The 72,089-nt window shown below is 34.5% G+C and overlaps 1 protein-coding gene and 2 non-coding genes across 3 annotated transcripts; all 3 read left to right on the plus strand.

Annotated features, from left to right (window-relative positions):
• Nucleotides 1-10,224: 10,224 nt before the first annotated feature.
• Nucleotides 10,225-13,440, plus strand: LOC113711104 (magnesium dechelatase SGRL, chloroplastic-like). Its single transcript, XM_027234262.2, has 5 exons — nt 10,225-10,574; nt 12,090-12,266; nt 12,524-12,682; nt 12,894-13,040; nt 13,159-13,440. The coding sequence occupies exons 1-5, from the start codon at nt 10,398-10,400 to the stop codon at nt 13,276-13,278; spliced, it is 780 nt and encodes a 259-aa protein (XP_027090063.1). The 5' UTR covers nt 10,225-10,397; the 3' UTR covers nt 13,279-13,440.
• A 10,049-nt stretch (nt 13,441-23,489) lies between these two features.
• LOC113711028 (uncharacterized) lies at nt 23,490-24,618 on the plus strand. The gene is made up of 3 exons (XR_011822081.1): nt 23,490-24,045; nt 24,146-24,275; nt 24,409-24,618. It is a non-coding gene; the product is annotated as an uncharacterized protein (transcript).
• A 799-nt stretch (nt 24,619-25,417) lies between these two features.
• Nucleotides 25,418-25,504, plus strand: TRNAS-GGA (transfer RNA serine (anticodon GGA)). Its single transcript has one exon. It is a non-coding gene; the product is annotated as a tRNA-Ser (tRNA).
• Nucleotides 25,505-72,089: the final 46,585 nt, after the last annotated feature.

Raw genomic sequence — 72,089 nt, forward strand, 5'->3', positions numbered from 1 at the left:
GCACAAGCACAATAATGAATTAGTGATTGTATTTGTGCCAAAAGTGAAAACTTGACTACTTTAGTTATATTTATTTTATCATGTTGGATTGCATTCAAATAATTTTTATTTGATTGTTTTTATAAGTTTCAATTGTAAAATTATATTGAATAATAATTTGATGATGTGTTGATATTTTAGTACTTGATTATTTCCTAAATTTAACCATAATAAAATTATACAACAAATTTTTATTAGCCCCATGGGGGCACCCGCGGGAGAAGCGGGGTGGGGCGGGGGAGCGGGGGACGGGGGATGGGGGATGGCGCGGGGGCGGGGGCGGGGGGAGTTTGTAGGCAGCGGGGCGGGGGATGGGGGAGGGGTCTCCCGCCCCAACCCCGCCCCGTTGCCATCCCTAAAAAATATAAAAATTTTTATACGGAAAACCACAATCTAAACAAGGCGCTTTAATTACGTTACAAGGACTAAATTCCATTTAAATTCAAACCCCATGCCAAATTTCCTAGAAGGACAGCAGCTTCAACCATTTTTCACCTTTTTTTTTTCATATATAAGAAATCTTCTTTGTCATCTTTGGATATGGCTTCGTACCACAACTATGAGGCATCTAGGCCCTTGAAAAAGTTCTCTCTAAGAAATATCTCAAATCCGTTCTCGTGATTTTTAAGACTAAACGGGTAAAAGTGAAACAACTCATCTGTTTTATCCATCTAAACTGATATTCGAAGACCTGTGATGCCAAAAAAGTATGAAATCTTGAAGGCCAAAAAAAATGGATTTTTCACCTTTGTTGAGGGTTACAGTTCTGTAGATAACCGGTAATTACAAGTAAAGGGTGAAAGAAATGGAGATATATAACTATTCACCCTAACAATTACTAGGTGGACCGGACAGTAGCCCTTGTACCCATGTTGAGGTTTATGGTTTTATTCGAGACACAATTTCGCACCATGTAAATCATTTCAAGAATCCAAAAATTAGAGTTTGGTGTAATTAAATTGAATTTAGATATAAACAAGTTAAATTCAAGTGTAAATCAAGTACAGTAAATATTTTCCAAGATGGTTTAAATTACTATTTTATCCAAATATTTTTCAACAGTTTAAATTACAATTTTACCTCCAAAGTGTGCAAAATGGGATTTGTGAGGCCACATCCTGGTAATTACTAGCATGGGGGGAAATTATATAGGGGAAAGAAAAATGGAAAGAGAACAAAGATGGTAAGCAAAGACAGAGAAAGTAAAAAAAATAACGAAGAAAAGAGTTTTTTCATGTGTTTGTGCGCCTGTGATGAAAAAAAGAAGGAAGGTTGGTATAGAGGAAGAAGAAGAAGAAACAAAGAAAAAGAAATGGTAGTAGGACTTCAACCCAGTGACGACGCACAGTCCAAAAAATTCAGCATCTGAATAAACCAAAGCATAATCTAGGGGTGTAGTTGGTACGAGAACTTCACATCCAGGCCCCTCAAAATATATATCTATTTTGCTCAAATTCAAATCCATACCCTTCATTTTGTCGGATTCAAGAAACATTCTAGAAAAATCTATTGATTCATTTTCATGCATACAATTGGGGGAGGGTTGAATTGATTTGAGTGATAAGGTGAAAGAGATTATAAATAAAAAGTTTTAATTTTAAAACCTTCCATTTACTATCAAATAAATAAAAAAAAAAAGATTCTATTGATCGATATCTCAGCATAATTGCCGAGTTTCAATGGAGGCAGGTAGGGGAAGGGGTGGGAATAAAAATGGGAGTCATGGTCGTAGATGCCATGGTAATGTGGAATAGGAACTATAGACGACTTCTCTAACAATGCCAAGAATTCTTCTGTCATCTTTGGAGATGGCTTTGTACCACATCTCGTTCATGTCCTCGGAAGAAATCTCTGTATCAGAACCCTCAAATTCATGCTCATCATTTTCAAGACAAAATGGGTCAAACTGACAGCACTTATCTGGCTTCTTGGTCCATCAAAAAATAATACTCCCTCCGTCCCATTTTGATAGTCTTGTTTTCCTTTTTCGTCTGTTTCAAATTATAGTCCACTTTCCAATTAAAGAATGTAGTTAAATGTAAGTTGTTATTACTATAAACCTATCCCATTTAATGAGAGTTGATTCTTTTTTTACTATCAATTCAAGTTCCCATAAAGTTGTACTCTATTTAATGTAAGGGTATTTTAGAAAAATAGCAATCTAAATTTACTTTTCTAACAAAGTTAATTACTTTTTCTTAAACTGTGTGAAAAAAGAAACAGCACTATCAAAGTGGGAAGCCAGAAAAGTATGAAATCCGATAAGGCCGAGAATTGGGGTTTTTAACCGTTGCTGAGGTTTGTGGTTTTAGAGGTAACTGGTTAATGCAAGCTAGAGATTGTAAAATGGGTAGGATAGGGGGATCTGCTTAATATAAGATGAGACTGAGTAATATGAGTTTAGACCCAATTTTATTCATATATATTTTGAAATTAATTTGGACGGAATTATTTTGGGATGAGTTAAAATTGATCCAATCCAATATCCAAATCTATTTGGTATTCAATCATATATGAAGCTACCAAGTACCTGCATACCATAACAAATCGGTGCTTGTAAGCTGCACTCTATCTTCTATCCCACTTCAAAATAATCTAAGAAAAGGATAAACTAAACAACAAATAAAGTAACAACATCATCACAAGCCTGATCATGAATTTGACATATCAAATGACTATTCCACCAGAAAGAACACACAAAATCTGTGCTACAAAGTTGGCATGGATAGGCTCAAATATAAATAAATAAATGAAATGACTTGCACTTTCTAACCAAGAAATGGTGAAGACTCCATTCCCTTCTCATACCTGGCAACAGAATTCATACATTTTTTTAAACATTTATCATCCTCATTAAAATAAAAAATAAAATTTCCAGAAGAACTCAAAAAGTAAGACTACATACTATTCCACAAAGGTTAGGTATTGCCAAAGTCTAGTTGCAATCTTATTAGTTCATATTGCAGAGTATATTTAAACCCGTATAACAAAGAGCTGTATAATTTGTTTATTTATTTACTTTTATATTGCTTTACAAAACGTGACCACAAAAAGACATATATATTCAGTTTGTGCTATTTATCGCAAAATTTTCAGATACAAAATCAAAACATGATGCCAAGAAAAAAACCATATGACTATGGTATGTCAAAGATGGCAAAGAAGATACTCTCCATTTTGAAAAGAATACGATGTGTCAAAGAATTAAAAATCTCTCTTTTTCACGATTGATGGTGCAGAAGATGGCTTGATTCTGCGAAGACTGCAGTTGTGCATTCTTCTTCCATCGAGGTCTCTGGAGGCGTATTTTGGTTTGCAGATCATTTTAAGGGGAGTTTTTTGAACAAGAATTTTCTGGTGAGGTGTTTGGGTCCAATGGATATGCAAGCATTTTTCAAATATTCCCAATAATTGATGGATATAGATGGAATTAGTCTCATATCAAGCCCAAACTCAAAATTAGTAAACTCGTCCCATCCAAAGTTTTGTTAGGCATGGGTAGCTTAATTGAAATTTGGGACAAATTGTCATCTCTAATACAAGCATAGGAGTGAAAGAAATGGAGATAAATACTTATCCTAGCAATAATTAGATAGATCAAACCTTGTGCCCTCTCAAAACCCATACTATGCGGTATTCATATCATAATTGTGATTAGGTCTTTTGTGTGTCCCCAACTCATAAGGTCTAAATATAGGCCAGTGGATTCGACCCCTGACACATTTGAAGTTTTCAATTTACTTTACAAGGACTAAATTATAAATAAATTCGAATGTGGACGGTGCCTAAATTAGTGGGGGGGCAGCAAATTCGAGAATTCCTCACTTCTTCACACTTTTGTGGAAATTAATTCTAGATTTACCATTGACAAACTCTTTGACTAGTTGTCTAGTGCCCTCTCCTCCTAGGCCTTCATCCTAAAAATGACTGGCCTTCTTACTAATTTGGTTCTGCGGTTGAGAACATGTGACAAGACCTATTAGAAACACATTTAGGTAGCACTCAAAAATATGCAGGATGGCAAAATTTGTACACATCTGGATGTATAAGCAGTATAAATTTCTCTGAAGTCCTTTCTAGAAAAAGAATTTGATCTTAATTGATATTACTAAGAACTCATAATTTTCTGAGGGTGGAAAACCTAATATTCTAGGAGTTCTGGGGGTGTAAGTGGTCCCTCCCAGTTCCTCCAAGTCCCGTCCTTGCTCAATATCCTGGATGATGCACCCTGTGCTGGGGGTATGCACCAGATACAAGAATGGTACAATTTATCAACTTACCCCGGGATGACATATGTTGCCTATCAAATGCCTTCAACTGTCGAAGTAAATGATTTATATTCTTCACCATAAAAATAAGTTCAAGGCAGCAACAGATTCTTTGGTAGAATGCCTACCCCAAAAAAAAAAAAAAAAAAAAAAAAAAAAAAAAATTCTATGGCAGAATCATTTTTAAGTCTGTCATCAGGCACCGATGAGATACTTGAATAGATTGCTTTTTGTTTTTTGCTAGGAACCAAGGTAGATCGCGAGAACCAGGCACTTAAGATGCGACTTCTATGCAGAATCTGCAATAACTACAGTTAGAGATTACTAATTTACCAATCCATTTGTGTTATACAGTTTACAGGAGTTCCAAAGAATAATTGTCTTGAAAAAATGGAATATGTTTCTGGAAGAAGTTAAAATGCAGAAATCGCAGTTTATATGAGAAGGGGATTGCACATGTTTTCGAACTCTTTACCAGAAACTATCTGCCTAAAGTTAAAATGCAAAGAAACTTGGCATCTGGTAAAAAAATATGAAGTCAATTTTTGGAATCCCCCATATTTAGTATTTATGGTTTTGTTTTTCTTTTGCGTGTGTGCGTGTATGTGTGTTAGAGAGAAAGAGAGAGAGAGAGAGTTAAAGCGATATGATTTGTAGTAACAAGGAGGCCAAGCTAAAAAGAAGAATAGGCACATTGCACCTGAGGGGAAAGAAAACTATTGTCTGGAGTACAAGAAAATAATGATTAGGGAGACTAGTGAAGAAGGACATAACTTATTTGCTGAGTCTTTTTTGGTTGAACATAGAACATTGGAATCTGAATGCCATAAAATTAACTGAAGATTTATGGCATTTTTTTAACTACTTCAGACCAGATTATTCCATTGAAAAGAAGGTATTGCACCGTCTGGAAGATTGACCATTACAATGCAATTTCATGTTACTCGAGGCATCAAACTTGTCTTCTACATACAAACTAAATAATTATGCCTCCTCTATTGGATCTCTATCTCTACAATCGTGCCCTATGCTGTCTCTGATGAGTAGCGGCTCAGCATCTTTACAGGAGATCCACTTATCAGACGGCCTTCAATCAATCTCCTCATCGCTTGATCACTCAGTTTTGCCCTTTCATCGTTGTGATGAGAGCAAAATGTATGTACCAGATCATGTACAAAATCTGCAGGTATCCTGCCTTTACAGTTAGAGATGTCAATTGTGAATAACCCTCTTTACTATCTGCTACACCTTGCCTCCATCAGATGAATTAGGAAGCTTTCTCTGGGCTTCAATATCTGTAGATGCAGTAGCTACAGAATTTGATCCTCTCGAGGGAGCTGAAGAAGGAGATGGAAGCCTTTTAGGCAGCATCTGTTTCCACATATCCTTTGGAAATCTTGATGCCTCTGATGAGATGAGAATCAAAGCAAGAAGAAGACTGAAGAGCATGAACTTATGCCTCCTACAAGAACCTGACATGATGAATACTTCAAGAAGAACTACAGAGCCTCTTTTAAGTATCCCAACATATAGCTTTTAAGATAGCTATTGAAGCAGACAGAGTTGAGCACTGTGTGAAGGCTGCCAACTTTCTTTGTTTGAGTAAAGGTGAGTCAATGGCAGACAGTTTGACATTTTATAATCCTAAACTGTTAGCAGTATATGCTTCTGTTGTTGGAATCAAATACAAGAGAAGACTAGCAATGTTTGAAAGTTAAGCAAGTTATGAAAAGATGCTATTCCTATTACATTGTATCCCACAGCAGTTGGGCTAATCTTAAAAAATCAGGGGACAAATCCTTGCTGTCAGGCTTGATAAAGTAAGAGAATCAGTAATGTTGGTCTGTTAAGGTCATATAATATTCAAATGAACTGTTCTTTGTCCATTTTATGCCAATGCATGCATGCTAATGCTAAAACAATATTCCAGTATAAGTATGTGCTTAGCAATAAAATATGTATCCACTTCGAACTATGATTGTTTGAGCAGTTAAGTTGTAACTATAATGTATATTTTAAAGTACAAAAAAAAAAGAGAATAATGCTGTTGCGTGCAGAAATAAGATGCATCTAATGAATATACGACTTTTTCTTGAAAACTAGGACCTCAACCAACTGTTTCAACCCACAACCCAAAAAAAAAAAAAAAAAAAGGTCAACTGTCTAATATGAGTTTTGAGAGCCCATACATGATAATGTTTTACAACAAAATGTATTTACCACTATGTCATTTTTTAAGCTTGTACTATAAAACTATGCCAGACCAGATATTATGTGTTACCCTTTAAAACCATGCCAACCAAATACTACTTGTTTTGATTCTTGAATTGCAATCATGGCAACACGAGGGGAGTAGCTTTTGATTAATTTTAAGTTGGTGAGAAGCCAGACAAGGTGCATTAGAAAAGGTAAAAGGGTTTTGGAAGAAGTCCAAAAGGCGGCATATTGCAACTGTTCTGCACTTTTTGTCCAACCGGGAGAATTGTAAAATGAACACCAAAGATAATAATGAGTATCAGAAGCATAGCATAGTTTTTACAATCATTCTTACAGAAAATACGGTCTTCTGGCACCGCTTTTTGGCTCAATAGGGCGGCGCTAAGAAGTTTAATCTTCCCTTTCAATCCCATAAGCAATCTGATCAAATTTACTATCAAAAAAAAAAAGTAGCAAAAAGAAGAAGAATGTTTACTTGCATTCATCAAATTATTACAGGAAACGAATTATTAATGCCATTTTTCTCCTTTTTGGCTCTATAAGTGATAGATGTTTTCAATGGTATAATTAAACCTTCCAATAAAGCGATATTCACAGTACATATTCTCTTTTTTTCTCTTTTTTTTTCTGGGCTCACTTTATTATCTTATTAGTAGGGCAAAATTGCTGAACACTTTTACCCAGGCAGCTTAGTCATACAAAATTTTGTTTTCCATTCAACGCTTGGAGGGGGGAAAAGAGGAAAGTTTCTTGGCATAAGGGACATGTATTTGCAATTTTCAAGAGCTTTTTAATCATAAAATATTAGACAACCAACAAAGGCATTTCAAAGAAAAATATGAATAGATTACTTCCCCACCTTTTTATATAACAACTCAAGTGGCATGTCATTCTTTCTCTCGACTATGTTACCCTTTCTCTAGCATTGTCAAAGAAGTGACCACTAAAAGATTAAACTATTTATCTCATTAATTCACTTTGAATATATGAAGCCCGTGTCTTCTTCAGGTTAATTGGTGAAAACAATTAGTACACTTTCTTGATTAGTTATTCCAGTTACTATATTTGTCCTTGGGAATGAAACAGGAACAGTTTGGATAAGGAAAATAAAGGGTTCATTGGATTCTGGTAGTTTATGCTAGTGCAAAATGATAATGTTAACTAATATTGAACAAAATGTTGGATTTTAGGCAATTGGGAGTAGGAGGGTTGGGGAATTCTCCAAACTCTCAAAGTGGTAGGGTCAATGTTAGGCAATTGGAAGTGTGTTTTTGTGGTTATTTAATAATTTATTGGTCATCTCATTTGTTTAATTTGATTGAATAAGATAAGAGTGATTAATCTCATGTTCCATTTTTTGTATGACTACTAATTTTTCACTTAAAATCATTAATTATTTCGTCCTGAAGTTACACTAAAAGGCCCTTTTTATATATATATATATATATATATAAAAACAAGGGATACAATAGCACAGAACTAAGTGTACGCATCCTTTGATGATTTTCCCTAATTGAATGAAGAAGATGCAAAACCAGTCGATATAGAAAATAAAGTATTAAGTCAAAAAATAGGTGATATATACAAATAAAGGTAAATTTAATTTAAAAAATTTGTTGTTCTACTGGAAAATACCAATGAAAGAAATCAGTCTTGTAATTTCAGAGGAGAAAAATAAGAAATTGGGCTGTAATTCATCTGATTACACAAATGCATGCTGCCAAAAAATTGAAAAAGAAAAGAAAAGAAAAGGCTACACAAAAGTTTTTTAAATTTCTGCACAAAAATCTTGTGCATTTGAGAAAATATGACCATTTTTAATCAGTTTCAAAACAAGAATTTGACCTAAAGTATACCTCACTTGTTCTATTCATTTGCTTATAAGTTCATCAAATCAAGGCTAAATGTGGAAAAGTGCTCATATCACAGGATGAAATGCAATACGACCAGCAGCCAACCTTGAAACGACAAGATTATCAAATCTGCATCCATATGACCACTGGCCTGTCCAGAAACTCAGCTTAGAGACATTAATCTTGGGCCGGAGGAAAAGCAAAAGAGAAATTTAGGCCCGTTGGGTTTTATTTTTATGAGATGTGGATTATTGGACCCGAGTTTAAGTTTTAACGTCACTATCCAGTTGGTCACCCATTCTAAGGTTCCTGTTCCTTTTTTTCTTCTTCTTTTTTTTTTTTGAAAAAAAAAAAAAAGCCTCGTTTATTTAGGTTCACAGACACACAACTAAAAGATTAAGGAACAAAAGATGAGTTTTTTCTCGTAGTGAACTTGCTATTGTCTTTAGAATTAAGATTATTTTGTCACTTATATACTAGTACAATTTATACACAAAGACAAGTACTTTTCGAGAAAAGAAACAAGAAACTACACCTACAGCAATCATTTCGAAACAATTATGAATTCTATGTATAATTCCACTTACAAGAGTGTCATTAATCTAATTAAGCATCCTAATTAAATAAATTATTCAGAGACACACCTTAATTGGAATTAATGTGTTTGGATAGAGGATTATTTGAAAATTTTTCGATGATGACAATGTAACACTTTTTGTCACTTGGTATGTATGAGGTGAAAATATGTTTAGGAACGTAAAAAAAAATGATTAAAAAATATGTTTATAATGCGAGCAACAAAACTTTTTCAATTAATAAGGTATTCAAACACACTACTAGTCTATTAATTGAAGAAGCACTAATGAATGAAGCTCAAAGTCATAAATGGAGAAAGACTTACAACTCTGTCTAATGTAATTAACTTGGAAATCAAAATCAAATACAATAGTTGCACTTAATGAAATGGAGTTATTTATACTCCATTTTTTGGATAATATATTATGTGATAAGAATAAAATACGCATAAGTTCTAAAATCTCATGTTTTCATAACATGAAAAATAGTAAAGTACATAATTGTAAAAGTAAAGTGTATATATTACAACCTAAATAAATTATGAGTAAATCTTATACTTCCTCCGTCCCATTGTTAATGTCATATTTCCACTTTTTGCTTGTCCCAAAATTTGAGTCACTTTGAAAAAGTCAAATCACTTTTACAATTATTTTCCAGTTATACCCTTCTATTGACAAGTCAAGATTGCACTAACCAATTCTGATGAACCCAGCCACAACACATCATCGGAAGTTATACCCTTCTGATTGTCTTTGCCTTTTAGTCAAAGTGACTTAATGGCAAGTGGTCCCACCAATTTGTTGTTTCACTCCACAAACAGCAAAGGGTACGCTTGGAAGAATCCGATAAGTCTGTCCCGTAATGCTACTGTACATAAAAAGTGCGTTTCCCAAAAAGCGTCCCAAATTTTGGGACGGAGGGAGTATATACTAATAATATATATACTATTATTATTGGATCTATGACATATTTGTAAAAATTAAATTTAAAATTTAAAATTTATATAATTATCATTCATCCAACAACGCACCACAGTGTATATATAGAAAACATTTATTCATAAATTATTGCTAAAACAATAATGTATGCATGCCAACGTAGTGTGTGAATGCGTGAGTAAAGAAGCTGAGGGGTGAGCCACTGAGACTAAGAGGACAAGGTTTCAAAGACAAGTGGTGTGATTGGTTTGTGATGGATTTGTGGGTCCGAAACATGACCCGAAAACTTTCCAAAATCCCGAGTCACGTCTTTCCACATCCACACACCTCTCGTTCTCTCTCGAACACCTTTCTCTGTCACACAGATTGACACGCAGCCAAGAAAACAACATTCAGAGAAAGAAACCGAAAGGAAAGAAAGAAAGAGAGAGGGATTGGCTGTGATGAATTGGTTAAGGTAAATAGAAGAGTATTGAAGCTGGAAAAAGGAAGATGAGTTGTTTGTCATGCAGTCCATGGCCTACAGTCACTTTGCTGGTTCTGCATTTTCTTCACATTCTCCTCAGAGAGACTGCTGCTGCTCTTCTTATATCCGTAATTGCAAAATCAAGAATCCTTCACCTGCCGTTCTGGTTTCCTCTTTCAGTGATAGAAGACCTCCCTACAACACTCTTGTCTTCCAGGTACTCGTATATTTTTATCTCCTTTCTTCTCTGGAACAATGGCGTTGTCAAATTTTACTGCATTTTTATTTTTCCAATTACACCAGTTGCTATTGTGTTACTATTGTTCTTGTTTCTGATGCAGGTATAGGCAAATAAGGCTATCTTAGTGACTTCACCACATCTATTGTTTATGTTGGATAATCTGCTTGGTTCTTAACTTCTTATAGTTCTGTTTTTCTAGGACAAATAAACCAATGTGGGAATTGTTGCTTTTCTCTGAGCTGGTCTTAATTGGATTTTTCCTTCTTTTATCTTCAAGATCTGGCATTCAACAGGAGAATTGCTATCCGGGTTTTCCTGAGTGGACACCATCTTGAACTATCACTTGATAATGTAGGATTAGTTCACAATTGGTGGATAGAGTTGATTCTGTTTATTTCCCCTACTCCGTGCAATGTCAGTGATTATGCCACAGGTTTACTATAGAATTGATGTTCTGTTGTTGGTTTCAGTTGTTTTTGACTTGAATTGTTTGACATAACTCCAAATAGAAATTTCTAGTTCAACATTAATCGAATTTGACCTTAAGTACATTCTAATAGCCAAAAGTACTGCTGGTTAGTGTAAATTATGAAGCCTAAAGTGTTTGGATTGAGGAATTTTCACCTCTTCCTCTCTTCCCTGAAAATCTTCTCAAAGTTAAGAACCCTCTCATGAATGAGATGCAGTAGCTGCAGGAACCAAGAAGAGTAGTAGCAGAGGAGATGTAGAAATTTGTGCTTTGCTTTGTTAGCTGTCATCTGAGAATGAAAACAAGGATTAGGGACATTTTTTCTACTCGTTTTGGAAATCTTGTAAAACATGATGTGTCGTAACCATGGTTCAAAGTCACGGTCGCGGTCGCGGTCGCGGCCCAGAACGTTCCACATCGGTCTCGGCATATCGGCCGCGGTCTCGGTGAGACGTAAATTTTAAAATATTTAATATTCTAAAAATTGTTAATAATATAAAAAAGTATGCTAAATAAAAATAATTAAAAAATAGCAAAAGAAACGGCCAAGTCAATCCGTCGCGGTGTGACTCGACTGATTTCTCGTCTTGACTCAGGATAACTCGGAGTGACTCGGTGTGATTCGGCCGAGTCAATCCGTCAAGGTGACGACTCGGCCGATTTCTCGGCGAGTCAAGTATTTCGGTATCATTTCGTCACGGTATCGTATCGGTAGGGGCCGAGACGGTGACGACTCGGCTAAGTCGTCTCGGTCTCGGCCGAGACTTCGAACCATGGTAACCCTTTAATTCTTGTTATCTTATTTTCTGCGTGATTTATATATACATTTTGATGTTGGGGTTAATTCTAAAGATTGAATCATTGGAGAGCATTACTCTAGAGAAATGCCACTGCCATTGATTACTCTGAAGAATGTCAAAGATTTGTTCTCAAGACTCTGAAGTTTCATGCATACACAAGTGAATTTTCGGTCACATTGTGGTGCAATTTGTGACTTGAGAGACGTTTACTTTCTTTCCTAGGCTGTCAGGCTCTTGGGTCCTCCAGCTAGATTTGAAGCTTCAAAACTGAAGGTTGTATTCTCAAGAAAAGAGGCAGATACTTACGAGAGAATTGTGCCAAGGACCTACACCCTCTCCCACTGTGACTTTACAGCAAATTTGACACTAACTATCTCAAATATTATCAACCTAGATCAGGTAAGAATTTTGCTGCTTCGTTTGAGGAGAATTTTTGCTGAGACATTTGACTCAAGAACAGACTGGTTTTCCCTCTTACCTTTGCTTAAACTATGATAGCTTTCCATTGGTTATTAAGCTGGTGAAGACTAGCACAAATATATACAGACATCAGAACAGACATTTTTCTGGCAATGATTTAGACTCTTTAACAGATGTTAAATAGAAAATCTGACATGTTCATCATAACATGCTAATATCTGCTTTCAACATGGCAGCTGAGGGGGTGGTATAGCAAGGATGATGTGGTTGCTGAGTGGACAGAAGTGAAGGGGAATCTGTTCCTAGATGTTCATTGTTATGTCAGTGGACCAAATTTTTTGCAAGAGCTGGCTGCAGAGTTTAGATACCACATATTCTCCAAGGAATTGCCTTTGGTAAGTCCAATTTGATGCTGATCACTACTATCTTTTAACGTGGCAGCCAGAGAACATTTGTCGATTCGATCAAAGTTCTATTCGAATTTAACAAGTTTGAGTTAACGTCCACAAATGAATTTATCAAAATGATGAAATCAGTACTAACCTTATTCAAGACAAAATGTTGCCATTCAATGTACATTGCAATTGGTTAATATAAAAACATCAGGTTCTTGAGGCTGTGCTGTATGGGGACTCAGCTCTTTTCAAAGAGAATCAAGAACTAATGGATGCCATAGTTCGTGTATACTTTCATTCTAGCTCAAAAAAGTACAATCGCCTGGAATTTTGGGGGCCACTCAGGGAGGCTATACAGGTAGTCAAATTTCTTGATGTAATGCATAAGGCCATAATAAGATGAGATGAATTTCTCATCCATCCTGAGGGGAAAGCAATTAAAGTATTATCATTATTATTTTTGACCTGTTTTTCAGGGTAAACGAGAAGATCAAAAACATGGGTTCTTACCAAGAGGCAATAAAGAATCTCGACGTCCAAAGCTTTGGGGGAGTCCGAAATCAATCTTCCAAGCACTTTTTGCCTTCCTTCTATAATTTGGTCTATGAAAAGTACTAAAATAGCCACTGGAGATTGAAGCCACTCTCCACGAGGTACTTGAGGGTAGCAACCAGAATATCATGTTATAGGGAGCTGGTAATCGGTCGATAAGAATTGGACACTAATTGATAAGAATTGCTTTCAAGTTCATTTGATTATTTCGTATCTATAATGTTCTTTCAAATGAATTCTTGTATAATCAAGACATTCACCTTTCAAATGTGCCAAAAAAAAAAAAAAATCATCTCAGAGTTCCCAATGTCACATCCAAGATTGATACATATGCTGCTAAATTCATAATAATAAGCCAAGATCCGTTATACAATTAGTCACAAAAGCTTTTTGGAGGATTGGAATTGATCAATTAAAGAGACAACTAAAAGGTTGGAACTCTTTCTAACTCCTATTCTTTTCTTTCTTTTTTCAGTTCCTTGTCAAAAAATTTGTTTAATTTCTCTGTCAAGAGTTAAAGGTAACAGAGGGTTGGGAGGGTTAAGATTATTAGTAGTAGCAGTATAATTTACATGAACAGATGTACAGATGTTGTGACTACAAGTGTTTATTTGATTTTTTGGGTATTGTTGAAGTTTTACAATATAATTCCTATTAATTTCTTTAAATTAATGTTAAATACACTGTCGGTGTAAAGATTTTTTATACTAACAGGTACAGATATGTGACACATAAATAAAAAGTTAATTTAAAATTTTGAATGATGATGATATGTCATTCATTTAAGCCTGAGTGTGTGAAAAAAATTTTACACTGACGTTGTATAAAAATTAATCCCTAATTTTTTAGATTGATGGTATCTATTCACCTGTCTTTGTTTAGATCTATTGTATCTTTATTCTTCATTCTCAAATTCTAGCTGTCTTCATGACTTGAACGAAAGCCAGGAATGTCATTGAACTTCAAAGCTAGCTAGTAGGTAACTGACCGGAAATCGGGCCTCTCCAATTTCAACTCTATCCAGTTATGTAATGAGTTGAATATTTTGTATAACGTGTACAATTTTGGTACAAACTTAACTTTTGTATTAAGTTGTTGCAAAATTCAATGATTACACCAAAAAGTATATTAGTTTACACAGTTGGATGAAATTGGATAAAAATTCAATTGGAGAGCACCGGAGCTAATGGCTAAAGTGGGCACTAAGTATATATACGAGATTTTAATGCCTTGTCCCTGTTTATGTTTAGTGCATTAAGGATATTGAAAGGTATAGACATTTTCAATTTGCCCCAAAAATCATAAAAGATTTTATTTAATTTATTCTTCTTGCATAAAAACATGTTGGACCTTCCAACATCAAATATAGATGTAACTAATATCGTACTAGAATTTGACATTGTTGCTAACATAATCTTTTGCCGTCGAGAGTAAATTTGAGATTAGCTCAAGTAGCTACATGTGGTCAAACTTTTACATCACACATATTTGTTACCAAAATGGCAAAATAAAAACATTTTTGGAAACAAGCCAAGGATGAAACATTGCTATTCTATAATGTCACTATTCTAGACTTCTAGCGGTGCTTCCTTTTTCATTGCGTGTTAATGGTGCACAATTTGTTACTCAAAATTAGAAAATGGTCATGTTTATAAGGTGATATTTTACAGTACATTTTAGGTATCTCAAGTTAAATTTACTTTTGAATAATGAAATGGGTTTTTTTTTTTATCCTTAGATTGTAAGAACTTCAAAAATTTTAAAAATAAACCACTATCATTTATCGTAAATATATATTGAGAAATTGGTACCTAAAATGACCATAGAATTTTCCGTTAACAGTTGTCAGTTTCTTGAATATACCACATCCCCACCATCAAATCATATACGAATTTAAGCAGTGTACTCCAAACTCAAGCAACACGTGTGATTTCTGCATACTATTCGCCGGATTATGTCACTTTGGAAAAAAAAAAAATTAACTCCGGCTATCTAAGCTGCATAAAATCTAAAATTTGATTTAGCTATCAAATTTAGATCGCCTTCAATGGTGGGGAAAGGGCAATTCTGGCCTTTCTTTCCTAGTGCCAGGCTTGTGTCAGCTTCATTTCCCCAGGCAAGATGCGAGGAGGAGGAGATTATTGAATTTATCCCACATATGTTGTTGAAGGGGTAAGAATGTAGGATGCTTGGTTATAAGTGTGAAGGAAAGTCTCACCGCTTGAACAATCTTTGAGGTGGGAAGAGCCACCCAATACTCATTGACATTCAAGTAAACAATCGAGAGAAAGCGTTGCTAAAACCCTATAAATTTATTATTAAAAACTCAAATCTTGAGTTTTAACTTCCACTAACCTCAAAGTTTAGACCAAATATGAACCTAGACGAGAGTTGAGAGTGTTTTCTTCTTTCTCCTGGCAAGTTGTTTTAAATTTATCGTCTTAGTTTTGTCTTAAACTCTTGGTTCAGTCTTGATATTTTTCAAGTTGTTGCTTCCTCTATTTTTGCCTCACGTGTTCAAAGTTGCTGACGCTTTAATCTTCTTCGATAGTTTATGACGTTTTGTGTGCATCGTATTTTATTTTAACTACTCTTGGCCTTTTTTTTTCTTTATTTCAGTTTTATTCCCCCTAAAAATTATGTTTTACTTAATGGACTTTAAGAAAAGTGGAGAAAGTTAATAGGTGCTTTGGCCTGGTCAAAAATTATTTACCTAAGTTGACACTAAACTATTTATTGCATTTTAAAGTCCCATCTCAACTTTTTTGATCATTTAATATTGACCCCACTATTTTTTTTTTGGGAAATGGGGCAAAGATCCAAAATATATACTACTATAACTATATGAAATTTTCAGAAATTTAGTGGAGTCAAATGACCACACCTGGAGCAACATGGCTCCGCCAGTGTCTTCGACCATCTCCCAAAAAAGAGTTCCAGATAACTTTGACGAGTTGTTGTTAGTGATTTGCCCTTCCCTGATTGTTCTACTACAATCTGTGGAAAATCACTCAAACATAAGTCATGTGCATATCTCTATACAAAATTAGAAGCTGGTTGTGACCTCCTATAGATTGAAGAAAACAAGACTAAACTATGCCAAATGAATAGGAGTTTTATGCTCCATTAGTTGGACAATGGAAAACAGCAACATTAACGCAATAGTGATCCTGAAAATTTTAAACTAACTAGATTTCTTTTACAGCTCCTTTCTTTCTAAACTATTTTCTCCATTCTAAACTTCTACATAAATTAGAACATCTTAGAATTTGCAATTCAAAAATCCGGCTTTTAGTTAGATATTTTATTCTTATTTTAACAATTAATAAATTAGTAATTTGTTAAATTTATATGACATTATTATTTTTCTTCTTTTATATTTTATGCTCCTTTTTATGTCTATATATTTGTAAAATAACTTATACACACTCATATCATATATATATATATATAAACTAAGTAATGAAGAACGTGACAAATTTTGAGGTAAACAACTCTTCCAATATGCAAAACATTACATTTATTACATGTTTTCATATATATTAAATACAAAAAAATGAAGAAGTTCAATATGGAATATTTTCTATTAAGAAACACACTAATCAATTTTTCCATAACTTTCCGACTAAACGAACACAAGAATTTGTATTTTCTTGCATCATTTTCTTGTTAACCAAACACATGTGAAAAAGTTAGTTTCCTTTTCCTTTATCTTACTTCACTTCACTTTTTCTTTCCCATCAAACAAACAAAGCCTTAGAGAACCGTAGAGAAAGACAAAATAGGAGGCTTTTTTCTTCCGTGAAAATTTTGGAGTAGAATAGTAGAACACTTGAATATTAATGTGGAGTGCCAAAAAAGATGTTTCAAATACTCTTGAAGTATAAAGCTTTCATTTTGAGCTTAAACAGTATCAAGTCATATATTTTATTCGACTTTAAAAGAATGTATAAACATAAATTTGTAAAAATTTCGGTTCTTTTCAGTTTATTCCGAATAAAATCGGTAATAGAACCAAAACTTTGGAACAGTTTGACAAATGCCCAGAATACATGGCTGCTTAGGACCTAATACAGCGTGCGTTGTTCGTGCTTCATCCGTCAAACCATTTAGGTTTTGTCCGTCATTTATTCTAGTGTTTTTATGGGATAATTTTGTTTATTTTTATACTATATCGTTGTAATTATGCTCACAAAATTTTTCTTATACTTTGTATCAAAACGTAAATAATATATAGAACAAGGCTTGGAAACCTTAAAAGATTCCTATATAAGCTCAAATGATTGACAGAAGTACCCAGATACCCTTTTAAGTGAAGTTCATTGAATCATATATATTTCTGTTGAGCTTAAGAAGCAGAGGCGCAGGTGCTAAGGTCAATTTCTCTAGGATTCTAGATTGAGCCTATTGAAAGGGCTACAGGTTTCAAACTTAAATTCAATGAAAGTCCCTGATAAGTTGATCCATGTGCTACTTGTCTTTTTAATATCTTATTATTTTTTTTCAAGTACTACTTCTTGAGTTGCCAAGCTTGAGCTTGCAGCCAGTGATAGATGTTGAAAAGGTCAGCTGGAGAAGCTGGGCAAGGGCTAGATTAGTGGAGTTTAAGCCTAGTGTTGGTAAGCCTTGGCTTGGATACTGGGATGTGAAACCAGTATCAGGAGTGCTGCTGCAGCAAAGAATAAATTAGCTCATAGAATAAAGGTACAAGCTTGTCTCAATCTAGAGGAATAAATTGCTAGAACTAGTATAAATAAAACTGCATGTCCTCTTTTGATGCATTTGCATAACCATACATGGGATCTTAAGACAAATGTAAAAACCAAACAAAACATTATACAAAACTCATCTGACCGGTAGAAACTTGGCTTAACAGGCTCACATACTCGCATGGATCGACGTAGTTCTTCACAAAGTACTGTTATTTATTTGCGTTACATTCAATCAATCGTAAGGCTTGGTTTTTTTTTTTTCACTCTGAATGAAGAAAAAGAAGAAAATTGCCAACCACAATCTAAATTTCTTCTGCTTCAAGTCTCACTTTCAAGACTAGTCCTCGTGCTTTTTTCGTGCTCTGAAGTTCAAACTTTGTTCTGCATGCTCACATGAACCTTCGCAGTCTCTAATGTTAAGAAATCACCTGCTGCAGCAGCATAAATTTTTTAATTTATTAGTTTGATTTTGACTTTTTACTATTGATAGTTAATTTTAACAAATCTTTTTTTATATATATATTGACCCCACTGAATTTTAACAAATTTTCTTTTCTACATATATTGGCCTTAAATAATTGAAAATTCATAATTTTTTCCATCACAAGAATTTTGAATTTATTTCAAGTTATTTATGGAAGTTATTTCAAGAATAAATTCTTCTAAAGTTTCTCAAAATAAGAGATGAGCTTTCTTGAGTGGAATGGAAAAACCAATTCTTTCAAACTTCAAAGTTTCCAAAAACAAGAATTTTTGAAGTGGATGCAAAATTTTTGTTTACAATACGAAATTAAGTTATTATGATTTTCATTCATAATAGGCTATAGATAAATTTCTTAAAAGAAACTCATAGAATACCAAGTTAATGGTAGTTCGCAGATTATTTTAATAAATTAAGAGTTTCAGTTACTTACATTGAAAAAGTTGTTTCAACAAAATTGATAATGTATTGATTTTACAAAATTTTCAGAAGATGAGTACTTGTAAGGTACAATTATGAACATTTTGAAGATCTATCATTTTTAGTGCCTGTTCAACTTACCATTAGGATGGAGTTGTAAACTAAATCATGCTGGATGATTTTTAGCAATATGTTAATAAAACTTGTTATATATGTGTGTATTTTCGATATATATATATAAATGTATATATATATATATATATATATATATATATATATATATATATATATATATATATATGCTCTTGGCTCTGCCTCTGCCCTCTCCCAAATCACTCAACCAATCTCTCCCCCATCCAATTACATACGATCCAAACTGGTTTTTTTTTTTTTTAAATCATTATTTGTAATCTAAACAGTTTATTCTCCTATGAAAATTTATCAAAAGTCGATAATAACAACATAATAGCATCCAAGGGATTCATTGCTGCTAACAACTCAATTTTTTTTTAATCTACAAATTTTGGACTTTGCTTTAGGTACAGAGACTACTAAGCTTGATTACCTACCTTGAGCGGCGTGTATACAACTTCCTTACATTTGGAACGGATCAAGGGCCTGAATAGTTTGGGCAAGAGTGTCATTTTCCTAAACGTGCAGAGGTGACACAGAGGCGTTACAACTTTTCATGGAATGTCCATGGCCACCAAATAATGAATAGAATATGTAATCCATGTAGGCACCAAAATTTGCATTTATTTTTATTTTATTTATTATTTATTATTTTATTTTATTTTTGTTTTATTTATTATTTATTTATCTATTCATTCATTCCATCTCATGATATTTTTATTTCTTAAGAAAAATCATTTAAATTCATTTTTTTAGAAAATTAGGGAAAGAAAAGAAAAGAAAATAAAAGGCAAAAAAGAAAAACTAGAAAATCAAAATCAAATTTTGTTAAAAAAAAATTCTCATTGCACGTGCGCGTCTTCTTCCTTAAGCTGGTACAAGAACTAGCAATGAAGCATCAGTACAGGAAATTGATGCAGCATTTTGCACCCCATTTCCACTCATTTTTCTCATTTTTCTTTTTCTCAAACCTTTTGCCACCTAGCCTTAATCTGAAGCGCCAAGAAAGTTCCAGAGTTAATAGCCATCTGATGGCTAAGATTGCAGCAAAAATGGGTATTCATATGAACCCTTGCGATAAGAGTTTAGCAACCCTTGTCTCGTATAAATGGAACAAAAAACGCGGCACTAGGGAAAACAAGAAGGAAAAACAAGAGGGGAGGTGGCGGAAAATAAAAAAAGAGAGAAAAAGAGAGAAGAGAAAGAAAACAGAGGGAGAAAAAAGAAAAAATTCCGGCTGCGTTTTCCTTGGATAAGGCTGATCATCCCGCCTTCTTGAGCAAGGATTTTCTCCGTCGATTTGGCTTCATTCACAAAGCCATTGATTTCTGCACACTCTCTGACGTTGGGAGAGCAATTTTTATTCAAAATTATTGTAGAAAAAACACCTGGAAAACCCTCGAATCTGACCTTCAAGTTGCTGGTGCATGTCTGAAGGTTAAACAAGTTGACTACAGCTGCTCTTTGTGCGTGTTTCCTTGTTCTAGTTTGATCCGAAAGGCTTCATCAGGTACTCCCCTAAACTAATGTTCTAGTTCCTTCCATTTCATTTGCTGTTCTCTTTCGTTTCCTTTTGCTGCCATTGGCTTGTATCTTTCATGTTTTGTCTTGATTTTCGATTTTTTATTTCCTTCAATGTTGAGTTATGAGAATAGGATATGAGTCAGTCATATGGTTTTGTGTGTTTAAGGATTATCTGGCATTTTTGTTGAGTTGATGACGAACTTTCAGAGTAGCAGAAGAAAGCCTTCGAACAAGATGCATGGAAAGTTCTAAAAATTGCGTTTTGGCCGTTAAATTTTTAAATAATTTTACTATAGCCCAAAATCTGGAAAAATAGAACCAATTTTGGGTGAATTAATTCTGGATTTTGACACATAATTAGGCCTTAATAATTTTTGGAAAGATTTATTGTCTTGTTGGGTTTAGTAAATAGTTTAAGAATTTGGGCAATGATATTTGGGTGGGCTTTAGAGAGTGGATTTGGTTTATTTTTGGGTTTTGGCTTGGGTTTGGAGGATGAAAGCCTACGCAATTTCTGTTGGGTTGGGGTGGTGAAAAATGGCAGGCCAACCTACCCTTTTCCTTAGGGCTTTCGTTGGGCCAAATAGCTTTCGGCCTAAAGGAGAAATACATGGCCCAATGGCCTGATGTTTTAAGAAATCTGGTAATGAAATTTGCATATCAGTCCCTTTTTGAGTAATTGTATTGTGGCTCTAAAACTTTGGAATTATTTCAATTAGGTCCCTAATTTAATTTTAATTTGATCCCTAAACTTTATAATAATTATAATTTTACCTTAAAAACTTTGTTAATTTTTGTAATAGGTCCCTAGTAGCTTTGATTTCTTAAAAATAAGTTGTTTATCTTCTTTCATTGTTAATTATATTTCATGAAAAATGCTTTAATTGGTAGATTTCATGGTTATTTCCACTTCTTTATAGTTATTTGTTAATTAAATTAGTGCCTTGAACATTTTCTTGATTTTGGAGTATAAATAGGACAAATTCAACCTCATTTAACCACTACTTCAAGCGAGTTACCTTCTTTTATTTTTTAAACCCTCTTATGTGCTCCTATGTGTTTTTTAATGTATAATTGCATGTTTTGAGTGCTTTTCTTTTAATTATTCATTTTAAGTTTCATTTATTCTATTTTGATGGATTATTTGAGAGGCATTTAAATGCCAATTTGTAATAGATAGATGCTCAAGACATGTATTTAGTTAGATTATGTAATAGATAGGCTTTAGTTTTGTTAAAATGTAATTAGTTAAATAAATGTAATAGTTAGGTTATTATTTTTTCAAATTCCACCCTTAGATTGTAGGTAGGGCCCCAAATATAATAGTTAGATCTTTATGTGAGTTTTTATGCTTGTGTGTTTGCATGCTTGTGTGCTTATGTGTTTATTTGTTTTCTTTAGGGCCTTTGCATCTAAATATTATACTTATATGTTACGTGCTTTATGTGTTTACTTGGTTTAATTATATTTTATATGATTTATCTAGTTATAATAAATGCATGACGTCACTACATTAGTTCAACGCTAGTTGTGGCCTTTTTCCCGATTTCTTACTAGTCCAACGCTAGTGAAAACTTGTAGAAATGGACTAGTCCAATACTAGACCCTTTAGGCCGTTTTTGCGCTAGATTCACATTCTTTGCGTGACATTCATCGCATTTCATACATGTTTTTCATTTTTAGGCCCTTTTCTCATTTTGCACGATATTTTCTCTATTTATTATCTCCCTTACTTCTATATGTGCAAAACATGACATTTAGACTTGCATTCCATTTAGGAAAATAGAAATAGACTAGTCCATTTGCTTAATTAGGTTAGGAGAGTCACTCTTCAAATATGGGAAATGAACGAGTATGGTTTCTTAGCCATAGCACGCTTGTGTCCCTTCTTTGAAAAGAAAAATTGAGTCACGAATTTTAGTTCTCAATACCCGTTATGTTGCATTCTTCTCTTTTAGGTCACGTATATTTATATATTATAATTCTTATTTTATTCGAATCTCGTTTTGCTTATTCATGACCTCTTCTAAGAATCATTTTGGATATCATAATCAATGTGATTTGCACCAATTAAGTTTTGAAGAGATATTTCGACCCTGTCGATATCCTTCAGGTCTAGATTTGCATCCATGTAGAAACATCCAAATGTGATAAGTTTTATAGGTTAGTTTAGAAAAATTTTTGATTAAATCTGGCAACTAGTCTTAGTTAAATTGAAAGGGTGCCTTAGGTTTGATTTTATCAAATCTTTGCCTTCACTTTCTTCAACAGTGACTCCCGAACTCTTTTATCTTATTTTTAAAAATCTGGAGTCGTCTAAAAAGAGTTTTATCTATTTTTTAAAAAAAATACATTTTTAGGTGATTTGGTATACATAAACTCGATACCAAGTGGCAGCTCCTATTTTTTCTTAAAAAGCCTTTTTAAACTATTATTTTGGGGACAAATCATCGTACTTTTTAAGTCCCATTTTAGGCCTTTTTTCTTTATTTATTTTCTAAAATCAAAAACTAATTTTTCAAATAAAAACCATTTTTTAAATCATTTATTTTATTTTTCAAAAAATAGGGCTCGACACCATCAATTTCATTAAACATTTTGTCTATTGCTTCAGGCAACAAGTTAAATATGTTGCACCTTGCATGTTTGGAAGAGTGCATCACCTACCGATCATCTCTCTGTCTCACCAAACAATAGTGCTCTCGTGCACTTTTCTGGCCTCAAATGGGACAAAGCATAATGAAACTTTCCCCAGCCCATTACACGTTTATGCGTGACGCTTAAAAGAAACAACAGAAGAAAAAGCCAAATCAAAACCATGCATGACGTTTTTATGTTATAATGGTGACAAAGAAGAAAAAGACAAAAAGCTTCTATGCATGACGTTTTTATGTTATAATGGTGACAAAGAAGAAAATGGCAAAAAGCTTCTATGCATGACGTTTTACACTCGGCAAAAGAAGAAAATGCTAATCCAAAATTTACTATAACGCTTTTACGTTACATTCATGGGCGATGAGCCTCGTGATTTTTCATTCAAATAGAAAATGATTTCGGCACTTTGATTGTCTTCAATCGGTTTGAGACCACTATAAAATTGTGGTAATCTTCTTCAATCTTCACCATTCAATCAAAAAAGAAATCCAGAGCCCCCTTAAAAATAGAAGTCCATAAAGATTCCCAGAAATGGTTAAGATGTGCACCGTCCCCAATAGCCCAACCTGGGCTATTGTAATCGTGTTCTTGGCACTGATTGGCACCCCAGCTTATAGCATCTCTTGTGCGAATGCCATGGCTAAGTTGTTCCCTTGTCAGACTTTTCTGAAGGGTTCTGGTGCCAACAGTGCTCCTTGCTGTGCAGGCCTCAAATCATTGCAAGAATTAGCTTCATCCGAATCATCGACTAGATTTATCTGCCGGTGTCTCAAGCAAGCGATCTCCACGGGGCTTAGTGACTCAATGCTGGAGAATGCTAAGCTCCTTCCCCAGCTTTGCAAAATTAATTTTCCATTGGTCTTTGATCCTGCTATGAATTGTAACAAGTAAAAGTTCTTTCTCTTACTTTCTCAGTCACATTGAGTTCACGATAGCAATTTGTCATCTTTGAATTTTAATTTAAATTGGTTTTTTTTTTTTTTTAAGGTTCGGAATGGCATATGAATCCTTGAACTGGAATAGTTATTACAACGTAAAGGAGACCAGTCCTGGTAGAAGTCCGGGGATGGGCCATGATACTCCTCCTCCTGGAAGGGAGAAGACTAATTAACCTAAGGTTTGATTGCCACTCTGCTTATTTCTTCTAATATCATTTGGCTTAAGGCACCGTAATATTTTTTTTTTGTTGAATTTCTTTCATCTAAATTGTCACTTGATTTTGACTCTTGTGTTTTGCTAATGAATTGCAGCTTGAGCTGGATGGAGCAAAGTGGACGATGCATGGTCATGAAGCTTATGGAAAAATTTTGGCTTGTTTCTTAATATTTGTATCAAATCAGTTATAGAAATTAAGAAAATTGCACCTCCATTTTGTGTGAAATATATGGTCAGTCCCGAGTATTTAATAGTGGGATTAATATTATCTTTCTTATAATAAACAATCTAGTATGTGCTCTTAAGTATGTTTGTTTTTGCTTTTTGGTAGAAAATAGATTAGACAAAAATGACAAAAGAGGGTTCCATTTTGCCTCACAACTTAGCTAATTTATTTGCTTTCAGAAACACATGAGAAATTTTAGCATCTCGCAGCCGCGAGAGAAGGAATATGCAAGCTAGTATGTGTTGTAGTCTAGAGTTGCAACGGAGCCAAATTATCATGTAGCCGTTTAACCTGATGCTTAACCTATTACAGGTGCATTAGAAATGGTTTACACTTATATTTCTTGAAGTTTATTGATCCTTAATAACTTTTGTTCTTCCTTTACTAATATTACTAGGCAAGCAAGATGAAGGGCAAATTTGACACAAATTTCTCGTCTTATTCCTTTAAACAATTTTTTAATGGGACTCTTTCTAACTTGGACTGAAACTGCAATAGATTCCTTAAGTTTAGGGGTGGTCGATACAATTTCTTAAATCAGAGGGGAGATAAATACTACTGTCAAACTTTAGGAGAGGTTTCTGCAATTTTCCCTTGCGGAACTCTGTATGAATCAATAAGAACTATTTGAACCCGATTAGATTTCATCCAAATGTACTACAATTGTAGTAGTATAACATATCAACGAAAAGAACTATGTCAATTTCTTCAATTTCATGGAATTATGATCCAAAGAAGAAAAAAGATCGACTAATCGTTCTATGATGAAAAATTTTTGATTTTTATAGTGAAAATGGATTAGACGTACCTATACAATAATCTATTATTAATATAAATGACTCGTCATTCACTCGGTTTGGGATCATAATCATTATATAGGAGAGATGGCCGAGTGGTTCAAGGCGTAGCATTGGAACTGCTATGTAGGCTTTTGTTTACCGAGGGTTCGAATCCCTCTCTTTCCGTTTTAATTTACCGATTTGACTAAGAATAATGGGAAATGAATAACACTATTCCAACTGTTAGACTTTTCTTTTATATAGATTCCCTGTTCCTAATTGTTGTGACACATAAAATACTAGAAATGAAAGTTCTGTAACTATCAAGAGTAAAGAAGGAATGAAAATATTCCTTTATGATAAATAAAAGCGAGAAAATTCAGGTCAAACCCGAATTTTCTTACTTAACTTTAGGTTAATTTACTTTGACGAAAGGGCAGAAAAATGTCCAAACCCTTTTTTAGTTTAGTTAGGTTTAAGTCTGTCGAGAATAATATTCTACGACTAACAATTCATTTATTTTCAAACCGACCCATTTACTATCTATTATTTAATTGACTAATCCTTTATATTGGAATGGGTGAAGGGTCAAATGGCTTGGCAATTCCTCTTGAGGGGATGAATCCAGAGATTTTTGAATCAGAGCTCGGGATTTTTGTTCATCCTTCCCCGTAATAATATCTCGGGGTTTGCAGCGATAACTTGGTATATCTACTATACGACCATTAACTAAAATATTTCTCTGGTTAACTAATTGACGAGCTGCAGGAATAGTTGAAGCCATACCCAATCGAAAAAGGATGTTATCCAAACGCATTTCAAGTAATTGTAGTAAAACTTGGCCTATTGACCCCTTGGCTTTTCCGGCGATACGAACATATTTAAGTAATTGTCGTTCTGTAAGACCATAATGAAAATGCAACTTTTGTTTTTCTTCTAGTCGAATACGATATTGAGTTTTTTTTCCCGAACGTAATTGGTTTCTAAGATCATTTCCAGCTCTAGGCTTTTTATTAGTTAGTCCTGGTAAAGCTCCCAGACGGCGTATTTTTTTGAAACGAGGTCCTCGGTAACGCGACATAAAGACTCCTTATTCTTATTTTGAATGAATTTCATTTTTTTCTATTTTATTTATTAAATTTTTTAAAACCTAAACTAAAACAAAACTGAACTAAATGAAGCGAAGTTTATTGAAATAGCATGCTTGTGTACTATAAAAGAGAATGAGATGAATTGGATAAATATCCACACTCCTTTCTATTTATTTTTCTATTATAGAAAAGGATATCCCCTTCCTGACATAGTTGGAAGTTCTTATTCTTATAACTTAATAAATTATAAATTGATGGCTTTTGGAAAAGGGGGACGACACCCTTTTATTTAATATTCTTTGAGACATTATCAATTACGTAAAAATTTGAATAAATAGGAAAGCCGGCTATCGGAATCGAACCGATGACCATCGCATTACAAATGCGATGCTCTAACCTCTAGCTAAGCGGGCTCATATAATATCCATTTTATATGGATAGGAATTCCATAAACTATTAGAATCTTAGTTAGTAACTATTACTTCTTATCTATTCATAATCGATATGGATCTAGAAAAGAATAAAATAGAATTTCAAATAAATTATTGAATATTATAGAGCACAATGATTAATATAGCGATATAGAATTTCGATTTTTTTTATCACTCGATTAAATTCGAATTATCATCTACTATTAGATAGTAAATAGTTTTAGTATAGTTAAATTAGTTAAATTTTTCATTTTTGAATTCAAATGACATTTGGAATTCTTTTTTTATACTTCTATATATATTTATATTATTTGATTCTATATCATATATTTCTAATTCTAATTAGGAGTTCTAACTAATGAGACATTCTCCGTTTTCATTCATAAAGATGTAATTAATGTTGTAATGTAAAGTAAATAAATCGTAAAGGCGAAAATTAAGACGACAAAAAAAAAAGAATCGACCGTTCAACTATTCAAAATTGCATTGGAAAGCTGACAGGGAGATATATATATATATCTAAGATATATATTCATCTATATTGAATTGGGGATACAGAAATGATAAAATCATATTGGATTGAACCAAATGGGGGTTTCCTATAGAAGATAGATAAGAAATCAAAAAAAAAAAGAAAACAGTTTTTTAAGATAGGAATCGATATCAAATGCATTCAACGATTTCAGTATAAAATAAAGGAAAGAAAAAAAGCATCATTTGATCAATGAATATTCGATTCTTTCTTCAATGTGGAATCTATTCACACCAATTCTTTTCATTTTTATATAAAAAATACAGATTCAGTTGAGTCGTCATTAATCATTTAATATAGTATTCAATACGTATATACGTTTATCCTTCACTTTATCCTTTCGAAATTTTAGATGGAAAGATTTCTCTACTAATGCAGCCAACTCCATTTGTTAGAATAGCTGACAGGTGCCGAACCTGTGCAATAATAAAAACCTACTCGAGAAAAATACAGATTTTGTATATAGCGGTGAGCAGGGTCGAATCCACAGGGACTGGGGATAGTTCGTTTCTTCTAGAGTTCAAAGTATGGGGGGTTTTGGATTAAATGCTAACTAAATAAATTAACTGCAGAAAATAATTGATTAAGAGAAATAACTAAGGGAAAACTCTAGCCAAGGGTACACTTCAGAAATGGTTCATGCACTGATCATCGAATCACAGATAATTCCAACATTTATTAATAGATTGGTTATAGTTGTCTCGCACGCGCTAAACAACCAACCCTTCCTTAATTTATCGATAGCTAAGGTACGACCGTTAGCTATTTCTCTAACCCAAAAACAACCCTAGGTACGACCGTAGGATTTAATTTCTAGATTGCATTAATAATTAGAAAGGCCCAATCCTAACTAACAAACACGCTACGAGGGTTTGTTTAAACTAGATCGTATGCTCCCCTGACATAAATCCAATTACGCCAGTTGCTACTGAGATAGAGATAACGAACAATTACGGATTCAATTACCCCTAACTAGCAAATAGCCTACGTGAATAATTAAATATTGTGCATCTATTCAATCATACACGATAGCTATAACAACAATTTAAAGCAGAAAACATACAAATACTAATAAATGAAGGAAACAATTAAAATAAATTAGATCTCACAGTATTGTTGAACCAAATCTTCAGTTGTCCCCTTGACTAGAATTAGGAGGTTAGTTCTCCATTAATGGAGAACAACCATGCGAAAGAGCTAAGAAAAGAAAACTAAAACTATGCTAAAAGCCTAAACTAAAACTATTGATTGATCAACCTCTCGTACGTTTCTCCCTTTTTAAAGCCAAAAGGAAGTCTAATGCTATCTCCCGTGGTCCCCACACCAAATTCAAAGTCTTGTACGTTTCTTTTCCTAGAGTCCAAATGACTCATGCTTCTTATCCGTGGTCCCCGCACATGTGAACAAAGCCTCCAAAGTACTTGTTGTTCCAAGTCTCTCCACGTTGCTTTCTTTGAAAAGCCCAAATGACTAAATGTCTTGCACTAGCTTGTGGTCCCCACCAATTCAAGGACCTAAAGGTTGAAGCCCTTAGAAGTCTGCATTTTTCCATACAAGTCCCTCCTTTTTGGTAATTTTCTGCTTCACTCCTGAAATTGATTCCAAATACCAAATATGAGTAAATATCAGCAATTAACACAATATCTGTCAGGGATAGAAGGGGAAATCAATAATAAATTTGCTAACAAATTATACCCTATCAATAGCTTCCGTTGAGTCTCTGCACCTATCCTTTTTTCACTTTCTGAACCTTTCCTTTGGTTTCGGAAAACGGGATTTAGCTCAGGATTGCCTCTTTTTATTAATTCCAGGGTTTCTCTGAATTTGAAAGTTATCACTTAGTGGGTTTCCATACCAAGGCTCAATTCAATTAAGTCCGTAGCATCTACCGATTTCGCCATATCCCCATCCCGTAGGGTCAGTTTTTGGAGTTCCGTAATCCCAACTTTTCTTGGTCAGTGGAGTTTCGTAATCCCATATAATTTGAGCGTAGTACTGGTTAGCAACTTGGCATAGATTGGGCCAACGGGCCTTTTAATCCACAAGTTTACTTTCCATTTTGTCGTGTAAATCTGTATCCATAGGGGCCCAATGTTTTTGAAAATTGGATCAGATTAACCAGTCGAACTCAAGAATCGGACATACCTGTGATCCGGTTCAGTGATTGACCCAAAAATCAATTGAATCAATAAAAACTAGTAAAATCGAGAAATTCAATTGATTTGCATTAATTTTTTATTTTTTAAAATATATATTTCAATTTTATTCAAATTTTTAATGCTAAAATAAATAAAAAATTATCACACTTTGAACCGGGATTAAATTGGTCGAAATGTAAATCGAAAGCTCTTCCAATTCACTTTCCGATCTCAAATTAAGAACATTGAATAGCCCAGATGCGCCAATTTTGTCTGCACCCTATTCAACATGGTTTTGCTGCTAACAAATTCTATTCTCTCTCCCTCTTTCTTTACTTCTTCCACAAATTTCCTCATATACCTCAGGCAAGATTTTTTTTTTCCTTTTCAACGTACCTCAGGCAAGTTGTATTATACTATTAACTTAGAACTTTGGTTGGTTCAATTCTCACAAATTTTCTGAACTTTTTATTAGGTCTATGCATGGGTAACAAAGAGTTACTATAACCAGAACAGAATCTCACACGGTATATAGCTTAAGAATGATCAAGAGCTCAATCTCCAATCTTTTTCACTGTTTCTGTACGCTATTATATCGCTAAAAATCTATTTCTCATCTAAAGCTACTGTACAATTCCATTAATCCCCAAACACCAAAACAATCTAATATTAATTCTTTAGTTATTATCTCATAAGTTAGGATGATGATTTAGTAATGTTATCAAATTATCGGGGATAATTCTGATAGTTCATTCACTTATCCACTAATAACATGATAAGTCTCATCTATAGATTCGGACATAACTATAGTTTCACCATGTCCAACCAATGTAGTTCGGGCGTGACAATTCAGCCATAATAGCTCGGCCATGACATTTCAGTTATGATACAAGTCAGGTATTATTTTTTTCAGCCTCTACACTGTTAAAAAGATTCAAACTGCAAACACCAAAACAATCTAATATTAATTTGTGCAGTCCGATGCCTATGAAATTTCATATATAGGTTTTAAAAACCCTGCCTATTGGATATAAATGATGCAGAAAATAGCAAATAAACCGAAAAAAGAATGTATTCAATGACTACTAGATTAGTGAATTTGACTATTTTCCATAGGAATTACAGCAAAAGAACACAAAATTCGATAAGGGAGAGACCACTAGCTAAATCACTCATAAACTAATTGACTGAGAAACAAAATATGAACTCGGCTTCTCCTAATCAAATCAACTAAACCACTCCTAATATTAAATCAACTAAACTGCACCAAATATCGTATATTATAGTAATATACGATAATCGAGTTGGAGTACATCTTGAGCCTAATATTCAAATGAACCTACATAACGAGTCACCTAAAATGGTCCAAATATTCGAATGAGCATACATCTTGAGACGAGTCAACTGAATCTACGATATTTGGGTTTGACTAAATCTTTAGATGAGTTTTTTGGGCTTGTGGTTGTTGCATTGTTTGGTTTTGTTTCCACTTCTACCCTCTTCCATTGAATATAAATTCGATTTTTTTTTTAAAATTCATATAGGGTCACTTTGTCTAGTATAAATTTACCAAAAAAAAAGGCTCAAAAAGCTCAATTCTCCACCATCATTATTAAATTTCGTGCATTTTTCGTGCTTCATCATTACTAGATTTCGTTGCACTTTTCGTGCATTTTACACTCAAGCAACAGGCTATAACATAATGTGCTGCATTTTGAATTTTCTTAAACCGTAATCTTTTTAGACAATACCATAAATTGAGAAAAGAAAAGGTCAAAAAAATGTAACGAAACAATTTTGTTATAACTTAAAGTGCACACATACATTTGCAAAAGAAAAAAACAAAAAATCACAGAGAAAATAAAATTAAATGGATGGTGTTAAATCATACATAAAACTTTAAATGATTTCTAGGGAACTAAAAGAAGTTGCCTTAGTCTATTTCTTGAATTAGCATATGTATAACTTTCATCTAACCACAAGTTTCTAAATTGAATTATTGCCAAATAATTGGAAACCCTTGCGTACCAGAATTAGCATAAATAAGTCATGTAACAAAGTTATAATATTGATCTTTTACCTTTTACCAGGATCCCTGATGTTGGCCAAGTATCTCCCAATGGCCTCTTCCTCATACCCCCTAAATGCACTTCTTTTGCAGTAGTAGTACAGTCGTAGTTGCTTTAGTGCGAAATACCTCACTTCCCTACCAAAAGAATGGACAAGAGAGCAATTTAACACCTTCACTTGAATAGAGAAGCTTGCTATTCACTTTTTAAACTTGTTTTTTTTTTTTTTTTTGCTTATTTACATCAATTTTTCATACTTAAATGAAAAACAAAACTAATTAAACCTATTTCACATTACACAAAGAGAAATACTAATTCTGTTGATTTTTCTTGCTATTTCTTATTTGAATTTTTGGTATTTTTTTTGGTTCAATATTTGCACTCACACAGTGCATACATACTACTGAAATTTCTTTGTTTCCTTCTAAATTTCAATCATAATAGTCTGAAAATTGGTTGAGGCTTTAAAAAAAAAACCTTTTATTTTCTCACAGACAATAGCATGATAAGCATGGTAGGGCAAAGCATAATAATAGAAATGATTGGTAGGACACATAATATAATAGGAAAGATCACAAAATTCATCAAAAGAGGAAATGCAATTTAATTTATTTATACTGTTTCTAACAATTTATTCAATTAAATTGAGGCAAGCTTGTACCCTTATTCTATGAGCTAATATATTCTTTGCAGTAGCACTCCTTATACTGGTTTCACATCCCTCTATCCAAGCCAAGGCTCACCAACGCTAGGCTTAAGCTCCACTAATCCTGGAGCACTTTCAATAGGCTCAATCTAGAATCATAGAGAAATTGACCTTAGCACCTGTGCCTTAGCTTCTTTAGCTCAACAGCTATATGATTCAATGAACTTCACTTAAAAGAGTGTTTGGGTACTTGTATCAATCATTAGAGCTTGTATAGGAATCTTCACGGTTTCCAACTCTTGAACTACTGTTGCTCTATATATCATTTACGTTTTGACACAAAAGTATAAGAAAAATTTTGTGAGCATAAACTACTCCATAATTACAGAGATGAAGTATAAAAATAAACAAAATTATCCCATGAAAACACTCAGATAAATGACAAACAGAATGTAAAGGGTTTAAAGGATGAAGCACGGATAACGCACGTTGTATTAGGTCCTAAGAAACCATCAATGTATTCTGGGCATTTCTCAAACTGTTCCAAATGGAATTCATACATTTGCACTCAGTCTTTATTGCCTGAAAATGTTTAACTAAGAAATAAGGATGTAGTTTGATTTATGAGGATTTCCAAATATATTCATTTCAAATGCATCCATTCAAATTCTTTTGCGAAATCCAAATTTGCCGATCCAAATGGAGCCCTACTTAATTTCTTGTCTCGTACTTTGCATCCTTAGCGATCTTGCCATTAGCAGGCAAGGCTTTCTTGATGCTCCCAATATTGGCAATTGGGAGAAACCAATCCTGCTCTCTGACGTTTGACTGAGGGCTTTGATCACCGCTGATAGGATTTACTACTAATGGAGCTTCTGCGATCTCCTTGAAAAAGGGGAAAAAGGAGTCTGCTTAAGCTGTTTTTCCTCATTTTCATTTTCTTGCTTCCTCACTCAACACTAACTACTTTTTTTTCTGGACTTGCATGGGTGTTGGGGGGATCTGGATTTTGCATTTAAAGTGGGAAACTAAATCATTTACTTGATTTGATGCAATCAAAACTATTACACTTCCATTCTTTTTCTTGCTCAAAATTTTTTTTTCTTAATTATTAATTAATAAGCTTAGGTTGTAGTGCTACTTCCTTAAACATTCTTTTAGTGTCATTTAAGGAGCTAATTTTCAAATTTCTTTCGGACATATAGCCAGTTCTTTTTTCTTTGGTAGAGTACATTTAGTCATCCTTGAACAGATTTCGTGCGCTTTTCGGGCTTTGTCCTTCAAATAACCTGTCAAGGATTTTGTGGCTTTTACAAGAGTTCAAAATCACATATGGTCCCAAAATTATGCTGGAAATATAAGTTACGAATTCAATGAACCATTTTCGTTTTCACTCTTAATTAGTTCAAGAATAAGAAGAATAAAAAGAAAAGAGCAAAAAAGAAACATCTACTTCTCAATAAAAGAATGATAAAACTGAGAAAGCTTTTCTGATTAACAAACGTTTGATTTTCCTTATCCTAGTTCCATCTGTATTAAACTTATAAAGTTGTATATGACTCTATTCTACTAATTTCTTCAAATAATGTTTCTTTTTTTTTTTTTAAAAAAAAAGTCAGTAAAATGAGGCAAGCGGTACTAGTTATCTCCATCCAAAAGATTTCAACCCAAGACCTTGCTTATCAAGCTTCCTGCTACTTGATCCGACTACCGTTATTTTGGTACTATTAGCTCCTTTGGTTGGTTTATTTCCTGAATCATCCAACACATTCATTTTTAATCCTTGCTTTTTAATTAACATTTCATCATCATCAGACAAACTACAGGCCTGCTGGGTCTAACAAGATGTTGTACGATTGAAGTTAAAGACACATTTCAGATGATATAAATAAGTCATTACCAGCCTGAAATCCTCTCTAGGTGGAGTAGGAAATGAGCTTAATAGACCCTTTCAGCAAATGATCACGAAGTATTCACTAAGATTGAGTCGGTTCTCGGTCATTTAATGGCACAACTAGGGGATTGGCATTCCTCCCGTTCCTTACTATTTGAACACTTCTAAGGACAGCTAATCCCTTATCCATCATAAAGTAACGGGCTTGCAAGTAAGGGTATAGAGGGGTAGAGAGAGAGAGGTTGCTTTAGGGTTATCATGATAAAAGGACAATGGTCTTTAACACCTCCAAGATGAACAGTTACAAACTCCTCAAAGTGTGTAGAACTTGCAGAGTGACAAGTAAGCGTTCATTTGCCACGTCTAATTTTCTTTTCTTTTGTGGGGTTAAGCCATACTCTTAGCATAAATACAGCCCATGGCCAAACTCTTAGATCTATCACACCACACCATACACTTCTAGCTTCCAACTTTATATTCTTGAGAATGCAGAATCCTCCGGTCCCAGCTGAATCACTTGATAGGGAGCCACCCATGGAAGAGACAAGGACTCTCACTGAAGCTGACTTCAATGAGATGAGGTTAGAAAACTTCGCATGCATTCTATCTTATGTTAACAAGAATATTTGTCTTTCAAATTGTTGGCTATTTTAATGCAAATATAGTAATGACTATATATGTTTCATCTCGGGCAAAAGCTATGGAGATCTTCACTACTCGTACTAGAGAAGAAGCAACAAAAATATTTCTGGCTTACCGTTTTCTTGCTTATTTGCTTATTTTTTTTCTTCATAAATTCTAAAAGCAAGGGAACATATCATCTTTCTTGCAAAAGATCCGGTAGATGGGAGAAGGAGTTGATGATTTGAGACACGATTTACTAGTCGATTCATTATATACTAACAATTTTGTTTAATTTTCATACATTTTTAATTCAATTTGAGATTTGGATTGTAGTGTCTATTCGGTGGTGCTTTATTTCTTTCTTGTTTAAAGATTCTGAAGAAGACCAGTGTTTTCTGGCAATTACTGGTTGCAATTTTTTGATTCAAGGGAGAATGTGCCTTTCATAAGAGCAAAGGGCAACTTCGCCCAACATTCAAGGATATAGAGTAAGTAGTCATTTCTTTCATTATAATTTACATTACATTGATAATTTTAACAAATCAATTTTGAAACCAATAACAATATTTTTTGTTTATGATCAGAAATGATGATCTACCAACACAAGACAAAGGGAGAAATTCTATATCAATTTTTTTTTCAGTTTTTTGTATCTTTGTTCAATATTATTCTTTTTTTTAAATTCCTCGTCATTTTAAGATATTAATCCTAACATTTTCATTAAAATCATTGCAAAAATTTTCGAATTCTTTCAAGTTTTGGGATCTTTTTACATTTACAAATGCATGAAAAGAAAGAGTTGTTCGCATTACTTGATTCATTAGACTAGAAAGCTTTATTTTACATTTATATTATGAAAGATTTGACTAACACTTTTTGATTTTTTGGATGTTACAAGTTTTATGAAGACTTCTATGAGGTGGATCCTTAAGTAGCTGGTTATCTGTTCAACAAATTCTTTCATTATAATTGTATATTTGTAGAAAATCTTATCTACTAGCATAGTACTTACTGATTGAATCTTGTAAAACAGGATTAAATACATGAAACTTTCTAATAATTCTTTTATAAGCACTCACTAATTAGACACGTTTCATTTTTTTGCCGTAGCACTGCTGATACTGGTTTCACATCCCTGTATCCAAGCCAAGGCTCACCAACACTAGGCTTAAGCTTCTCCAGCAGACCTTTTCAACATCTTTCATTGGCTGCAAGCTCAAGCTTGACAACTTATCAGGGGCTTTCATTGAATTTAAGCTCGAAACCTGAAGCACTTTCAATAGGCTCAATCTAGAATCCTAGAGAAATTGACCTTAGCACCTGTGCCTTAGCTTCCTAAGCTCAACAGCTATATGATTCAATAAACTTCACTTAAAGAGTATTTGGGTACTTCTATCAATCATCAGAGCTTATATAGAAATCTTTACGGTTTCCAACTCTTGAACTGCTCTTGCTTTATATATTATTTACGTTTTGACACAAAGTATAAGAAAAATTTTGTGAGAATAAACCACTCCCATGAAAACACTAGGATAAATGACAAACAGAATGTAAACGATTTGAAGGATGAAGCACGGACAACGCACGTCGTATCATGTCCTAAGCAGCCATGTATTCTGGGCATATCTCAACCTGTTCCAAAGTAGTGGCTCTATTACTAATTTTATTCTGAATGAACTGAAAAGAACTGAATTTTTTTACAAATTTATGTTAATTCCTTCTTTTAAAGTCGAATAAAATAGGATTTAATACTATTTAAGTTCAAAATGAAAGCTTTATGCTTCAACAGTATGTGATAAATCTTTTTTGGAAGTCCACATTAAGATTCAAGTATTCTACTCCAAAATTTTTACTAAAGAAAATAACATTTCAGACCATAGCTTCTTGTTTTATCTTTCTGTACGGTTCTCTAAATGCTCAATTTTTGCTTAAATCTCTTACTCTTTTTTGAATGTACTATTTTTTTCAAAGCAATCTTAAAAAAAAAAAAATTCTTATACTATATATAAAAGAGTTTGAATAATAGTGGTGGCTTTTTTTCTTCTGCCTATTTGGGGATATAATCGATTTTTTGCTGTTATGACACATTAGAACTGATCATAGCTTGGACCTTTCGGTACCTCAGGTAATTTTTTTTTTTTTTTTTTTTTGCTTTCAAAAAATTGCAAAAGAGATAATTTTTCAATAACTATTTATAAAAATAATGCTACTTTCAAGCTTCACTACTTCATCATTTGCATAACCATACAAGAATCTTAAAGCAAATGTAAAAACCGAACAAAACATTACACAAAACTCATCTGCCCCGTAGAAACTTTGGCTAAACATCCTCACGTACTCGCATGGATCGACAAAATACAAGAAGCAGAAAGAGAAAAAGCTAACCACAAGGTACTGCTATTTATTTGCATTACGTTCAATCAACCGTAAGACTTGGTTTTTTTTTTTCACTCTGAATGAAGAAAAAGAAGAAAATGCCAACCACAATCTAAATTTCTTCTGCTTCAAGTCTCACTTTCAAGACTAGTCCTCGTGCTTTTTTCGTGCTCTCAAGTACAAACTTTGTTCTGCATGCTCACATCAACCTTCGCAGTCTCGAATGCTAAGAAATCGCCTGGAGTACAAACAAGGTGGCAAGAGATCGCCGCTGCCCAGAAGGCAAGACTCATGAGAGACAGAGGAAGGAGAATAAACGTAAAAACTGCTTCTCAATCGCGAAGAAGAATGACAAATGGAATTCAGACATTTGCGCACATATTTTTGGAAATCCTAAGTTCTCTTTATTGCCTGATGATGCTTAATTAAGAAATAAACCATGTAGTTTGATTTATGAGGATTTCCAAATCTATTCATTTCAAATTCTTTTACGAAATCCAAATTCACCCATCCAAATGGAGCCCTACTTAGTTTCTTGTCTCGTACTTAGCATCAGGGGCGGAGGGAAGGGGGGGGCCGGGGGGCAACCGCCCCCCCTCCAATTGTTAAAAAAAAAATTCCTAAGTAAAATTTTTTTTATTATATTGTTTTGCCCCCCAAACATTGATAAAAAATTTCACTTTGCCCCCCCTCCAATTGTTATAAAAAAAATTTCTAAGTAAAAGAATTTTTATTATATTGTTTTGCCCCCCGCCCAAAAATATTGATAAAAATGTTCACTTTGTCCCCTCTCAAGGACCCAAACAATAATATTTGAAAGTTATTTGGACTTGATCCAAATAACAGAGACTCGCCCCCCCTAATTGCAATTCCTAGCTCCGCCACTGCTTAGCATCCTTAGCGATCTTTGTCATTAGCAGGCAAGGCTTGGATATATAGATATTATCATTCGTGGTGGTACAGATTTTCATATCGTTGTTGTTATCAGCTTTTACTTCATTTAGTCATTTTATTTAGTCTTTAAATAAACGTGGATGGGAGTTTGGCTGGTGGATTTTCCTGTGACATTGTATTTAGTCTTTGCACTTTCTGCCCAGCAGTACGTAGCATATAGTGTAGCAGATTGGTTGTTAAGAATCTTGAAAGTCTCTTCTTTTTTTTTTCTCTCAAGATTGATGTACTCCATTAAGATCGATGTAATACATTTTAATCTTTTTCTTTTTTTTTTTTTGTAAATATTAATTTAGAACAATTGTCAATCAAATTTCTTTTTTTTTCTTTAAAAAGGATAAGGCAAGCAACTACATGTACTTAGTGTTTTAAATTGTTTAAACTTCTCTTCCCATTATTAAGATCAATATTAGTAGTTGAACAGTAATCATTTTACACAAAATGCCACATGCAACCTAGGTACACATAGAATAGTACAACTATAGTAATAACAGCCAATAGACTTTCAATAGAATATTAATCTTCTTTTTTTTTTTTTTTTTACATGCTGTTTACACACCTTGAGTCGTTGGTTATCTACCAGTGTATGAACAGTTCATAATTGATTTGAGTATAGGTGGAACGTACCAAGAGGTTTATTTTGAGGAGGCAAATTCTAATTCAACTAAAACTTAAATATATAACTTGAAATATTTTTAATTTTTTGCTAGGGCAAAAGATCAAATTTACACAGTAATTTTAAAAAAAAAATTCAACTTTTCAAGAGAAAAAAACGTTTAATGGTTTAAAACTTGTAGTTCGGCCCATGGATTTGGACATATTACCTGCTCTAACCAGCCAATTTCATTTTACATTTTTCTCCTACGATGATAATTCATGGATACATACTTTCCCTGCAGTATCCATGCCCACCAAATAGTAGAAAATAGGGTTATACTTTTAAAATTAAAAACAACCTTTAATCATTATTTTTCACATTTCTATCATGATGATCTGATCTCTTATTTTTATATTTAGGTATTTTCACTCTCTAATTTTCCATGCAGCATCCAAGCCCATCAAATAAAATATCAGATATGCATTTAATAAATTTGTTTATACATTTCAAGCAAACATCTGCTAAAATTTGCACATTGTCTGATGCCCAATAGTGATTGTTGTTGCCCCAAATCCTTACAAAGGTTTAAGATACTTCAACTAAGTTTTATCGTATCACCTATTGATCTAATCTAGCTCGTTAGCCTCATCCTTCAACTGTGCTTGTGCCCTTCTCGTGCTTGAAACTCGATTCTTCATACATGGATGAAGTTCACTAAATTGAAGTCGTCTTCACCCGGTTTAAAACCACTTCCAATCCTCAATCCCAATATGGAGCCCCTTATCAATCCACACTTTTCAAATCCTGACACGTGTAATAAGTCGTATTGTAGGAATTGATTTAAGTGATTTCACGTGATACATGTCAGGATTTAAAAAGTGAAATTTGACAAGGAAACTCCGTAGTGGGACTAAGCATCAAAAGTGGTTTAAAACCACTATAAAAATTCTAACAGTTTGCTTCACTCTTCAATCAATTCAAGAAGTCTCTTTTAAGGTTTAGAAAAGCTAGTTAGAATTTACAAATGGCCAAAAAATAGCACAGTGAACGTTTGATAATCATGTATAAATTCTTAAAACAAATATAATAGTCAAACAAAATCGGATACAACAAAAGCATACCTCTTCCATTCTCACTAAATTTTATCAACTTTAACACAAAGAAACTTGATTTAACATCCACAAATAGTCACATGCTCCTACCCAATTCTTCAGAAATTACAAGAAACTGCAAAAGAAAAAGCCAACCAGAATCTCTTCGTAATGGTTTTACGTTACGTTCAATCGTACCTAAGCCTAGTGCTTCTTTTCTAGTTTGAGGTATGAATTTTTGTCCTTCTCAAGTCTTAGGATGCATTTGATAAAACTGAAATTTAAAATCTGAAATCTAAAATTTGAAATATGAAATATGAATCCATTAAATTATTGAGTTATTAAGTATTGAAATTTTAACTTTTTAAGCATATACTGTATTATGGCCCCATTTGGGGTTGCGGTACTTTTAATAAAAAAAAAGTATTTTTAGGTGTTAAAAGTACTTTTAACGTGTTTGATAATTACCATCTCACAAAATTAGGAGTAGAGTTTTTGGTTTTAAAGTACTTTTAGCAAAAGCTCAAATTTGGTGCTTTAGAGTAGCTTTTGTGATTTAAAAAATAAAACATCAGATTTAATCATTTTATCCTAGATTATGAACCAAATAAAGAGATAAACACTTTTAAAAAATTTTCAAATTACACATTATTCAATACAATAAGTACTTATTAAATTATGTCTTCATACAATATATTTAAAGGCACTTAAACAGTTGATAAGTATTTTTTTTTTTAAAGTTCTACTACAAAGTACTTTTCAATAAGCTACCGCAATCCCAAATTTTTTAAATAACTCAATATGGTTAAATGTTAAAATTTATCAATAGTTTATCAATATGCTTAAATGTTAAAATTTATCACTTATTTTTAAAAGTATTCAAATTTATTACTTATTTTTAAAAATAAATTTAAATATTAAACTGAATTATCAAGCGGGACCTTGCGCTCAACTTTCAACAATAACCTCGTGCACTTTTCGTGATTCAAAGTTTGTTCTCCGTGCTCACATGAGCCTCCTCAATTTCAGCAGTACTCACATGACACAATAAGAAGGAAGGACGGATCAGGGGGAGGGGGGGGGGGTGGGGGGGCACCAAGAGGCACGTGTCGTGGAATTTTTGCTATAATCATACACATAGTAATGCAAAATATTGTAAATAAAATATATCAAATTTAAAAATTTACAAGATAATAAGTAGCATTCAACTGTTTTTTATAATAAAATAAAATATCAAATGTTTATCTCACATGGAAGTTTTTTTTTTTAATGGAAAATTTTATTTATTTTTAAGAAAATTTTGACAGAATTTCCCTTTATAAATGGACGAAAACTCCCTGCCAACAAACACAAATTGAAGAAAAAAATCACATGGCACTTACTACATTCTAAGTCTACGAAAGTTTGAAAAACCCAATTGATCAAGAGCAAAATCATCTCTCACCAAGCGAGGCACTTCTACGTCGAAATAATTCGGGAATCCGACAATGTCACATGGAAGTTAGGAAAACCGACAAACAAATCCATATATAGCAGCTTATGAATGACAATCATAATATTAAAATCAGACCAAAACGTAGAACAAACAATAATAGTACTTCTTATCTTCAAAACAAGAATAGTTTTTTTATATAATAAATGATTAAGATGTAAAGTACAATGGAAGTACTTCTATTTCCTTCTATCTTTGTTTTCCTTTTTTTATTCTATAGCTATTTCGTTTTATCATTAGTTGTTATATATAGTTGCATTGTACTAATTATATTGAGGAGACTACATCAAGAAGAAAGAGGGGCTACATATAATAATAATCAAATATGCTTGAGGCCGGGGAAAGAGTACTAATATAAGTTTAAAAAAAAAATCGCACCAGAAGGGAGTTTGGAGAAAAAATCTTGGCCGTGACTTCCTCTCCACGAGTCATCAGTGAGAAGCAAAAACTCCTCTCTCATTCATGTTCTCTGTTACTTTCTTTGTAGATATCCAACCATATCCACATTTCAAAAAAAATTTCATGAAGGATCTTGACAGGGTTAGTGATTACATGCAACTGAAAGTTTGACTAGGCAATTTACTAATCTTTAAAGTTATTGTACACACCTATGATAACTAAAACTAAGCAAATTAATCAGTGAAAAAAAATGATATCTGGAAGGATTTTCTTCTTTATAACATCATGATTTAGTATAGAACCTTGAAATATCTGAAAGGTTTACCTTCAATACAGCGTCCAATATAAAAAAAAAAAAAAATTGGATTACTTTCAATAAATACCCTCAAAAAATACTCTTTTCTCACCTTATACTCGTTAATCTATGTGTTTTTTTACACTCAATTCAAGTATGAATCACCATGCCAAATGATCAAACTATCTGCGTGCAATCGGAGATGAATGTGTACTTCTTGCGTTTTCTTGATTTTTGTTCCTCAACTTGACTACAGATGCCAATACCACACCATCTTTCATCAAGTGTGGAAGCTTTTCCACCAGTTACAAGGGCTTTGGCTCCAAAACCTTGGTTTCTTTAAGCTTTCCCTCATGAAGTAGTCAAGTAAAATCCTAACCTTGCCAGTTTTCAACCTACAGAATCTCAAGATTCATCTGCTACAGTCATTGATGGAAGGATTAAGAATAAAGAAGAAAGGAATTGAGGTACATTAGAAATGTAACAACAAAAAGACAAACAAATAAAGAAGTGGTACAATCATTAACAAGAACAACCTTGAAAAAGACAAACAAAATCCAGAAACAAATAAAATCTAGCCATTACAAGGTTACACAAAGGCAATTAGATGACTGCCCTCATTTGTCAAGTAAAGAATAATGATTGAGCATACCTGGATGATCAGCTAAGGAAGAAAGATAGATCTAGAAAAATTCCATTCTTTTTACACAAGCAATTGCGTGCGCTTTTCGAGCTCTTAAGGATTCTTTTTTTTTTTTCCTTGATTTTTGTCCCTCAACTTGATTAAACATCCCAATATGATCACCATCTTTTATCAACAAATGTCAAAGGTTTTCCACCAGTTACAAGGGTCATGCAAAATCCTAACCTTACTATTTTGCACCTATAAAATCTCAAGATACATCTGCTACTACTGTTGGTGATGGAAGGATTAAGAGTAAAGAAGAAAGGAGTTGAGGTACATTCAAGATTGAACAACAACATTGACTTGGAGCTGCGACTATGTAGGAGTATGAGATCTCTAAGAACGTAGTAGTGAGGTTTTTTCAAGAAAATCCTTCAGAACTTTCCTGTATTTTGGTAACTTATAAGTCAAGAAACTCATTTAACTTTGGTTTTAATAATAGGCCGGTCCAAATAGTTCATTATGAATTAACAAATCAATTAATTCACTTCAATTTAAATGGACATTACAAATTTAATTTAATTTAATAGTCCGTATAATATTGATCCAATTCGTTAGTCCAAAATATAATGGACTTTCATAATTAAATTTAATCAAGATCAACTCAGTTTGTTTAATTTTGACTAAATAAATTAAATAAATTTTCTTTTTCTACACACGTGCCATAAAGGTGCTGAGTTTTAGTACTAATACATCTAACCCAAATAAACATCATGCTTATGATCATACCCGCTAGGCTCCGGATGGTCATTTTGTTGATCTCCATTTGTGCCACTTTGAAGTCAGCAAGGAGTTTCAGCAAGTAACACTATACTCTCCAATCCAAATCCCTAGACATTCCTAAAACTCTTTTGTTTCTTTTAAACAAAGGGAAACATCATTCAATTATCCCGTAAAAATATCTAGTATGAAGTAATTCCAGCAAATTTGATACTCCACCAAAACAGTGGATAGAACTTTACACAGTGGTGCTGATGGAAACAATCGGAAGTGATAGTTACAGGGCCTAATCAACTTCTTTCATCCCAAAAGCTTTTCCCTGAACCAGTGGAAGAGAAGTTTGTTGACTATCCATTAGTCAGTAGATCTTTTTTATCTTTTAAGCATTTTACACATTGTTCTTAGTATGAGGAAATCTTTTATGTTCCTGAATTGGGATTTGAGCCCAACTTGGGAGACAACAACTCAAATGGCTGATCATGGTCCAAGCCTTTTACAGTAAAATGTGGGGAAAAAATCAATTTTGCATCAATATTTTTCTTTTTCAAATTCTCTAGAATGGAACCGCAATGACTATTCTCCCCGATCAACTTAATCTAGATGAAATTGGAACCAAATTTCTTTCTGCATTTCTATGAGACTACTTCTTTTTCTAATTGTTAATGTCTTTCTTTCTGTTATTCATCTTAAAATAAGTCATTGAACAGTAATCAATTTACAAAAAAGAAAAAAAAGGCATGCCACATGCGAACTATTTAAAGAGATGACAGTCAATACACAAATGTACCCTCTTTATTATCTTCTTGTCCTTTTGTAGAAAAAAAAAAGTTATAATAAGTGTAGAGAATGCACATCTATCAACAGCGCTATTTAGCGTAATCCATATAGAACATGTCAATTGACATGCAAGTGAAATAATCTGAATTATGTAAATCATTCTTCACCCTTGGTGGTCCAAAATTTCATGTTGTGAGGATATTTTGGCTCAATATGGAAGCCAGAATAAATTTTCACAAATTAGAAAAGTTCTTTTAGTTTCATCATGGACTAAAAACGGATAATGATAGCATCTACATGCCATGGTGTAGTATCCATAAAAATATGCATTTAAGAAATAGCGTAAAATGATGCAACTAGAGATAGTCCAAGTTCAAATTTGTGTATGGAAAAACCCAATGGTGAATTAAATTCTTTAAAACCTTAGGCTTGTACTTATAGTCAACATCAAAGTGACGAGCTACGTGATTTATTTGTTTATTTATTACGAATTGTGTGATATTGATTCACTTCTAAACACATGTATCTATTGACTCTTTACAATGTATTAGGGATCAAAGTAAACTTTTTAAGAGTTTAATACCTAAAGTGAGTATTTTTTTTTTCTTTTGGCTAGTGGTAGCACAATTACTAATTCGTATGATGAAAATGAACTCTGTCACAATTTTTATACCTAAAATTGAAGTGTTTCTTTGGCTAGGGCATGCCACTTATAGCTCCGCCAGTACTTTGGCCAATATTTAATTGGCGACTTATGAAGCTAGAAGCCGATGCAAATGTGCTGTTGGTGTACATTCTATAAGTTTGCTATATACTAATAAAATTCACAAATATAGTAATTTTACATAACCATTCATATAATTTTAGAGTAAATCTTATATTGGTGGGTGTCAAACCAGCAAAAATAAAATTCCTACTCTTAAGTCACGAATTAAGTCCACTATGGTACTGGAGCAGGGACTTAGGCTGTGCAATGGGTTACTAGTTTCACCCTGGTGCCAGAGTTTGCTTGATCCGATATACCAAAGTATCTTAATTACGTGAAAGATAAAATTCGAATATAGCAGTGAGTAGGGTCGAATCCACAGGGACTTGGGAATTTATTTTAAATGAATGTAACATTAAATAAAAATGGGGGGATTGATATGAAACTACCTAATTTAATTGCTCAAATTAAAAATAAGACAATCGCAGATAAAACAAATAACAATAAATATAAAGTAAATTAACGGAAGGAAAATCTCTAGTCAAAGGTATAATCTCCACTAATGGTTCGAATCATTGATCACAGATGCAGAGATAAAATCTTTCATTTACAAATAAACTGGTTATGATTGTCAACAAGGTCTGACAACCTGCCTAACCTTCCTGATTCGATAACCACAACAAACTCTGTGGTTATTGCCCTAGCCAATTAAGCAGTCCTAAACACGCTCTTAGGATTTAACCTATTGACAACATTAATCATTAGACTGGCCACCAATTATAACCAACAAACACACACGCTCGGTTTATTTAGGCTATATCATATATTTCCGCAACAACAATTCAAAAGTTTCTACTACAATTGAATCATGTCACTTGCCACATGCACTAAAATTACCCAACAATTACGGATTGAGCACTCTTAGATGGCTGTTAATTACTCACACAATTAAACAGTGATCAAGTATTTAATTGCAAGAAATAATCATATGCATAAGTGAACAGGAAATATATAAATACTTGCAAATTAAAGAACGTAGGCAAATCAATTCGATCTCACAGTTTTGTCGAACCAAAGCTTCGTTTTAACCTCTGACTAGATGAAGAAATTAGCCACTCCTCATAGTTGAATTGCAGCCAAAAGTACTACTCGAGTTCTTAATTGAAAAAGGAAAATAAATTGGGAAAAGGAAGGAAAAACGGAACGGAACAGAATGGCCTGCGTTGATTTTCAGAGTCTTCTCCCCTGCCGTTTTCTCCTTTTTCTTTTTTCTAATCCTCTTCAGTTGAACCAGAGGTCTTCTTTTACCTAGCGTCCCCCCAGGGCTTCTTTACCGTTTCTTTCTTTTCTTTCCAAAAATGGGCCTCGTGTGCAATTGAAGCTCAATGGGATGCGGGCTTTCTACTGCATCAGTTGTACTGTTCTTTGCTGTTAACTAACCAAAAGCAAAAGCCCAAAACGCTTGCTAACTTGATGCAGTAACAATCATCAACACCCCATCATCCCTGATGTAGCGGTTTTCAAGTATCAACTAAGAAACTTGTATCAAGATTTTTTTAATGGAATTTCCTCAATTAGGCTTCAATTTCTCCTTTTCTGCCTCAATTGACTTGAAGTTCCTAGAAATCACACAAAAATTCAAATATAAGTAGAATCTAGCAAATTATCACAACATTTGGTCAAAATAAAGGGGAAAATATTAACAAATAAACTGCCTAATTTGCGCATTAACATATATACATTGACAAAATACACATTTACAAAATTTGAATTTCAAATTCAAATTCAAATTATGTATCCGAATAGTGAAAGTGTATACACTGTTAATATATAGAAAATTAATCCATAATTTTATGGCACACAAAAAAAATCGGATACAACAAAACTATATATGTCCAATTTTTATTTAATTTAATCAATTCTCAGCCGAGGAAACTTGATTTTATGTTCACAAATAGTGGCATACACCTACCTAGTTCTTCACACATTACATGGAGCTAAAGAATAGAAAGCCAACCACAATAAATTCGTAACTGTTTATGTTACCTTTAATCATATGTAAAGGTAGTGCCTTTTTTATTATGAAGTAAGAACTTTTGTCCTCCTCTAGTCTGGTTTCAACAGTGTAATTCTCGTCCTCGTTTCGTGCTTCAAACTTTCTTCTACGTGCTCACATTAACTGCCTCAAGCTTTACGATTCATAAATCATTCAAAAAGCAAAAGTGCATAGATCAATCCAGGACAGTACTACAATGTCATGTAACTCAAGGAAATTAAAAATCAGATTATTTCCTAATATATAATGTTCCCAAAATGGTATAAATATACTAGACCTATTACACGTACATTTTTAATGAATTTTGTCAGTCATGTATTTAACAACCATTTCTCTGATTGAGACTACAATAATGAATTAATTATAGGAATCAAGATAAGATTTTATAAAGGGATAATTTTAGAAACTTCCCCGAGGTTTTGGCTAATTTCACTAAGCTCTCTATTTGAAATTACACATGCCTCCACTGTGGGTACGAAAATAATTTACCATCTCTATTGAGATAGTCATATGCATGCAAGGGCCAAAAAAAGAAAAAAAAAAAAAAGAAAAGAAAGTCTAGCCTTACTTAAAAAAAAAAAAAAAAAGAGTCAACACTGTCTCTCTTGCGCTTCCATCTTCCTTCCCAATACTATTTCCACTTGGTGCTTTCCTTCTAGCCAATTTTTCTCCTCCACTCCTTGCCTATTAGTGTTTGTTTTCTTTCATATCATCAACTAGTGTCTCTCTTGGCTTTTGTTCCCTTCCCTTCTCCTTTTCTCTTACCTTCAATCAACATCCATTCATCCATCCCTCTTGGATTTGAGTTATTTTTTGTTGTGGCCAGGTGGAGTTGGTTTGATTTTTCCTTTTCTTTTGTCATTTGGTTGATAGAATTGGGTGTTATCAAAGATCAAGAGCTTAAAAGGTGGAAATTTGGGCTTCAAGCCTTGCGTTGTTTCACAAAATGCAGGTTACTCATTGGTTGTGGACAAAGAGAAACTGGCAAGAGGATTTGGAGTCCAGATTGGTTGTGATTGAGCTTAGAGGTCCATAAGCAAGAGTGAGCAAAATTGCGTTTTGATTGAAACTTATGTCTACAAGAATTCCTTTGAAATGCGGGTGTTTTAGGAATTCAGACTCTACAGGAGTTGTTATTTGGGAACGGAAAAGTGTTTGCTTGGAGGATAATAGTCTACAAATGGAAGAAGGCAATTCGCAAAATTTTATTTTTTTGTCGCTGTTTTTATTTTCACAAAAATGGTATTTTAGAGTAAATGAAGCAAATTTCAACCTACAGGTCCCATGTCGTAACTTAAAATCAATTTAAGGGAGGTATACGGAATTTTTAAAAATAGAGGGAAGTTCCTGTAATTGTAAAAAACCTCAGTGAGAATTTTGTTATGTCAGATCATTTAACCGACCAAGCCGGTAATCCAAAACAGAGTTACGGACTGTAATTTAAAGTCTTTTTCTTTTTCTTTTTTTGTCGGTAAGTTAAACTTTAACCAAAACAAGATAAAAGGTGCATTGCAAACACTAGAAAAAGGCTCCTCCTGCAAGAAATGGCAATATTTATAAAGAAAAAACAATGAAACCAAAGTTATGCAAGATTACACAAAATGGCAAGTAGAAAAGTAGTCCCATTCGTGGAGAACAATACGTAGATGATCAGCTAAGGGAGAAAGATGGATTAAGGTAAATTCCATTACGTGCATTTTCCGTGCTTCATCCTTGAATCATTGTCCCCATTTTGTCACACTACTCAGCCCAGATCATTCTGCTCTTTGCTAGTAAAAATGATGCTAAAATGGCAGCTATCATTAAGGATGGTGCTTGGGTTTGGCGCTAAATATCTAGAATTAGGCATTTCTCCTAAAATTTTTCTATTGAGTTGTTTAATAGCATAGTGTCTCTCATGAAGTTCGAGATATAAAGAGAGAAATGTGATGGCGTACAAAAACAAGGAACAGAGAAATGTGGTGACGCTAATAATCCAGGAAATTTGCAAGTCTGTTAAGCATTCATCAGCCAACCAATTTTTGGTATTTAAGCCAGAAATTCAGCAAAATCCTCTCCTTTGAGCTGTGTTGTGAAATCATCACGATCAACATTTTTTGGCAATGGCTGGTTTGAAGTTCCTTGCCAAGTATATCGGCAATGGGTGGTTTGAAGGTTCTTGCCATGTATACTTACAATCATATCAAGAAGTGCACTTACTATCAGCACAGTCAATGGCTCAATGCGAGTGCTTCTGATCACGCCTTTGGCACTGATTTGCACATCAAGTTATGGCATCTTTTTCCCAAAACTCTCAAATTATTGGTGCCAAAACAAAACTTTATTCAATAAAATACACTGTTTGCTAGACAGCAAGAAGATTTTACTTCAGGCTGTGTAATCACATAATCATACTTTACAAAAATAAATAAATACAACACAAAACTTACAATCTTAATTAACCTCTAATGTCATGAACAAAACCACTGAATTAGAAAACAAGAATAATCTTAAAACTTTTCCAATCTTTCACCAACTACTACATTTTTTCTTTTCTTAAAATGAGTGATCAGCTACACAATTTAAAATTATTTCCCAAGCATAGAAGTTCAAGATATTAAAAGAGAAATGTGGTGGCCTAAATATGAGAAATGTGGTGAAGCCAACTGATTCTCTTGTTTGAGCCAGAAAACCAGCCCAACTAAACAACATCCTCATCACTGTCTGGAAAGATGTCAAAAAATTCGAACATGGGCAGGTATGGTTATAATCTTACAAGGTTGTGCCTAGTTATTGTACTTCTCATAATAAGTAATGGATCACGTGCCTTGCACGTGAACATGATGTTTTTAAATTTTTTCTTAAAATTTTTAGAAAATCAATTATTTTGAAGGAATAAATAGAATTGAGAAGAAAATGTGATCTTTAATGTTTATATTATATTTATATATATATATCTTTTTTTAACTTGGTAACCAACATAAATGCTCTCAAGAGCACTTTTATTTTGTAACAGTATCAATATTTTTATCTTTCTATTAAATTTGGATGACTTGAATGTTCTTTTTTTATGTCACTTGAGTTTAAATTTTTAAATTTTTGAATAATTTTTTGTTCCTCTTTAAGTCATTCCATGGAATTTTTTGTTAGTTTTAGTGAGCTTTTCTAATTTTTTTTTTGCTAATGGTGGATTGTAAAATGATCTATAGTGCTATTATAATTATAATAGTATTTAAATATATTGAAATTCCATTGTTTGAATTTAAATAGCTTAACTTTGGAGAGAAATGTTTTGATTTTGTGAAACTTATTTGCATTTCTCATTGATGACATGCTTTATGATTATAAAGTTTATATGAATAAAAATTATAAGTCGTTAAGATTATTTATTATATAATAGTCAAGCAAAACTTGGATATATTTTTATTCATCTTTGAAGTACTCTTTGAAATTGGACATTTTATTAAAAAAAAAATTTTTTGGTTTAATGTACCATAACTCAAAGGGATGTTTAACCTTTGTAACTATTATTATGCTTGGCATTGATGTATATAATATTCATTAATTGTAGTTTAATGTTGTCAGTCATATAAGAATATCATTAATAGAGTTCACTAATTTTAATTTTTGTTACAATTTAAATAAATAAATTCCCAACATAAAACTCTTTGCCTATTATTATACTCCATCTTCTATTATATTTTGCATAAAGTTTCTTAGTCAATACTAATATATGCACGCTAAAAAGTGCTCTTAAGTAGACTCATAGTACCAATTTATTATATTTTATTTCATTTTTGAACTAGTCTTCAAACCTGGATATTTTGTAAATAAAATTTGTTCTTCTTTCTTTTGGTAAATCAAAAAGTAAGAAATCTTTTATTTTTGTAACTACAAGCATAGTTGATATTATTTGTTAATGAAATGCAATGCAATTTGTCCATTTATCAGAGAGAATTGTGATTTTGGCATCACAGAAACTAATATCATTTTTTGTTTACACTATTAACCATTAAGATTCACCAAATTTTTTTATAATCTATAAATAAAATGTGTTCTTCTTTTTTTGATTTAATTCACCATAACTCAAGTGAATGTTTTTTATTATTGTCATTGTTGGAATAATTGATATTAATTATTGATGAAATGAAATGAATTGGTTGTTTTTTTCTTTGGTTTAATTCACCACAGCTCAAGGAATATTTTTTCATAAATGTTAGCATAATTCTTATTAATTATTAAAGAAATACAATGCAATTTATCTATTTATTGGTATCAAGGGCAATTTTAGTATCACAAAAACTAAAATCAACTTTTGCTTACACGCTTACACACCAAGACTCATCATACTTTTTATAGGTTAACAATAATAGATAGATAGATGGATGTGTTGTTCACACTGCATATACTGACGTGCTTCTTATAATGTTTGTGTTGTGGCCTGACCTGACAAGAATTGAAGGAAAATACAGAAAAAGAAGGGGGAAACAGAGACTTGAGAGAGAAGATAGAAATTGTAGAGAAGGGGAAGAACTGAATTTGGTTGTATTCTCTGCATACCCTTGCGTCTCAACCTTAGGCTTATTTATACAAGTTCCATTCTCTAGATCCTTCCATATCTATAACAGAATGCTCAACAGAAAGGATCCTGCCCGCCTGCATGCTGTGTAGTAACGAACCAACTAACTTTTAAAAACAGAACATCATGCCTTCTACATTCTCTCTTCTACATTCTCTGTTGCCAATATCTAAGGAAATATCTATGCTACCTAGAGTAATTATCTAGGATCATTACAATACCTTCCCCTCAAGAATCCTAGTCACTAGGATTGAGCTGGAAGTCTGGAAACTGTGACTGTATTACAGTGATATCCTCCCAAGTTGCATCTTCAACGCCTAGGTTCAACCACTTGATCAGTACTTGAGTCACCTGCTGCCTTTTCCTTGAGATATTACGAGTAGCAATGACTTTCTCAGGGGCAATCTTAACCTGTCCATCTGTGGTAGTTAAAGGCAGGTCTTGAGTCACCCCATGATTCTTAGCTGAGGGCTTGAGTAGTGAGACATGGAAGGTAGGGTGGATCAAGGAACCAACAGGTAACTCCAACCTATAAGCCGCATTTCCTACCTTCTGAAGAATCTTGTAGGGACCATAATATTTGGAAGATAACTTCAGGTTCTTTCTGACTGCCACAGATGTTTGCCTATACGGTTGCAGCTTCAAGTAGACCCAATCTCCAACCTGGAAACTTCTCTCGCTCCTGTTTCTGTCAGCAAACTGCTTCATTCGATTCTGAGCTTTGATTAAATTTCCCTTTAATAACTCATTCCATTTCCTCCTGTCCCCTAACCATTGCTCTACTGCAGCCACTGGGGTCTCCCAGACATTGATGCCTAACTGAGATGGGGGATAACCATACAGAGCTTGGAAGGGAGTCATTTTTAAGGCTGTGTGGTGGTTGGTGTTGTACCACCATTCTGTAGCAGCCAACAATGACTTCCATTTGTGAGGTTGCTGGAAGCATAAGCACCTCAGGTATGTCTCTACACACCTGTTCAACCTTTCTGTCTGCCCATCAGTCTGGGGGTGGTAGGCAGTAGAGTAGTGCAGCTCGGTGCCTAGTTTTCCAAATAGTTCTTGCCAAAACAGGCTGGTAAACAGCCTATCCCTATCAGATACAATGCTAAGTGGCAATCCATGCAACTTATAGATGTTATCGAAATATATGTTAGCCACAGATTGTGCTGTTTGCTTCGGTGGTAGTGCTAGGAGGTGGCAATACTTAGTAAACCTGTCGATGACAACCATTATTCCCTCATATCCTTGGGACTTAGGCAGCCCTTCAATGAAATCCATTGAGATGTGCTGCCATGCTTGTTCAGGGATAGGCAGAGGCTGTAGCAGTCCCGGTGCCTTGCAATTTTCTACCTTACTCATCTTGCAAACATCACACTGCTGTACCCATTTTTCCACTTCTCCCTTCATTCCTGGCCAGAAGAAAGGTCGTTTCAACTTTTGATAGGTCCCCAGGTTGCCTGAGTGACCCCCAATGTAAGAGTCATGGAAGCAAGTTATCAGTTTCTGTCTTAAGTTACCTGAGGAACCAACGTACACCCTGCCTTTATACCTGAGTAAACCCCCTGTAAAGGAGTAATTTGGGAAGGAACCAGGTGTAGTGGTCAGGCCTTCAGTCAATTTGGTTACAATAGCATCCCCCTTGTAACTCTCCAAGACCTCAGATAGCCATGCAGGTTTCATGACTGAGATGCTATGTGTAGCAATGTCCTCCTCATAGCCTCTTCTAGATAGTGCATCAGCTACCACGTTCTCCTTTCCCTTCTTGTACTGTATTTCGTAGTCCAGTCCTAACAACTTAGTGAGCCATTTCTGCTGTAGGGGAGTGGTTATCTTCTGCTCTAGAAGGTACTTTAAGCTCTGGTGATCTGTTTTTATGATGAAATGGTTTCCCAACAGGTAATGTCTCCACTTGGAAACTGCTGTGATAAGGGACAGCAACTCCTTCTCGTATATGGACAGTCCCAAATTCTTGGGTCCTAGAGCTTGACTGAGATAGGCAATAGGCCTCCCTTGCTGCATTAGCACTGCACCAATAGCTTTATGACTAGCATCTGTTTCCAAAACAAAGGGTAAAGAAAAATTAGGAAGTGTTAGTACTGGTGTGCTGCTCATCAGCTGCTTCAATTTTTGAAAGGCTAGCTCAGCCTGTTCATTCCAGTGGAAGTTTTCTTTCTTCAATAATTCAGTCAGTGGCTTGGCAATAAGTCCATATCCCCTCACAAACCTCCTGTAGTACCCTGTTAGTCCCAGAAAGCCTCTCAATGCCTTTACTGAAGCAGGGGTAGGCCAGTCCATCATGCTCTTGATTTTTGAGGGATCTGCCTGCACTCCTTCTCCACTGATAACATGTCCCAAATATTCTACTTGAGACTGTCCAAAGATGCATTTGGAAAGCTTGGAAAAAAGAGAGTGAGCCTTGAGTGTTTCCAGGACAGTTTTGAGGTGCAAAAGATAAGTGTCTGGATCTGGGCTGTATACAAGGATGTCATCGAAGAACACTAACACAAACTTTCTCAGGTAAGGTTCAAAGACATGGTTCATCGGGCTTTGAAAGGTTGTTCAGGCATTAGTAAGTCCAAAGGGCATAACAGTGAACTCGTACAGTCCTAGGTGAGTTTTAAAAGCAGTTTTTGGAATGTCAGCAAGGAACATCCTGATCTGATGGTATCCAGCTCTTAGATCTATTTTAGAGAAGAGCTTGGCTCCATAAAGTTCATCAAGTAAATCATCAATAATAGGTATTGGAAATTTATCTTTGATTGTCAGGTCATTTAGTTGTCTGTAGTCAACACAAAACCTCCAAGTTCCATCCTTTTTCTTAACTAATAGAACTGGAGAGGCAAACGGGCTATGGCTAAGCTGGATAATGCCACTACTGAGCATGTCCTTTACTTGCCTTTCTATTTCATTTTTTTGGTTGTGAGGGTACCTATAAGGTGCTAACTTGAAAGGTTTGGCATTTGGTACTAGAAAAATTTGATGGTCACAGTTCCTGGGAGGAGGGAGGGTCTGTGGTTCTCCAAATACAATTTTTTAGTCTTCAAGTAGAGTACCTAGGGACTGTTGAAAACCAGTGTCTAGCTGAGTGACCGTGCATACCTGAGCCTTATTCATTTTCAGTCCGCATGCCTGCTTCCAAATTCTGGTGCTCCATCCTTCCTTCTCAGCTTCATCACTAGGAATTTTGAGAACAGTCCCTTTAGATTCTCCATGCAACAGAATCCTCTCCCATTTCTCATCAAAGGACATGTTCAACTGCTTGAAGTCAAAGGTGATGGGGCTGTGTGCCGCCATCCAGTCTACTCCTATGATCACATCATATGGCTCCAAGTTAATGACAAACATATCATGAGTGAACTGTTTACCTTGCATTTCCCAACTCATGTTTGGAATCATCCTATTACAGGTCAAGTACTCCCCATTGGCCACCCTGACCCTGAAAGGCTTGATAGACTGGACCAGCTCTGGGTGGAGTTGTGCCACAGATCCTTTGACAAAACTATGAGTGCTCCCTCCATCAACCAAGATTGAAAGTGGAGTTCCTTTGAACCTCCCTTGCAGCTTGATGGTGTTGTAAGTCATTTTCCCAGTTAGTGCATGTATCTCCATTTCTATCCCCTTGGCAGATTGTGCTCCTTGGTACTCGATCATCTCCCCTTCCACCAGATCATCCGGACTATCTTCTATTGCTACAATTAGATGTATTTCCTTCTGCTTACATTGGTGGCCTGGACCAAACTTCTCCCCACACTTATAGCAGAGACGATGCTCTCTTCTGTACTGCAATTCTGCTGGTGTGATTTGCCTGAAGTTGTGAGGAGTCTGTTTCTTGACAGCATTGGCAATAACAGGTTTGGTATGAGGCAGGGTATATTGAGTAGCAGTTTGTGTGGTATTCCCTGAAGAGAGGGATTTTTGGAGAGGCTTGTGCTTCTTATGGTATGCTTCAAAGGCATTTTCTTGCAATCTGGCCAACTCAAATGCTTTGGATAAAGTCTTAGAATCGTGAGTCTTCACCATTGATCTTAGCTCATCTGGCAATCCACTCAAAAAACATGAAATGTAATAATTTTCTGGGAGAGGTGGGGCTCGAATCATTACCTTAGAGAGCAGTTCCTCAAATTTTTCCTGGTAGGCTAGGACTGTGGTGGATAGCTGCAATTTATTGATTCCTCCACTGGATCCATTTGTCCTAATGTTCCAAACCACTCTTACAACTCTCCAGAAAACTCCATCCAATCCACCTCGTTACCTCTAGTAGACTTGAATCCTTGATACCATACCTGCGCTTTACCTTCTAAGTGGAATTCTGTTAGCTCCATCCACTGCTCTATCGGAATGTGTAGAAAATGGAAATACCTCTGAAGTTTTCTGATCCATTCCCTGGGATTGTCTCCTCTGAACGCTGGAATTTCCAGTTTAGGTGCGCTAGCATGGAAAGAACTCCTGACATTCCTCTCTCCTTGCTCTCGAGTTCCTATGTCTGAATTCCTGGAGTGACTTCCCTCTGGAGAGCCTAATATCCCTTTCTCAGGATTCCCTCGATTCAAACTGGAGAGCTGCTGAGAAATGGCTACCATGAATGCATCTAATTTATTGCTTAGTTCCACACTCACCGCATCCAACCTATCTTCCATAATTTGTTTGTCTGCAGTAATGGATTCCAGAATTCCTTAGAGTCTGCTGTCCTGCCTACGTAGCTGTTCTTCCATGGTCTTCATTCGAGTTCCATCTGCCATTGAATTATAGTGATTGTAGCTCCCTAGTCCAAGGACCGGAAGCTCTGATACCACTGTTGTGGCCTGACCTGACAAGAATTGAAGGAAAATACAGAAAAAGAAGGGGGAAACAGAGACTTGAGAGAGAAGATAGAAATTGTAGAGAAGGGGAAGAACTGAATTTGGTTGTATTCTCTGCATACCCTTGCGTCTCAACCTTAGGCTTATTTATACAAGTTCCATTCTCTAGATCCTTCCATATCTATAACAGAATGCTCAACAGAAAGGATCCTGCCCGCCTGCATGCTGTGTAGTAACGAACCAACTAACTTTTAAAAACAGAACATCATGCCTTCTACATTCTCTCTTCTACATTCTCTGTTGCCAATATCTAAGGAAATATCTATGCTACCTAGAGTAATTATCTAGGATCATTACAGTTTGATGTATTCAAACAAAATCTACACCATTGACAAATGAAAAAACAAATATTTGTGCGTACAACTAATTGATACAAGTATACATCAAAACATGGGACAAATACAATAATCATACACAACCACACCTAAATCCGTGTCTGGCTTGCTCCAAAAAGCTCAGAAAAATCTTCTCTGTGCCATGTTGTGAAATCATCATAACCGACACTTGTTGTTCAATGGCCGGGTAGGAGGCTCGTTTTAAGTATATTCCAATCACGTCAAGATATGTACTTACGATCAGCACAGTCGATGGCTCAATGTGGGTGCTTATGAGCACGTTCTTGGCACTGATTTGCACGCCAAGTTATTGCATGGCATCTCTTGTCCAGATGCCATATCCAAGTTGTTTCCTTGCCAAGTATTTCTTGATGGGTTCTGGCGGCATTAGAGATCCTTGTTCTCATGGCCTCCAGCCCTTGAAACAATTTGCTTCTTCCAAATCCACAAGTGATTCCGTTTGCCAGTGTCACAAGCAAGTGATTTTTGCTGGCATTAGAAATGCAACCGTAGAGAAAGCTAAGCTTCTTCACCAGCTTTGAAAGATCAATTTTCCTATAGTCATAGACCTTGCTACCAATTCTGACAAGTAAATGTTCCTCTCTCTTTCTTTGTCCCTCCGGCCAGTCAATCCATTGATCCATAATTACATTATGTCATGAAAAAAGTAGTCATTGAGCATGGATTATGAGCAAAAAATATAAATATTTTGACCGTGCGATTTGACAATTTTATCCGTAGTATTATGATACGTATAAAACTACGAGAAAGATAATTAAAATATTTAAGAGCCATGCTATGGATTTGACAGCCGTGAAACTATTCAATTTGGGAAAAAGCATGGACGACTGAAGAAAGATATCATGAAAGACGAAAGACGTCTTTTGCTACTCAATTTTGTTGAAGAGTTAAGAGTGCTATGTGGATGTACTCAATGTTTTGGTTTCTCAGAGAAAGCCAATTAAGAAGTTAATTGATATGAAATAAGTGTTAGACTACGTTGTGAATAATAATTTGATTTTGTAATCTTGAATGCATAAAATGATAATAAAACTACTTTAAGTAATTGATAAATGTCATATTTATTTGTTCAAATTTTGTCAAAACTTACCATATTCGAGACTTATTTATAGGGATAATCCAAATATGTATTTTCAATATATCACCATGATTTTTGTATTGTGCATGCATTGAAACTCGTGGTCATTTAATCCAAAAATGAATAGACGATTAACCTAAAGAATTTTTTAATATATAAAAATAATCAATAGTGGTTCTTCCATTGTCTGCCTTAATCCATAACTTCTCAATTATAGAATAAACATTTTACCAACTAGACTATACTTTATTATGATCTAAAGATAGTAACTCGAATTGGAATGGTTTTACCATGTCTCATTTTTATCTTTATCTCCTTCACTTTTTTTCTTTCATAGTATAAGTGGAAGGATTCGAATTGGGGACCTCTTAATTTTTAATTTGTTTTCTCCTTCACTTGTTTGCTATTAATTTGAATTAGCTATTGAACTAGTTTGCAGTGGCACTTGAAGAATAAGAATGCAAGGGCAAGACAGAGGCGAATACCGAAAGAATGCTACGGTAAGCACGATGAAGGCATAAACCCATGCCAATGGTGGCAAAGAAACATTTCAAACTGGGAACCGAACAAGGCATTTTTCATGGCTGTTTTGCGGGAGTGTACAATGTATATGGCATGAAGACTATCATTTCTACTACTATACAAACTTATACGGATAACTTTGAAAATTTCCTATTTTTTTTTATATTTATAAAAATTTCGGCAGAATTTCCCCTTATAAAGGGACGAAACTCCCTGCTAGCAACCCACAATTCAACAACAAATTTACATCATAGTGAAAATTTTAAGCATTTAAGATCTGAAACTAAGATTAAATCTTCCCTTTTCAACTTCAGCTCTTCCAGTCAATCTGAAGGATGATCCTTGAATGTCAGCAGTCAGTCTCCTCCCCTTGATGTCCTCCTAATAGCTGACATGCCTAGCCTATCCAGGCAGGATTCCCCCCTAGCTAGTTTTGAATAACTGTGGATATGCTCATAGACAGTACAGGCACGTTGTTGATGATAAACACCCTCGTTAGCCAGACTGTCTGCCACACGATTAGCCTCTCAGAAGCAATGAGAAACCCGCATCACATCTCCCACCATTTGCCAGATCTGCTCTATTTCTCTACGAATCTGCCACGGGCACCGAAAGCGGCGTTGTACAATCCCCACCAATACCTGAGAATCCGATTGGATGTCAACACTGCTGAAACCCTTCTCTACACATAGCTGCAGCCCCGTTAGCATTGCCAGAGCTTCCGCGTGCAAACTGGATCTTCTCCCAAAGAATGCCGAGTAAGCGAAAACCGGGCTGCCCGAAGAATCCCGCAATATCCCTCCCCCACCACTCCAACCTGGGTTGTCTTTGGAACACCCATCCGTATTCAGCGTTAAACCTCCCTGTTTCTTTGCCTGCCACCGTACAATTTGATAGTTGACGCCGTTCGCTTGTTGACCCGACCAGTCATACAGCTGGGGAAACGTGACCTTTCCCAGCCTATGATTAAAATGAATTTTCAGTTCTGCCGCAACGTCTGACATAATGGCTTGTCGGATAGTGATTGCGCACATCCGAGTCCCCTCAAATACTGCTTGGTTCTTTGCCTTCCATATGTGCCAACAAATATAACAAGGCAAAATCCTGAAGAGTATGTGCCTTTTCTCAGCTCTCGGACCCACCATCCACCAAGCCACTACCCGAGCCCGTAAAGTTGACACGACAGTCTGGAGCCCACTTAAGCTAGTAAAATAGGTTCATACCTCCATTGCGATATGTCCCTTGGAGTAAAGATGCTCCAATGTCTCATTTGCTCCATCTATGGATAATTTTGAAAATTTCCTATGATGTGTTTTATAATATCACTAAACACCCCTTGAGATTTCTAAAATCTCACCTGCCTCTCTGATCAGTTTCAAACAGCCACACGTCCCAATCAAAGGTCGTGAATTTATGGCAGTACCCTTGCATTTTAATAACTTTTTAACCAAAAAGTTAAAAAAAAAGGAGAATTTTCAACCAAAAAATGTGGACAAATATGACTAAATATCCATCTTAGATTGGTCCATATTTCTCTATATTCAGCTGCTAGTACACCAAAAAAAGGTAGTTAAGTTGAATTTTGGCAACATCAACCACTTGAAGAATTTTGATAAATAATTAACACCTAGACAAATTTTGCATGACAGATTTAAAGAAGCCAAGCAATTGCCTTGGGAAGTTTGTTTTAGTGCATGATATTATTCAAGTTATAGTCAAAATTAAAGTAATCTTTTTTCATACGTGTGGTTTGCATATAAACCCCACTTATAGAACATAAATATAACTTAGAAAATATAAAAAAGATTAATTTGAAAATGATCTTTGTACAAATTGTCTAGAAAATTGCCTTTCTTTGTAAATAGTTTATATGTTGTTGCCACTTTACTCTTCATTGCATTTATAACCCTTCATAAATCACATTTCCTTTTTACGCGTAACTTAATTTTTATTATTCTAAGCTTGGTGGCAAAGAAAATGTAGGGTAGGAAGGGAGCCGAACATCATATCTCTCTTGCTTTTCTCCCAAAGAGGCTAACATGTTATAGAAAAAATGTCAACCCAAGACATATAGATGAAATTTTGAAAATTTCAGAAGCACTAAATGATATTATGAAAAACCTAAGGGGAGGTTTCTGAAATTATCCTAAACTTGTAAGTAGTTAGATAGCTTGAAGTATAGAAAAGGCAATTCCACTGTGTCAAGGTAAAAAAAAATTATAAATCGAATACCCAATTTTTTCTAATATAAATTTTGTTGCATTATATACACGTTTCTCAAACACTTTTTATTTCTAATCTTTTTTTCCGGCTCACATATATGACATTAACAAAAGTATTACAATAGTATTCTAGATTATCTCCTATCAAAACATGCTTCCTTTATCAAATGTTCTAATTCTAGTAGGAATATGGATAACTCTAGTTATACTCCTTCTCTGGGTCCCATTACATAAAAATTTTGCACCTATTTTGTACGTGCATTACCCGTGCTTCAAGTATGAATTTACAAAATTAAATTATCTTTAATCTATACAAAACCACTAACAAAATGAATCACCAGCTGCAGTACTTAAAATAATTCTTCAAGCATAAAAGTTCGAGATATTAAAAGAGAAATGTGGCTGCCTTGCACACAAAAAAAAAAGTGATGAAGCTAACAATCTAGGAAATCTAATTTGTAAGGCTATAAAAATTCATCAGCCTACTCATTTTCTTGTTTAAGCCAGAAAACCAGCACAACTAAAGAGCGTCCCCATCATTGTCTATAAAATAAAATTTAGCTAAATCTTCTTCATTGAGCCGTGTTGTATCATCATTTTTTGGCAATTGCTGGTTTGGAGGCTGACAAGGGTTTATTTTACGTATTTTTAGTGTGTTTTATTAGTTAATTTTGGTTTGATTATTTAGAAAAACTTGACGGGTATTTTACATACGTGCAAGGTAAAAAATACCGAATTACACCTGTTCACTGCAAGTATACAGATCAACTAGTAGTTTAGGGTATATATCGGGTCGATCCCACAGGGAAGAGTGAACAATTACCGGTATTACTAAAGTTTCTTTATTATTTAGACTATCAATTAATGATAAGAAATTTAACCTACTGCACTTATACAAGAAATTAACAAATAAAAGCTCCTTAGGTTGTGGTATCCCTAACTACTCATGCAAGTGTTATATTTGGATCATTGAATACTACATCTAGGCTAATTATGGTGTAATTTCCTTATGCATTTGAATCCTACTTTCGTAGTGAATCAATTATACTTATAACTAATCCATACCTATTCTCATGGTTATGAAATTAGCTACAAGTTCATTTCTTCAGTGAAATTACATGAAATAAATCACTAAAAACCACATAGGTGCACCTCTACTTTCGTGAGTGTACTCCCTATGTTTAGCACTTCTTGAACTAGTGTTAAATCTCAATTTTCATTGCAGAAACAACACCTTAGATAATCAGAATTAATGGTACCAGATTAATCATGATTTAAAGAGCCAAAGTGCTAAATAACTTGCTCAAAACATAGCAGTTAAATAGCCAAATGATTAACACTAACAATCATAGAAAGTTCAACCAAACCCAAGGTATAAACTTTAAAAACACATATTAAACACAAAATCCAGAACTTGTATATTAGCTAAACTTGGAATCAAATACAAAAGATAAAGAGTTGGAAAGGAAAAATAACCCTTGTCACATGAGCTCTTTCCTTGCCTTCTTCATCTCCTTCTTCATCTTTGCCTAGCTAATAAACAAGAAGGATGAACTACTACTCTATACTAAACTAATCTAACAATAAGAGAATGGAAAAGCTACATTTTTGCAGACTCCAAGCTTCTCCCGTATATTTCCCCCTTTTTAGACCACCCAAAATGTCTCTGCATATAAACTGCTTAAGAGCTCCATTTTTCCAAGTCAAATTCCACATTTTGATTCCCAAATCTCAACTTTGTTAGGATAGTCAATAACAAATGTTTTTGACTTGAAAATAAGCCACCTTGTCTGCCCTTTTGTCTTCTGAAGCATGTGCACCGAATTCTCTTGCAACTTATAGCTGGAAAGTGGTATGAACACAAGAGAATTGACTGAGCAAATTGCAGAATTTCGGCCAGAAACGCGCCTTTACAAAACGCGTCTACAACTCGCGTTTTGTGCACTCGCGTTTTCACTTTGTCCTTACTTCAACTGCCATTTTCTCCATGATGCAGGCCGAACTGGCTTTTGTGCAAAACACCAAAGTTGTAGATCTTTGAGTTAGCTTTCCAATGCTTCAAGAATCATCCAAATCGGAGCTTTGTAGACTGAGATATGATCAAAATACTAAACACTAGTCGGAACTCTGTTTTCCACTTTGGACAGCTGAGTTGAATTTCGGTATTTCAACTTTTGGACTATGAAAACGGATGAATTGGACTTTGATGTCTTCATACCAAATGTAGATATATCTCTTAGCTTCAAAATGGTACCAAGATCACCTTGATCCGATCATTGTAGCTCCTGATATAGTCAAAATACGAAAATATGTTTGAGTTGTCAAAGCTGACTTTTCTTGATTTTTGTCCTCAAATTGCATTTCTTCCTTTTACACTTCATATTTTATTTTCCTCACTTTAATCCATCTTCAATCATCCAAATATCTTCTCAATGCACTTCATTTGATGATTGAATCATTAAACCTACAAAATATGAAGTTTTTCCCATAAAAATCCATAAAATGCAATATTTAGCCACTTTAACATAAAATGTAGTTTTTTACCAAAACCTTAGTTATTTTAGTTATAAAACTAAATAATCAAACCAAAATTAACTAATAAAACACACTAAAAATACGTAAAATAAACCCTTGTCAGAGGCTAATGCTAAGTCTTTTTTAAGGGATAATTTCAAAAACCTTCCTTGAGATTTTCGATAATTTCACCTAATTCTCTTGAGGTTTAAAAAATTATACATACCTCCCTTGAATTTACCATTTTTGTAATAAAAACTATTCAGTGGTCAAAATTTTGAATGAATAACCCAAAACGCATCATAAAATTGTGAAGTTCATTTTATTTTCTTATAAATTTTTTTTAAAAAATCTGGAATATGTACAAAATCTCAAACCAATTTTCAACCCTCATCTCTACTATTTTAAACCTTTCATATATTTACATCTCAAATTAGTACCATATTATCACTATGACCATCACCGCCATCAGTCTCTAAATTCTAAAACCTCAATATAAGTTACAAAAGAAGAACATTAGTACCATTTGAACTCAAAAAGGTTCACTAACTATATTAATATAACATCCTATTCCTCGAATGTTAGAATACCAACACATGTCCCATCCTTTCTAAACCTTCAGCTTATATTTTCTTCTATTCATTTTCAGATCCTCCAAGCAAAGTTAAAATTAATTTATAGTATGTTAGAATTGTGTTTAGGATATAATTAGTTATTCTATAAGTGTTTTTGTTTCCATTAAATGTTTAATTGTGTGGTGCATTTGTATGCACAAGATCAGGAGCGTATTGTTTAATTGCATGAAAAATATTAATATATTATGATTATTATGATCATCTTATAAGATCAAAGGAGGTAAATATAATATTAAAAACCTCAAAAATATTAGGTAAAATTATCAGAAACCTAGAGGTTTCTGAAATTATCCCGATGATATTGAGAAGTGTACTTACGATCAACACAGTCAATAGCTCAATGGAGTGCTTATGATCACTTCTTTGGCACGGATTTGCACGCCAAGGTATGACATCTCTTTTCCAAATACTCTCAAATTATTGGTGCCAAAATAAAATTTATTCAATAAAATACCTCTAACGTTATGAACAAAACTACTGATTTAGAGAAGAAGAATAGTCTTAAAACTTTTCACATCTTTCATTAGCAACTACATCTATTTTTTCAAAAAAAAAAAAACTCTCAAAATCTCTAAACAAAACTCATGGTACCATAGGGAGTGATAGGGTATAATTTGTTAGTATTTTTATTATTAATTTTCCCTTCTATCCCTGACAAATATTGTGTTAATTGCTGATATTTACTCATATTTGGTATTTGGAATCAATTTCAGGAATGAAGCAAAAAACTACCAAAAATGAGGGACTTTGTGAAAAATATGGAGACTTCTAAGGGTTTCAATCCTTGGGCCCTTGAATTGGTGGGGGACCACAAGCTAGTGAAAGGCATTTGGTCATTTGGGCTTCAAAGAAAGCAACGTAGGGAGACTTGGAACAAGAAGTACTTGGGAGGCTTTGTCCACATGTGTGGGGACCACCTAGATAGCTTTAGTCATCTTTCTTTTGTTGCTTTAAAAGGGGACAACGTACAGAAGCAAAGGATATCTAGGGCTTTAGTTTTAGTTTTTTAGTTTAGTTCTAGTTTTCTTTCTTTGGACTGACCTCTGACACACGCCAGGTATTCGACAATATTCCCCAACGGGGAGATTTTCTCATGAGGCGTGGTTAAGCTTTTCTAGTCAAGGGGACAACTGACGATTTGGTTCGACAATTACTGTGAGATCGAATCTGTTTTAATTATTTTCTTCATTTATTGGTATTTATGTGTTCCTGTTCTTAATTGTTATAGTTCTTATGTATGATTGATTAGTGCGCAATAATTAATTATTCATATAGGCTATTTTGTTAAATAGAGGTAATTGAATCCGTAATTGTTCGTTATCTCTATCTTAGTAGCAACTGGCGTAATTGGGTTTATGTCAGGGGAGCATACGATCTAGCTTAAACAAACCCTCGTAGCGTGTTTGTTAGTTAGGATTGGGCCTTTCTAATTATTAATGCAATCTAGAAATTAAATCCTACGATCGTACCTAGGGTTGTTTTTGGGTTAGAGAAATAGTTAACGGTCATACCTTAACTATCGAGAAATTAAGGAAAGGTTGGTTGTTTATCGCGTGCATGACAACTATAACTAATCTATTAATAAATGTGGAATTATCTGTGAATCAATGATCAGTGCCTGAACCATTTCTAAAGTGTACCCTTGGCTAGAGCTTCTCTTAATTATTTCTTTGAATTAATTATTTTCTGTAATTAATTTATTTAGTTAGCATTTAATCCAAAACCACCCCCATACTTTGGACTCTAGAAGAAACGAATTATCCCCAGTCCCTGTGGATTCGACCCTACTCACCGCTATATACAAAATCTGTATTTTTCTCGAGTAGGTATTTATTATTGAACAGGTTCGGCACCTGTCAATTTTGTCGGCCGTCCACCACTCAATGCTGCTCACGAGCTCCACCGGCCCCCCCAGCTCACTTTTCCCTCTCTCTCCGCGCCCAGTGCTGCCCGCGCGCACGGCCATCTACCACCGAACGCCACCTCACTCCTCTTCCTCGTGCACTGCCTTCGAGTGCCACAAGCTGCCTCAGTGCTGTCCGCTTTTCCCTCCACCATGGACCTCCACTGGCCACCGGCTCCTCTCTGCTACTCGATCTCTCTCCTTCCAGCACCACCAGCCGCGAGCTACCTAGCGCCGCGAGCCACAGCCACCAGCGCACCTCTGCAGCCACGCGGCCCAGTCGCGCCTCCCTCCACCAAGCCGCTGCAGTCCGCCGCTAGCTCCTCTTCACGGCCATCAACTGTCCAGCCGCGCCATCCCACCTGTCGATTTCTGACAGGTGGAGGTATTGTAATTTTCTCCCCAATTAGTTTGACTCCCTGCAACTTGTGGTTGGTTTCTTGATGGTTAAAGGAAGGTGATAATTTGGGCATTTTCTGGGCCAATTTTGGTTTGAATTGAGTTTAATTGCTGCTAGATTGTTGTCCGTTTGATTAATTTTTTCCCTGTGGCTCACCAGTGGTACTGGTTGAGGTCCTTTGCCTATCATTGTTGCCGCTATTTGAAGATACTTGCGTATTTTACAGTTTAAGTTCCCGCGGTTGAGTTGCTGCCATTGAATTTAATTCTTTCCTGTCTGTGCACCAGTGGTACTGGTTGCAGTGTTGCTTTCCATTTCTTAATCCTCTGTGCTGGCCTGCCTATTTGATTCTTGAGTTTTGGTGCCTGAACTGTTCTCAAATTCTAACCATTGGTTGTTGCCATTGCTTGTTGCTTGGCCCAATTGCTAAGTTTTGATCGTTTGAGTTGGGTACTTGACTGTCCAATTGGAGGCAGTTGTTGAGATTTTGGGTGGATTTGTGTCCAATTGCTGAAATTTATTGCTTTGTTTAGTCACTCACACTGCTCCTAGTTTGTTTGCAAGCTCCTAGTTTGTTCGAGTGCAATTGGTTGGATGTCCCTTGCCCGTGGAGTTTAACTGTTACATTGTTTGGGGTGATTTTCTGGTATTGATCGAATTGTTGGGCATTATTTGGGATTTTGGCTGCTGGAGACCCCTATTGCACCCTTAGTTGAGTAATTTTCTGGGTTGGTTTGTTGAATTAGTATTGCCATTGGTTGACTCTAAGTACCTTGTTTGGGGAGTATTCGGTTTTGTGATTTCAATTGCTAAGCTCATTGGAGCACTTGCCGAGATTTTGAGTTGCATGATTTCTGCATTGACTAATATTCGGACCACCATTGCTTATTGTTTGTAATAGCTGCTTTGTTGAGACTTTCGCCTAGTCCTTAGGTGCCTGAAGTTTCCATTTTCTTGATTGGGGTGGCCGTTTATGTTGCTTCATTATCTGTGGGATGCACCAGTGGTACTGGTTGGGGTATTATAACTACATTTGTTGCCACTTGGTTCTAGTTGGTGGGCTACTTGATCGAAAACTGCCAAACATTTTGATTTAGTTGTAGTCCAAAATTTGAACTACTATTGCTGGTTTTGACGGTTTTTTGGCTCATTTGCTAATTTCGGTTGGTTGAGTTGTGTAATTTCTTATCCAATTGGAGCCATTTGGACAGATTTTGGGTGGGCAAGTTTTGTCGCTCTCTGTTGATCTTTGGGAGGCATTTCTGACCGTATTCTACGTATTCAAATTGGTTGAATTCACTGCTTTGTCGAGGTTATTTTTGGTATCACTTGAGTTCTACTTTGCTGATTTCTGTCTTGCGTCCCTTGAAGTGCCTTTGGTTGGGTATTGTCTTCATTTGTTTGTTGAATTGGAAGGCTACTGTGCCACTTCCATTGCTTATTGCTGTTGGTGGCGTCTAATTGACTTGCTGGGAGTATTTTACCTATTGATTTCAATTGCTAAATCTTTAGAGCATTTGTTGCGATTTTGGACTACATTGTTCCTGCATTTGACCCAATTGGGGCCATCGGTGAGTATTGATTGAAATTGCTGTATTGTTGGGATATTTGTATAGTCTCTAGGTGCCTGGATTGTGCATTTTGTTGATTGGGTTGTCTACGAGAGAGGCACCAGTGGCTATTAAATTGTAATTGTTTTGAATTTGCTACGTGGCCTCTCCCACCGATGGCCTCTGATGCTCAGTGGATGAGCGAGTAATGCATATCGCCAACCAGGTGGCTCCAATCCCTAAGAACCTGGCCGCATATTTCCACCTGAACCGCCCCTATTTTGATGACTTCAGGGAAGTACCGTTGCTCCTCTCCTTCCTTCTACTTTTACATTATCACATTGAGGGCAATGTGTCATTTAGGTGTGGGGGGGAGATCAGTTGGGGTGCTAGTATTTTTGTTTTTAGTTTCTAGGGGCTTTTCCTTTATTTTTAGTTAGTTTTTGCCTATCTTTCATTTATTTTATTTTATTTTTCTTTCTAGTGGTCAGTCCTTAAATGAATACCAAGTTTTGATGCTGGATTGTTGCCTCTAATTATGCTATTGCCAAGTTTTATTAATAAAATGGTATTAAATTAATGTGGTTGAGTTCATGAACATCTCTCTGGTGAATATCGGTAATTGCTTGACTTTTCCAATTTTTGGTTAACTTTTCTAGGCATAGGGAATGATTGCCTCTAATTATGCTATTGCCAAGTTTTATTAATAAAAGGGTATTAAATTAATGTGGTTGAGTTCATGAACATCTCTCTGGTGAATATCGGTAATTGCTTGACTTTTCCAATTTTTGGTTAACTTTTCTAGGCATAGGGAATGATAGTTGGCATTTTTTATGTGAATTGGTCCAATTATTAATTTTAGTTCTCCATATTTGGAAATTTGAGGCTGGCTGCTGTTATTTTTGTGTTATTTTTAGTTATTGTGCTGTATGGTTGTAAATAAGAGCTGACTGTACTCTGCTAGTAGTTACTACTGAGTAACCGGGGATCTTCACCTAAAGTGTCGATTTTCGCGTCAAAAGGTAGTAGTTGCTATGAGTGCGTGGTCCTGTAGCGATTGGAGCTGAGTAACCGGGCTCCTCCATCTATCAAATGTTGGAGTTCGCGTCAAAAGGCTCTAAGGGCTATAGACTAAGTCTTTTGTTCCTTCAAAAAAAAAAAAAAAGAAACAAAAACAAAACAAAAAGAAAAAAATAAAGATTGTGTTAGTATGTGAATAAGTCAGCTTGCCAGTTTGTGATCTTAATGTCGAGATTTTGGTTAATAGTTGGACCATTTGCTGATAAATGTGAGCAACCATTCCTTTTTCTTAGATTAGTTTGCTTTAAATTGGAGGAGTTGGTGGTTGGGAAGCTAACCGGGGTGATTTTTCTTGGATCTTAACTTGTGAAGCTTGATATATGTTTTTCTGGGTATCTTGGCAATACTGTATTTGGAGCAATAGCCATTATTAAATTTCGGTGTTCAATTGTTGTTCTCATGCTTGAGGGCAAGCATGATTCAGGTGTGGGGGGAATGGAGATATACAAAACCCATCTTTCTTTTACGTAGAGCACAGTTAGAAAATTATGCCTTTCAGGTGCCTAAAATTGGTGCCTAATTTTTCAAGACAATTTCGGTGATAGTGATGTTAAAATTATCTTCTTTGTTTTCATATTATAAAAACAAGGATAAAATTCAACTTTTGTCAAAGTGTTCTGATAGTAAAGTGCCTAAATTTGTGGCGAAGCTAACAATTCAGGAAATATTTTAAGCCTATAAATATTTATCAGCCAACTAATTTTCCTGTTTAAGCCAGAAAGACAGCCCAACCAAAGAGGATCCTCATCCCTGTCTGGAAAGATGTCAACGAATTCAGCAAAATCTTCTCCATTGAGTTGTATTGTGAAACCATCATAATTGACATTTTCTAGCAATGGATGGCTTGAAGTCTCGTGTCAAGTATATTTCAACCATGCGAGGAAGTGTACAAATGATCAGTACAGTGATCAATGGCTTAATGTCGTGCTTAAGATCACGTTTTTGGCACTGATTTGCATGCCTATGGCATCTCTTGTCTACATGCCATAACAAAGTTGTTTCCTTGCCAGTCTGTCTTGATGGGTTCTGGCAGCACTGGTGAAGCTAGCTTTTGTCCAATTCTACAAGGCGCAACTCTTTTTTTTTTCATAATGTAATTCACTTTTAATAAAAAATAACTATAGAATAAATTTTTGTGAACCTTACACATGGCGTTCAAAACGATGTACATGTAATGATCTGAACTTTGCTTTTTCTTTTTAGCCAATCTTGGTTGTTAACTGTTCCAAAATGGTCACAGCCCCACTTCCATGGAGGTGGGGAGAGGCAGCATGCCCATGATTTTTTTTTTTTTTTTGTGGCGGGTATTTAGAGTTAAGGAATTGTTATGATTTCTGTTTTTGCCCCCCAAAATTCTTTTTGTTTTTTATAAAACTCCCCAACAAACTTGATAATATGTGATAATGGTAATACAACAATAGTAGCTAAGATTAAAATTCCAAATTATGATACGCATATACTGGTAGTACACTGATAGTAGCCCATGTCTAAATTGTTTACCAAAGAAAATAAAACCAATAAGCTGTCCTCTTATTGAAAAGAATAGTCCTTGAAGTTTCGATACAGATTCTATCATTGATGGGTTTTAACTCTACGAGAATACGATGTGCACCATTTAGATTGTTCAGAGTTGCTACATTATAATAAAGTAGTTGATTACTCATATTGTTACATACAAATGTTCTATTTCAAATATTACCCTATACTTGATTAACTTTTTGAGACTTTATAACTTTATCATTTACATGCTTTGCTTTATACTAAATTCTTTAATAAGTAACTATAATTATCTTTATACATATCAATTCCCTCTCCCCCCTCCCCATCGTCTGAAACATTCGTTCATACTATAGTTATTGGCTGATGAGGTGTTCTTCGGTCTAGAGAAGATTTGAGTTGCTGTCTAGAATCATGCATTTCTCCAAAAAAAAAAAATTATTGAGTTGTTGAATGGCAAGTGTCTATTACGAGCTCAGAACCTTAGTCCAAAAAAAAAAAAATTTTTTTACACCATTATATTATCTTTACTTGATGCAAACCACTAATAAAATGAATGATCAGCTACAATACTTAAATGTACTCCCCAAGTATAGAAGTTCGAGATTTAAAAAGAGAAATATGGTGGCCTAAAACCATAAAAGAGAAATGTGGCGAAGCTAACAATCCAGGAAATTTAACTTGTAAGTCTGTAAGCATGCGTCAGCCAACTGATTTTGTTGTTTAAGCCAGAAAACCAGGCCAACTAAACAGCACCCTCATAAGTTTCTGGTAATATGCCAAAAAGTTCAGCAAAATCTTCTCCGTTGAGCTGTGTTGTGAAATCATCACAATTAACATTTTTTATTTTTACCACGGCTGGTTTGGAGGTTCATCCTAAGTATTTTTTTTTTTATCATATCAAGAAGTGTACTCACGATAAGCACACTCAATGGCTCAATGTGTGTGCTTATAATCACGTCTTTGGCACAGATTTGCACGCCAAATTATGGCATCACTTGTCCAATACTCTCAAACTATTGGTGTCAAAATATAAATTTATTCAATAAAATACATTTCTTGCTTTACCAAACTGCAAAAATATTTTAATTCAGGGTGTCTAAGCACATATTTATTATTAGGGGACTTAAGAAAGATATTGGGAAAGTGTTTTGCTTTCCAATGTATATCTATATCTATATCTCGGTTTAGCGATTTAGTTTTTACTTTCTATTTACAACTTTATCTATACCTATGCTATATCTCTGTCTCAATCTGCCCAACCTCACTTGTTGCCCCTTAATTTCCTTAATGTAATTACTATAACTATTAAATTCTAAAGCTAATTTAACATCCACAGGACAACAACATTAAAATTATACTCGAACCAATAATAGTTAATTAAAAAGTACATAAACCAATAACTTTTGTTAATAGTAATATATCCAATTAGTCCAATGTACATGAAAAATAGTTTTAAAATAAAAAAATTTAGAGTTTAAGCTATGAATTACCACTATTGACTCTCAAGAAAGCATTAGAATTGTTGATTCTAACTCATAACTCATAAGTATATTTAGGACTTTGGGTCGTTGCCTATGTTTTAAATCTTTTGACATATTTAATATTTCTTATACATTAATATATTTTGACACATAACTCATAATATAAAGTATTAATATTATATATTTAGGTATGTAATTATATATACCAAAATATGAATATTATATATATATATATATACACAGATTAAAGAGTCGGACTTATATCAGGTTTGAGTCTCAAACTTGACTCACATTTAATTCGGACTTAATATTTAGGGTCAAACTCAGCCCAATTCAATAAAAAGTTAGACTCATTGGACTTTTTTTGGGCTGAACTTGGACTAACCCGACCCCATTGATAGTCCTATATACTACTTATTAGTATTCGGAAAGGGAAAATATTTCCGAACAAAGTTAAACCAAAAAATTTTGGAATCCTATTTAGATCTGGAAAGTAAAATAATTACTTACAATAATTAGTTGTAATTGAAAATTAATAAAAT

This window comes from Coffea arabica, chromosome 10e, assembly GCF_036785885.1.
Source record: "Coffea arabica cultivar ET-39 chromosome 10e, Coffea Arabica ET-39 HiFi, whole genome shotgun sequence".
NCBI classification, from domain to species: domain Eukaryota; kingdom Viridiplantae; phylum Streptophyta; class Magnoliopsida; order Gentianales; family Rubiaceae; genus Coffea; species Coffea arabica.

Coding starts and splice junctions, on each gene's coding strand:
- LOC113711104 (XM_027234262.2), top strand. CDS start 10,398: ATGCAGTCCATGGCCTACAGTCACTTTGCTGGTTCTGCATTTTCTTCA. Junction 10,575..12,089: donor ACAACACTCTTGTCTTCCAG/GTACTCGTATAT, acceptor TTTCTTTCCTAG/GCTGTCAGGCTCTTGGGTCC. Junction 13,041..13,158: donor CACTCAGGGAGGCTATACAG/GTAGTCAAATTT, acceptor CCTGTTTTTCAG/GGTAAACGAGAAGATCAAAA.